Source organism: Lithobates pipiens, unplaced genomic scaffold (genome assembly GCF_037356315.1).
Source record: "Lithobates pipiens isolate NorthernLeopardFrog02 unplaced genomic scaffold, aLitPip1_a1.2 Scaffold_16, whole genome shotgun sequence".
Classification (NCBI taxonomy): Eukaryota; Metazoa; Chordata; class Amphibia; order Anura; family Ranidae; genus Lithobates; species Lithobates pipiens.
Genome location: NW_027507748.1, coordinates 460,510,173 through 460,582,261, shown reverse-complemented (window position 1 = coordinate 460,582,261; position 72,089 = coordinate 460,510,173). Strand labels below are relative to the sequence as shown.

At 44.7% G+C, this 72,089-nt stretch overlaps 1 protein-coding gene across 1 annotated transcript; it reads left to right on the top strand.

Moving 5' to 3' along the window:
• The first annotated feature begins 29,709 nt into the window (after window positions 1-29,709).
• Window positions 29,710-38,926, top strand: ING1 (inhibitor of growth family member 1). The gene is made up of 2 exons (XM_077482886.1): window positions 29,710-30,697; window positions 37,334-38,926. The coding sequence occupies exons 1-2, from the start codon at window positions 30,562-30,564 to the stop codon at window positions 38,035-38,037; spliced, it is 840 nt and encodes a 279-aa protein (XP_077339012.1). The 5' UTR covers window positions 29,710-30,561; the 3' UTR covers window positions 38,038-38,926.
• The last annotated feature ends 33,163 nt before the right edge of the window (window positions 38,927-72,089 follow it).

The window sequence follows — 72,089 nt, the reverse complement described above, 5'->3', positions numbered from 1 at the left end:
CGTTCAAAGGGCTACAGAAGTACGCAGGCAAAAAGATGCGCTGGTGTGCTTGGGGAACAGGAGCCACACTGGGGCAGATATTCTGTCAGCTCTGCAGGGGCAGGCTGAGAGGTGGTTGACGCCAGCTTAAGCCAGGAATGGTGGTTTGCGACAATGGCACCAACTTCCTCTCTGTCCTCCGTCATGGACAACTGACCCGTGTGCCCTGTTTGGCTCACATCCTTAACTTGGTGGCGCAGCGGTTCTTGGGCAGGTACCCAGGTTTACAGGATGTCCTGAGGCAGGCCAGGAAAGTCTGTGTGTATTTCAGCTCGTCATATAATGCCAATGCTCAGCTGGCTGACCCCCAAAAGGAATTTAACCTGCCCAAAAACCGCCTAATCTGTGGCATGCCCACAAGGTGGAACTCAACGTTGGGCATGCTACAGCGGCTGCACAAGCAGCAGAGGGCCATCAATGAGCTGTGCGACTATGGCACCAGGACTGTGGGATTGTTTTCCCCACGCCAGTGGGGCATGATCAGGGATGCATGCACTGTCCTGTCACCATTTGAGGAGGCCACGAGGATGGTGAACAGTAACAGTGCATGCATCAGTGACACTGTCCCTCTTGTTCACCTGTTGGAGCACACGCTGCATGGAATAATGGACAGGGCACTTAAGGAAGAACACAGGCAGGAAGAGGAGGACTTCCTTACCTCTCAAGGCCCCCTTTATCTAGACAGTGTTCCTGCTTACCCGCCGATCACACAGGAAGAGGATGAGGAGGATTTTGTCAGCATGGAGGTGGAGCCTGGCACTCAGCATCAGCAGCAGTCTTTTAGGGATCATTTACAGTCCCAAGAAACCCGTGGACTTGTACATGGCTGGGAGGAGGTGGCTGTGGATCATGCCGTCCTTAGTGACCCAGAGGACTCCGGACCGAATGCCTCAGCTAACCTATGCTGCATGGCCTCCCTGATCCTGAAAAGCCTGCGGAAGGCTCCTTGTATTCGACGGATCAAGTAGGAAAGGGATCATTACTGGCTGGCAACCCTCCTTGATCCACATTACAAGGGTAAGGTTGCGGACCTTATCTTGCCGTCGCAGAGGATGAAACATCTGTGGAAGGCCTTGCAGAAAGGTCTGTGCAACTTGTTCCCAGAGACTGGGAGGCTACAAATTCCTGGGCCTGGACAACGTGTTGCTGAGGCTTCGGTCAGTCACAGAAGGAGCGGTGGAGAAGGTGGCTTTCTGACCGATGCATTCAGACAATTTTTTAGTCCGCAGCCCCAAGGTATGATCGTTTCCAGCAAGATCAGACTTGGACACCTTTCCCACCGAAAATCCTCTGGGTTACTGGGCCTTGAGAATGGATCACTGGCCAGAGCTTGCACAGTATGCAATTGAGCTACTGGCCTGTCCTGCATCCAGCGTTCTTTCGGAATGCACATTCAGTGCTGCTGGAGGCTTTGCAACCGATCACAGGGTGTGCCTGTCCACGACTCAGTTGATCGACTGACCTTCATAAAAATGAATCAGTCTTGGATCACCACCAGCTACCAAGCGCCTAATGCTGATGTAACTGAATAATTTTTTTTGAAATGTCAGATCCCTTCAAGACTGCCTATGCTGAGTGACTATCCTCTTTCTCCTCAATGATCATGCTGATAGCTTGTAAGAACATTTTTGGTTCTGGGCACCGCCACCAGTGGCTAAGGCCCAATTTTTCAGCCCCTGTTTAACAGGGGCGTGTAATTACAATTTTTGATGCAATATTTTGCAGGAGGATTCGTTGTTGCTCTCAACTACAATATCTGTGAGTGGTTGCAGGGTTGTGCCACCAGCACCTAAGGCCCAATTTTTCAGCCCCTGTTTAACAGGGTCGTGTAATTACAATTTTTGATGTAATACTTTGCAGCAGGGCTCATTCCTGCTCTCCAACTAGAGTTTCTGTAAGGTGTTGCAGTGTTGTGGCACCAGTGCCTAAGGCCCAATTTTTCTATCCCTGTTCAACAGGGACATGTAATTACAATTCTTGATCTAATATTTCACAGCAGGGCCCATTCCTGCACCCACCAAGAGTAACTGTGAGGACTTACAGTGTTGTGGCACCAGCACCACCACCAAAGGCCCAATTTTTCTACCACTGTTCAACAATGGCATGTAATTACAATTCTTGATATAATAGTTCACAGCAGGGCGTTCCAGCGCCCACCAAGAGTAACTGTGAGAGCTTACAGTGTTGTGGCAACACCAACACCTTAGGCCCAAATTTCTGCAGAGCATATAGGGCAGGCCCCTACTTTCAAATATCCAACATACAAACGTCTCCTACTTGCAAATGGAAGGAGACAACAGGAAGTGAGATGAAATCTACCCCTAGGAAGGGAAATTCTATCCTGTAAGAGTTGATATGGGAAAAACGTGTCTCCTCTCCACTGATGCTTTATCACCAATCCTTGTTTCACTAAAAAAATCAAAATTTTCAAAAAACATTTGTCATTGGGACAGAAAGTGAGGTGAAATCTTCTGAAGAGGTGCACAGACAGCAAAGAAAATGTTACAGGGGTGATAACCCTTCCCTATGTTTTCCGAAAAGCTTAAACATAGATTTTTTGACTGGAGCTACACTTTAAAAATGTACCAGTTCAAAATTACAAACAGATTCTACTTCTACAGATTCAACAAACCTACAGTCCCCATCTTGTTTGCACCGTCTGTATACTGCTGTTTAGAGTATATATGGCCTGGGGGCCCCACGCCTTTCCTTTTTTTTATTTGGGTGCGGGGTTCCCCTTAATATCCATACAAGACCCAAAGGGCCTGGGAATGGACTAGGGGGGTACCCATGCCATTTTTTTCTCACAGACTTTCATCCATATTGCCGGGACCAGACATTACATTAAAGCCGCAAGCAGTTTTAAATGACTTTTATTCCTTTAAAAATGTCATTTTGTGCAGGGACTGTTCTAAGTATGGGAAACACGCACCACTTTACAGGCATACTATAGACATCCCCCAGGTACGATATTTAAATGAATATTTCACTTTGTTTTCACTTTAAGCATCATTAAAATCAGTACTCCCGAAAAAACGTCAGTTTTTAAAACTCTTTTTTGCATTGATACATGTCCCCTAGGGCAGGACCCGGGGCCCCAAACCCCTTTTAGGACAATAACTTGCATATTAACCTTTTAAATTAGCACTTTTGATTTCGAACGTTCGAGTCCCATAGACTTTAACGGGGTTCTAAAGTTTGCACAAATTTTCAGTCCGTTTGCAGGTTCTGCTGCGAACCGAACCGGGGGTGTTCAGCTCATCCCTAATGGGCAGTAAAGAAATGAGAAGTTGAGGAGAGAGGAGATTATTGCAAACAAAAAGATTAGTATGAGCATGTTGGAGGGTGGAGATAGGGGGAAAAGAAGGCTTGAGGGAAAGGGCAAAGATGAAAAGTAACTTCCAGGCAACTTGATGTGGAGCACTAATATTTGTACTTGCTTTTAGTAGAAGCACCTTAGTTAAAGCGGGAGTAAACCCAGTTTAAAAAAAAACACTTAGGCCGCGTACACACGGGCGGACTGTTCGCCCAACCTTGTCCGCTGAACAGTGTTTGGGCGGACAGTCCGCTCGTGTGTGGGCTTTCAGCGGACAGTTTCAGCGGACAGTTGGACGGACAAAGTCTTTCGGAAATTCCGAAAAACTGTCCGCTGAAACCGTGTTTGAGCGAACAGTCCGCCCGTGTGTGGGCTTGTCCGCTGTACTTTCGAAATGAGCGGACTGTTCCCGCTTGGAAAGTCCGCCCATTTCGAGCGCGTGTACAGGTAGGCGGGGCCCGCGAAGGAGACGTCGCGGGCTCCGCCGCCTGGAATGGGCTTAAAGGGGAACCCCAACGCCGAAAAAAATCGGCGTGGGGGTTCCCCCAAAGTCCACACCAGACCCTTGTCCGAGCACGCTACCCGGCCGGCCAGGAAAGGGGGGCGAGCGAGCGCGCCCCCCCTCCTGAGCCGTACCAGGCCACATGCCCTCAACATGGGGGGGTGCCTTGGGGAAGGGGGGGCCGCGCGGCCCCCCCACCCCAAAGCACCTTGTCCCCATGTTGATGAGGACAAGGGCCTCTTCCCGACAACCCTGGCCGTTGGTTGTCGGGGTCTGCGGGCGGGGGGCTTATCGGAATCCGGGAGCCCCCTTTAAGAAGGGGGCCCCCGGATACCGGCCCCCCACCCTATGTGAATGAGTATGGGGTACAATGTACCCCTACCCATTCACCTGTGAAATAAAGTACAAAAAAAAACACAACACAGGGAAAAAATATTTTATTGCACAGCTCCGGGGGTCTTCCGTCTTCGGGGGTCTTCTCGCCGGACTCCTCCGCTATCTGTGTGTAGCTCTTTTACTAGCGGAGGAGTCCGGCTTTCTTCCTCCCCGCCGCCGGCCTCTTCTCCCGACTTCGGGGGTCTTGTCCCCCTCTTCGGTTCTTCTGCCGGGCCACCGCGCCTTCTTGTAGCTCTTTTACAGGCGGTGGCCCGGTCTTCTGTCGCCGCTGTCGTCGCCGCCGCCGCCGCCTTCCGTTCTTGTTCTTCTTCTTGTTCTTCTTCTTCTTCCCCAGGAGATGTTGACTCGACGAGCTCTCCGGCCGGAATGCCAGAGCCGCGCTGTGCGGTCACTTATATAGTGACAATGGGGCGGTGTCACATGGTATATGTCACATGGGTTGGTCACATGGGTTGATGTCACATGGGGACTATGACATCGTAAGGGGGCGGGGTCACCATGTGACCAACCCATGTGACATATACCATGTGACACCGCCCCATTGTCACTATATAAGTGACCGCACAGCGCGGCTCTGGCATTCCGGCCGGAGAGCTCGTCGAGTCAACATCTCCTGGGGAAGAAGAAGAAGAACAAGAAGAAGAACAAGAACGGAAGGCGGCGGCGACGACAGCGGCGACAGAAGACCGGGCCACCGCATGTAAAAGAGCTACAAGAAGGCGCGGTGGCCCGGCAGAAGAACCGAAGGCGGCGACAGAAGAATGGAAGGCAGCGGCGACAGAAGACCGGGCCACCGCCTGCAAAAGAGCTACAAGAAGGCGCGGTGGCCCGGCAGAAGAACCGAAGAGGGGGACAAGACCCCCGAAGTCGGGAGAAGAGGCCGGCGGCGGGGAGGAAGAAAGCCGGACTCCTCCGCTAGTAAAAGAGCTACACACAGATAGCGGAGGAGTCCGGCGAGAAGACCCCCGAAGACGGAAGACCCCCGGAGCTGTGCAATAAAATATTTTTTCCCTGTGTTGTGTTTTTTTTTGTACTTTATTTCACAGGTGAATGGGTAGGGGTACATTGTACCCCATACTCATTCACATAGGGTGGGGGGCCGGTATCCGGGGGCCCCCTTCTTAAAGGGGGCTCCCGGATTCCGATAAGCCCCCCGCCCGCAGACCCCGACAACCAACGGCCAGGGTTGTCGGGAAGAGGCCCTTGTCCTCATCAACATGGGGACAAGGTGCTTTGGGGTGAGGGGGCCACGCGGCCCCCCCTTCCCCAAGGCACCCCCCCATGTTGAGGGTACGCGGCCTGGTACGGCTCAGGAGGGGGGGCGCGCTCGCTCGCCCCCCTTTCCTGGCCGGCCGGGTAGCGTGCTCGGACAAGGGTCTGGTGTGGACTTTGGTGGAACCCCCACGCCGATTTTTTTCGGCGTTGGGGTTCCCCTTTAAGCCCATTCCAGGCGGCGGAGCCCGCGACGTCTCCTTCGCGGGCCCCGCCTACCTGTACACGCGCTCGAAATGGGCGGATTTGCCTCCGCCTTACGTGGGCGAGTCCGTTCATTTCAAAAGTTGAGCGGACTGTTTGGCAAACAGTTCGTTGAAACAGTCCGCTCGTGTGTGGGCAAGTCCGCTCATGCAAATTTTGAGCGGACTGTTTGCCGAAACTGTTTGACGAACAAGGTTGGGCAAACAGTCCGCGCGTGTGTACGCGGCCTTACATTCCCGGGATGCCGGAAATGCTAACGTTCACATTGGTTGTGCTCTCAACCAAACTTTCAAACCATCCAATGGCTGGTGTCATAACTGATCAGCATTATGGCAGTTGAAGAATTATTAGAGGCCAAGATGGCGGCTTCCTTGACTGAAAACGATAGAAGGGTTTTCTTCCACATTAAGGGCTGTACTACGGGTGCAAACAACAAATAACATACACATATGTGGTATCGTTGTGATTGTCAGGAGCAGGAGAAATTATTTTGGGTTGTTCTTGGGTGGTAGGTTATGGTAGTAACAAGAACAAGTACGGCTAAATTAAAAAAAAAAAATTTGTTTTTTTTTTACTCTTACTATTTTGTGCCAGTTTTCCTTTGATAATAAAAAAAAAACAGGAGATATACATAACTATTTACTACCAAATGAAAGCCCAATTTGTCCTAAAAAAAATAAGGTATAATCCACCTGGATGCCCAAAGTAGTTGTGATGATATGTACAGTTTTTACTAACGCAAAAATGTAAAATTTTGCTTAGGCGTTTAAATTTGTTTTAGGTTTGAAGTGGTTAAAGTGCCGTGTAGAAAGTGCAAGTCGAACTTTGCACAAGCAGTGGTCAGCCTACCCTTGCAAGCCATCCTAAGAGTTGAATCAAATATATACTGGGATGGGGTAGAATAAGGTTAACCCCTTAGCACCGACCGTACGCAAATTTGCATTCATGGATTGAAGGGATTAAACCAGGCTGATGCCTGCAGCTGTAGGCATCCCCCCAGTACCGTTTTTTAGAGCCAGCAGTTGACTTTTTAGTGATAACAACCGATGCGGCTAAAAGCCACTTGGCTGTTATCCTAAACGAGCGGGAGGGGACATCCCCCTCTTAAGTCATGAGACATCGATCAGTTCAATAAAAACTGGCTGACATTCGGCCCGTGTGTATGTCCTAGGCTGTCTTTAACCATTTGACCACTGGGCACTTAAACCCCCTTCCTAATCAGACCAGTTTTCAGTGCTCTAACATTTTGAATGATAATTACTCAGTCAGGCAACATGCTACACATATGATTTTTTGTCCTTTTTTCACACAAATAGAGCTTTCTTTTGGTGGTATTTGATCACCACTGAGGTTTTTTTTGCGCTATAAATGAAAAAAGACCAAAAAGATTGTAAAAAAAAAAAAGCATTTTCTTTGTTTTGGTTATAAAATTTTGCAAATTAGTAATTTTTCTTCATAAATTTTGGCCAAAATTTATACTGCTACATATCTTTGATAAAAATAACCCAAATCAGTGTATATTATTTTGTCTGTGTGAAAGTCTACAAGCTATGGTGCCAATCACTGAAAATTGATCTCACCTGATCACACCTGATGTACTGACGGCCTATCTCATTTCGTGAGACTCTAACAAGCCAGAAAGGTACAAATACCCCCCAAATGACCATTTCTGGAAAGTTGACAATTCAAGGTATTTAGTAAGAGGCATCATGAGTTTTTTGAAGTTGTAATTTTTTCCCACAATTCTTTGAAAAATGAAGATTTTTATTTTCTTTTTTCCCCACAGAATTGTCATATTAAACAGGTTATTTCTCTCACACAGCATATGCATACCACAAATTACACCCCAAAACATATTCTACTACTCCTCCTGAGTATGGTGGATACTACATGTGTGAGGCTTTTACACAGCCTGGCTACTTACAGAGGCCCAACATGCAGGGAGCATCGTCAGGTATTCTAGGGACATAAATTACACATTTCATTTTCTGACTACTTCTTAGCCCCTGTACACACAGCCGGAAATTTTGCCAACCAAATCCGTCGGATTTTGCCCGTCGGATTTAGTCCGACGGATTGTGTCCGAAACTGTTGCACACACATGGTCGGGCCAAGTTGGCGAAAAATCCGATCTTTCGGAACTTGATGACGTAATTTAGTTACGATGGGACTACATTCAGGCTAGTAGCCAATAGCTTTGATGTAGGAATTTGATCTGAGCATGCGTGGCACTTGGTCCGATCAAAATGCTATACACATGATCGGATTAGGTCCGACCGGCCCAGTTGGTCGGGAAATATTTCCAACATGTTGGAAAATTGGGTCGGACGGAGATTCGGACGGAATCAGTCCGATGCATACCACACACAGTCGGATTATCTGACGACACGGTCCGATAAGACGCATTCCGACAGATTCTCCGACAGTGTGTACAGGGGCTTACACTTTTGAAGGCCCTGGAGCACCAGGACAATGGAAATGTCCACAAAATGACCCCATTTTGGAAAATAAACACCCCAACGAATATTTTATAAGACATAATGAGTCTTTTGAACATGTAATTTTTTTCCGCAAGTTTTTGAAAAACGTGGAAAAAAAATGAAAACACATTTTTTTTTTTTACAGCAAGTTGTCCATTTATAAGATATTTCTAACACATAGCATGTACATAGCAAAAATGACACCCCAAAATATATTCTGGTACTCCTGAGTATGGCGATACCACATGTGGGAGACTTTTCCACAGCCTGGCCACATACAGAGGCCCAACATGCAGGAAGCACCATTATGGACATACATTTCAAATCTAATTTGACTACCTATTACACTTTTGGTGATACACTGATGGGCACTGTAGTGGCAAAGATGCAGCATGGATGAGAACTGATGTGGCATGGATGTGGCACAGATGAGCGCTGATGTAATACGGATGAGCACTGATGTGGCATGAATGTAGCAGGATGAGCACTGCTGTGGCATGGATGAGCACAGAAGAAGCATGGATGAGCATGAATAAAGTGTGGATGGGCATGGATGGATGGATTGTGGATAAGCACAGATGGAGAATTGATGAGCACGGATGGAGCATGGATGAGCTAGGGATGAATAGAGTATGGATGAGCCAGGGATGGATGGAGCATGGATGAGCACAGATGAACCAGGGATGGATGGAGCACAGATAAACCATGGCTGGATAAAGAATGGATGAGCATGGATGGATGGAGCACGGATGAGCCAGAGATGGATAGAGCACAGATGAGCCAGGGATGGATGAAGCATGGACGAGCACGGATGGAGCATGGATGAGCCAGGGATGAATGGAGCATGGATGAGCCAGGGATGAATACAGCATGGATGAGCACAGATGAGCCAGGGACAGATAGAGCACAGGAGTCATGGATGGATAGAGAATGGATGAGCATGGATCGATGGAGCACGGATGAGCCAGGGATGGATGGAGCACGGATGAGCCAGGTATGAACGGAGCATGGATGAGCCAGGGATGAACGGAGCATGGATGAGCCAGGGATGAACGGAGCATGGATGAGCCAGGGATGAACGGAGCATGGATGAACATGGATAGATGGAGCACGGATGAGCCAGGGATGGATGGAGCACGGATGAGCCAGGTATGAACGGAGCATGGATGAGCCAGGGATGAACGGAGCATGGATGAGCCAGGGATGAACGGAGCATGGATGAGCCAGGGATGGATGGATCATGGGTAAGCCAGGGATGGATGAAGCATGGATGAATGGAGTATAGATGAGCACATATAGAGCATGGATGGGCACATGTGGAGCATTGGTGGGCACATATGAGGCATGGATCGGCAAATATGAGGCATGGATGAGCCAGGGATGGATGAATGGATGGAGCATGGATGGGCACAGATCAGCACTGTGGGCACTCCAGAGACAGCCCACAGCTCTGCTGTACCCGGCTCCCTCCTCTCCTCACACACTGTACCGATCGGAGGGGAGGACCTGCACTGGACAAGCTCTGATTGACAAGTGAACGCTCCATCATTAGACAGAGCTATCATGTGGAAAAGGGCCGCTGTCATTGGCTCTTTACCTCGTTCCGTGACACGCCGGGTCCGGAGGACCCGATGGCCACGGACATTCCAGGGGACACAGGAGCACGATTCTGTGAGGATGTCCATGGGCACCCTCCCAGAATAAGCCGACCACGATGTAGCCGTCTTTTGGCTATGGCCTGGTCGGCATGTGGTTAATATTGACCCTGGGGCAAGCATTTTCTTGGGCCCCCCTTCCATGCAATTTCACTCTCCATATGCTTTGAGACATACAATAAATAGCAGCTAGACTCAAAATCAGTTTACGGAATCAGATCAGGCAGAGATTGTGATTGGTTGCCCGAGGTTACAGTGTATCATTACCGCTCACTGACTGGCTGTTAGAGGTTACAGCACATATTATGGCTCACTGTTTATTTTCCAGAGGTTACAGCACATGACTTCTGCTTGTTGATTGGTTGCTAGAGATTACTGCACATCAATACAATGCACTGATTGGGTGCTATGGATACTAGACATCTATAACACTCACTAATTGGTTGCTAGGGGTTACTGTACATTAAAACTGGTCACTGATTGGTTCCTAGAGGTTACTGCTCACCTTACTGCTCAGCAATTGGTTGCAGGAGGTTCCAGTACAGCATTACTGCTCACTGATTGGTTGATAAAGGTTACAGCATATCATCTCCTCACTGCCTGCATACCATGGACTGGGGAGGTGAGGGAACCCATCAATAGACAGAAAACTCCTAGGAATTCTGGGATCAGTGGCAATGCTGGGGGAGGGGGCAGGGTGTGTGAGCAGTGGCAATGCTTGGCGGTTGATGGGATCAGTGGCAGTGGTAGGGGGGGATGGGATTTGTTAGGAGGCAGTACACTGTGGCAAATTCTGAATCATGTAGAACAAAGCTGGAAATCTTTGGCAAGTATATAGTTGGGGGATTCTACCAATGTAATGGGGAATTTACAATGACCACCAATATAAGAGGGGATTTACACTGACCACCATATAACGGGGGGATTTTATGCCACCCACTAATAGAAGAGGCATTTGTACACTGACAGCAATGTAATAAGAGCATTTACACCAACCACCAGTGTAAGGGGGAATTTACACAGACAACCATTGTTGAGGAGATTTGTACTTACCACCAATGTAAAGGGAAATGTACACTGATCACCAATGGTATGTAATGGGGGATTTTACATCAACAGCTAATATAGTTCAGTAATCCAATGAGTTCTGAAGCATTTGAATATGAGCAGATAATATTGTCCAGAACACTTCAGAATTCATCCTGCTGCTTTTGTCAGCAGTTACATCATGAATAACTACAAAAGAACCAGTTCCATTGGCAGCCATACATGCCCACGCCATGACACTACCACCACCATGCTTCACTGATGGGGTGGTATGCTTTGGATCATGAGCAGTTCCTTTCCTTCTCCATACTCTTCTCTTCCCATCACTCTGGTACAAGTTGATCTTGGTCGCATCTGTCCATAGGAGAGCCAGCGCTTGGGATGGACACCCCGGGTGTCCGTATTGATCACCTGATCCTTAGAAGGGTTCCTCCATTATTAAAATACCTTCAAATAATACTAAACGTGAAAAAAATATATATAATGGTTAATATGAGGAACTCTACCCAAGACTCCCTGTGTGGGAACACAATGGGCCCAGCCAAAAAAGGGAAATCACAAATCAATAGATACACAAACATGAAAAAGGACCAATGAAATTGATCAGCAGCCAACATCACTGTACAAATGGCCAATAGAATCCTCTACAAGAGAGAGTGAGGTTTTTGCTGGATCTCTGCCATCCCAGGTAACTCAATAATTCTACTTTATGGAGACCTTTCTCATAAATACTTGTTTATTTTTCTGATTTTACACTGACTCTCTTCAGGTCCCGTGAGTCTATACGGTGACTTTTGGATGGGCAGTCGTTTCTCTGAAGGAGGGGATGTTTGGAGGTGCCGCCAATTAATCTTACCACTGACTATAGGTAGATTTGCCATTTTATATCTTCTTGGGGGTGTCTCTTTGAATTAGTTGTTTCTTTCTTGGCTTGATACTGACTCCTTACAGATCCTGGTAATTTATACGGGGACTTTTGGATGGACAGTTTCTTCAACAAAGTGGTGATTGTCAATTCTACCAATTAATCTAAGTATCCAGCTGATCAAAGGTATATTTGCCATCTATATATTTTTCTATGCACTTTTAGTCTGTCTATACACTGGTTATTTTATATAAATGTTATGTGCTCATTTACCTAGCTCTTCCTCCTTTTCCTCTGTATATAGGTTCAGATTCCCCATTATCCTTCATTGTCTGAGTATGCTCTGACTTGTATGCCGCCCTCTATGGGACACCATTGATCCTTGCCTCTGGGTTTCCTCCTGTTTACCTAGTTTTTGGCCTCATTCTGGCATATACATTTTGTTATCAATCCATTCTTATATAGCTAAATATGTGCTCCCTGTGTGTTGCTTTTGGTTCCTATGACTAGAGGTCGACCGATATGGGTTTTTCTCTGGCCGATGCCGATATTTAGAAATCATGGCGGCCGATGGCCGATATATGATGCCGATTTTTTTGGGCCGATATGTTAGGCCGATTTTTTTTATTTTATTTTTTTATCCCCCTTCATCTCATAAAACCTAACAGACACCTTTCCCACTGGGGCGATTTTTTAGGAGCTTTTGGGCTAAAAATAGCGCCTGTAAAACGGCTCCCCTGCAGTCTGTGTGAAAGACAGAGTGCTTTCACACTGAGGCGATGCACTGGCAGGATGTTAAAAAAAAAGTCCTGCAAGCAGCACGTTTGAAGTGGTGTATACCGCTCCTCCACCACTCCTGCCCATTGATATTAATGGGCTCCACTGCCGAAGCGCATGCAATGCGATTTGGCAGCGGTGCTTCACAGGCGCATTTAACCTCTTCTTCGGCCGCTAGCTGGGTTATATGTGCGCCACTAGCAGTCGAATAGCACCGCTAAAATGATGGTAAAGCGCTGCTAAAACTAGCAGAATTTTACCATCAACGCCTGCCCACTCCAGTGTGAAAGCAGCCTATAAAATAAAAACAGGTAGTCAAAACTTTTGTACGAAAAAAAAATGGGCTAACTTTACGGTTTTCGTTTTTTTTTTTTTATCATTTAGTGTATTTTTTGTTCCCCCAAAAAAATGCATTTGAAAGACCTCTGCGTAAATGCTGTGTGACATAAAATGTTGCAACAACCGCTATTTTATTCCCTAGGATCTCTGCTAAATAATATATATATAATTTTTTAAGGGTCTAAGTGATTTTCTGGCAGAAAATACAGGACTTTTACTTGTAAGCAACAAGTGTCAGAAAAGATTTAGTCTTTAAATGGTTAAACTGAGAACTCTACATACAGAGATGAGTTCATTGATTCAAGTGTAAGCATTGTATCTTTTTGCTCTTTTCTTGGCAGACTGCCCAGAGAGGAGGAAAGTTGTTTCTATGAAGACTCAGGCAACTTGCACTGACTTCTATTACAGAAGTAATTTCCAAGTCGCGCTGTTCTAAATCGGCCTTTTTATCAGCTCAATCGGCCGATGCCGATTATTTAAAAAACGGCAAATATCGGCCGTTATATCGGTCGACCTCTACCTATGACCCTAGTCAGTGGCATAACTAGAACCTTCAGGGCCCCGATGCAAGAAACCATGAAGGGCCCCCCTGACAGGGCCCTTTACTCCGAGTTTGGTGGCGGAACAACAGGGCCCGGTTGCAAGTGGGTGGCTGCATGTAAAGGAACCAATTTCTCCATTTGCCGCCGCTTCTCCACCTCTCCCTTCCACAGGCATTCAGAGGCTGCAGGAGGAAAATGGAGAGACCGGTTCCTCTATGTCGTGTTTCTCAAGCTTTTTCCAGTCAGGGCACCCTTTAAGTACATCCCTATGTGAATGGGGCTGCACAGCAACCACCCTGCAACTGCGTACATTGCTTGCAGTTGCAGCATAGTGATGATGCATTTAAGGGGTTGTAAACCCTTGTGTTTTTTTTCACCTTAATCCATCCTATGCATTAAGGTGAAAAAAACAGCTGGCAGTCACCAGAACCCCAGCCCCCCCGTTTTACTTACCTGAGCCCTGGAACTTTACCAGGTGGAGATGCGCTCTTCCTTTGCCCGGGGTTCTCGGCTCCTGATTGGATAGATTGATAGCAGCTCAGCCATTGGCTCCCACTGCTGTTAATATAATCCAATGACGCGGGCATCCGGGGCGCCTGCAAGGTAACCCCCCCGGGAGAGCGCTTCTCCTAGGGGGTTGTCTGATAAGAGGAAGAGCCACGAGAGCCACCGAGGGACCCCAGAATACAAGGTTCGGGGCCACTCTGTGCAAAACAAGCTGCACAGTGAAGGTAAGTATAACATGTTTGTTATTAAAAAAACAAAACCCAAAAAAAAAAAAACAGCAAACCTTTACAATCACATTAAGGGATTAAAACAGGTGATCAGGAGGCAACATATTGCCCCTTTACCAGCTGTCAAATGCCTCTGAAAAGCGATCTGAGCACAGATCGCTTTTCAGAGGAATAGCATTTTTTTTTGCTGCTACTTTGAACAAGCAGGGAAAAAAAAACAGTTCTGATTGTACACATATGGGGTAAGGCTGGGGAAAAAAATAGATTTGAATCTTGAATTGAGTTGAGAGGTCAAATCAATTAAAATTTTCAGCAAATAGTTTTTTTTAGATATTTTTTTTTCCACCAGGATCAGTGCTGACACCGCACCGGTCCTGAGGAGCTGCAGGCAGGAGTTTTTAGGTGAGGCCATGGCTTCGGCCTAGTCCGCGAGGCCGGACCTGCGGACTAGGACGAAGCCACGGCCTCACCTAAAAACTCCTGCCCGCAGCTCCTCAGGAATGGCGCGGTGTCCATAAAAAAAATTAAAAAACTGGATTCGAATTGTGAATCAAGTTTTTTTTTTTTTAAATGACAACATTTTTTTTTTTTTTAATCGCCCAGCTCTAATATGGGAAGGGGGGCAGGATTAAACGCAGATACATAAAATGTGCATACATACATCTAAACAGCGGCGGCTGGTGCTCAAAATTTTTGGGGGGCACAAAAAATTTTATAAACCAAATCATCAAATGCAGCCACTGTGCCGTCAAACGCTGCCACTGTACCCTCAAATGCAGCCACTGTGCAATCAATCGCAGCCACTGTACCCAAACGCTGCTACTGTGCCCAACAAACGCTGCCACTGTGCCATCAAACGCTGCCATTGTGCCATCAATTGCAGCCATTGTGCCATCAAACGCTGCCACCGTGCCATCAAACGCTGCCACCGTGCCATCAAAGGCTGCCACTGTGCCATCAATTGCAGCCACTGTGCCCATTTAACGATGTCACTGTGCCCATTTAACGCTGCCACTGTGCCATCAATTGCAGCCACTGTGCCATCAAAAGCTGTCACTGTGCCATCAAACACTGCCACTGTGCCATCAACTGCAGCCACTGTGCCCATTTAACGCTGCCACTGTGCCCTCAAATACTGCCACTGTGCCATCAAACGCTATCACTGTGCCATCAATTGCAGCCACTGTGCCAAACGCTGCCACTGTGCCATCAATTGCAGCCACTGTGCCATTAAACGCTGCCAGTGTGCCATCAAATGCTGCTAGTATGCCCTTGAATGCCCCCAGTGTTCCCCCCCGCCTGCCATCTACACACATGCACATATACATGCACACACATACACACACAAATGCACACACACACACACAAAGTCTTTTCAAAAACGGCAGTGCTTTATCTTACCTCTTCCTGCCGGGTACTGCACTGTAGGGGGAGACAAAGAGCACACACTGCTTTCACTTTAGTTATAAGCAGTGTGATGACTCCGAGTTCCCCGCACATTGCCGATTACACTTCGGCTGAAGATCGGGGAGCTCGGTCTCAGCCTCCCGCTCCTTCAGATATACAGGGGGGCCCTCAAGACCCCCCTGCAGCACGGGGCCCAGTCTCCTTGGCGATCTCAGCGACCCCTATAATTCCGCCACTGACCCTAGTCAAACTTGGGATTGAATATATGCTTTTGTGTACAGTCTTATGAATTTGTGTTTATTATTAATTACTTATTGTATGTATCTGTGTTTCCTCTTGTAGTAGACAGTGCCTGACAAGTGTAGCTCTCCTGGGGAACCTACTAATCAGTGGTGAAACATGTAGAGAATTTTGATATTATGCACATTTTGTAACTGTTCTCTAGTTGATGGGTTACATTCTGTTGATTTAAATTTTTATATAATAAAATTATTTTATACATATTTTTCCATGTGTTTTTGCACCTCTAAAGTCCCATTTCTTTGCATTTGTTGTTCACTTAATACAAAAGAGATGTGGTGCAAATGACTTTTAGATGACAGGCAATCAAAAGGTTTTTCCAGGCTGATGTTAGGCTTAACACAGTTGTAGGCAGGACTTTCAAGCATGCTCCTTTACCTCCCCAGCGGGCAGCATTCAGCAGATGGTAGATATGACCCCAGGGCACATGATATACACTACCGTTCAAAAGTTTGGGGTCACATTGAAATGTCCTTATTTTTGAAGGAAAAGCACTGTACTTTTCAATGAAGCTAACTTTAAACTAGTCCTAACTTTAAACAAATATACTCTATACATTGCTAATGTGGTAAATGACTATTCTAACTACAAATGTCTAGTTTTTGGTGCAATATCTACATAGGTGTATAGAGGCCCATTTCCAGCAACTATCACTCCAGTGTTCTAATGGTACAATGTGTTTGCTCATTGGCTCAGAAGGCTAATTGATGATTAGCAAACCCTTGTGCAATCATGTTCACACATCTAAAAACGGTCTAGCTCCTTCCAGAAGCTACAAAACTGACCTTCCTGTGAGCAGATTGAGTTTCTGGAGCATCACATTTGTGGGGTCAATTAAACGCTCAAAATGGCCAGAAAAAGAGAACTTTCATCTGAAACTCGACAGTCTATTCTTGTTCTTAGAAATGAAGGCTATTCCATGCGAGAAATTGCAAAGAAATTGAAGATTTCCTACAACGGTGTGTACTACTCCCTTCAGAGGACAGCACAAACAGGCTCTAACCAGAGTAGAAAAAGAAGTGGGAGGCCGCGTTGCACAACTAAGCAAGAAGATAAGCACATTAGAGTCTCTAGTTTGAGAAACAGACGCCTCACAGGTCCCCAACTGGCATCTTCATTAAATAAATGAATAAGGAAGGCTATCACTCCATTTTGCAACGCCATGCCATACCCAGTGGACAGCGCTTGATTGGAGCCAATTTCATCCTACAACAGGACAATGACCCTAAACACACCTCCAAATTGTGCAAGAACTATTTACAGCAGAAGCAGGCAGCTGGTATTCTATCGGTAATGGAGTGGCCAGCACAGTCACCAGATCTGAACCCCATTGAGCTGTTGTGGGAGCAGCTTGACCGTATGGTACGCCAGAAGTGCCCATCCAACCAATCCAACTTGTGGGAGCTGCTTCTAGAAGCGTGGGGTGCAATTTCTCCAGCTTACCTCAATAAATTAACAGCTAGAATGCCAAAGGTGTGCAATGCTGTAATTGCTGCAAAAGGAGGATTCTTTGACGAAAGCAAAGTTTGATGTAAAAACAATGTTATTTCAAATACAAATCATTATTTCTAACCTTGTCAATGTCTTGACTCTATTTTCTATTCATTTCACAACGTATGGTGGTGAATAAGTGTGACTTTTCATGGAAAACACAAAATTGTTTGGGTGACCCCAAACTTTTGAACGGTAGTGTACATATGAAGGCCACCTCTATTTAAAAATCAATGCAGCAGACCACAACTATTTACATATCAATGTAAGTTATTTACATTTAAACAAAAGGGTCATCTGTACATGGCAATAGGGCAGAGCTGGGCAGCAGCAACAGAACTCCACACTGAGATATCGGGACACAGCACAGGACTAAAACTTCAAGGGATAAGGAAATTTAAAATGGGATAGTTGGCAAGTAGGGATGCACCAATGCCACTTTTTTGACACAGCGTACGAGTACCGATACTTGACATCATGTACTTGCCGATACCAATTACTGATACCTGATTTTGGTTATGTGGCCATTTTTTTTTTTTTTTTTTTTTTTTTATAATGAAAAATTACATATTTTCACCATAATATGAGGAACTGAAACGCAGTCAGAAGACATTATGAAAGAAAACATGTTTATTTGCTGGTCACAAAGCTGTTAAAGTGCAAAATTGCATAAAAAATGTCAATGTCATCAATGACATGTCATGTACATTGCAAGGTCACAATGTTTAGGCATGAGGAAAAGCAAGAACAGTACAGTACCTCAGTCAACCTGCAACACAAGACATTATAAAATTAAAAAAAAAAAAAACACATGTGTTTGTTTCCAGTTCAACTTCTTACACATGTGTAAGAGAAACACATTACACAGACAGAACATCCCAGGGTGGCAAGGATGTGTGTTAGGTTGGCATGTAGGCTGCAGTAAGTAGTAGTACTAGTTAAGTTAAGCTAGCAGTACTGTACAGCAAACACCAGCCGCGGGACACATAAGTAGAAAGCAAGCAACAGTTAGAAATAGAGAAGAGCAATCACCAGCCGCCATGAGGGGACACGGTGTAACGAGGACGCTCGCCATGTGGGGCAAAACAGCAGCAAAAGACATGTCATGAGGGAAACAGCACTCACCGCCATGTGGTTCCCGAGCTCCGCCCAAGCTGACGTCACTTCCGGTATCGGTTTTTGGTATCGGTGCATTTTCACGAGTACCGATACCCCCGAAAATGCCAAGAATTGGCACCGATATCGGTATTGGTGCATCCCTATTGGCAAGTATGAGGCAGCTGCTCTGTCTGGACCCCACAACAATGATGGGGCCATCGATAGGGCAGCTGCCCCTGTTTCCCTACCTTAAAAACGGTTCTGTGTATGTCGGTCTGTCTTTTTTTTTTTTTTTTTTTTATAATTCTTTATTTTTCAAATTTAACAAACAATCTCGTTTTTTACAAAATTCCGACCTTTTGACATTATCTCCAATATAAATCCCTTTTTTTTTTTTTAACCCCACTCCCTACCCCTCTCACTCGGTCCTTCCATTGTTAGGGATCGCTAACATTCAAGTAACTTCCAGTAGTTGTCAGATTTTCTAAATTGTAACCAATGTCTCCACTTATTCAGATACCTCTCCTCCGCATTTTATGACTTATATATCGTAGCTTCAATATTTCTTATTTTTTCCAGTCTCTCTACCCATTCCCTCATTGTGGGGGGATCCTGGCTTTTCCATTTCCGTGGGATCAAGGCTTTGACAGAGTTCAACAGACAGGGGGTCAAGGTCTGGCCATATTCTTCCTCTCTAACTTCTGTGCCATGAAATAGGCACACCCAGGGATCGCTTCTAATCCTTTCACCTGTTACATTAAAGCTTGCTTCTATTATTTTCCCCCAGTATGCTTGTATTTTAGGACAGTCCCACCATAAGTGAGCAAAGGATCCCACCGTCGAGCATCCTCTCCAGCACCTAGGGGAATTTTCCTTGCTGATCTTATTTCCTTGCTGTGGAGTTATATACCACCTAGTCAGGAGTTTATAGGACATCTCCCTAGTTTGTGAATCTATCGCTACCGAATACGTACGTCTCAATATTTTATTTCTCTGTTCATCACTACTTAGAGAGCCTATTTCCCTTTCCCATTTCCCCAGGTATTCAGGATATTTATTTCCCGCTTCTTCTATCAAAATTTTGTATATTTTTGTAGTTCTTTTTACCAGGCTATTCCGGTTCGCAAATAATTTTTCTAAGGGCCTCAACTTCTCCTTACCCCTCAGAGGATGAGGTAAGGACTGGGCAAAGTAGTATAATTGTGAATATCTCCATTTATCTAAGGGTTTATGTCCCCATTTCCCAATGATTTCTTCATATGTGCATAATCTATCCCCTACCATAACCTCGTGTAATCTAATACTGTCTTTCCTAGCCCACCTACTAAAATATATGTACTCCTCCTGCCCTGGTCTAAAAAAAATATTATCCAACAACGGAATAAATGGTGAGTTATGTGACCACCCATGTCTCTTGTTTATTGTGTCCCAAATCCGCAGTGTATTTTTCATGAGTGTACTTGTATTTACCGCTAACTCTCTAGTTTTTGCTGGTATCCATATTAATTCTCCTAAATTCTTTGTGCTTAATTTAATTTCTAATTCTGCCCAGTCCTTACCCCCTCCATTATATATCCAGTCCGTAACACGTGATATCATAATAGCCTCGTAGTACTTCTTAAAATCGGGTAGGGCCAGCTGTGTATGTCGGTCTGTCTGACCGAAGCCAGCCAAACCAGTATGCTTAACCACTTCAGCCCCTGATGATTTGGCTGCTGAATGACCGGGCCATTTTTTGCAATTCAGCACTGCGTTGCTTTAACTGACAATTGCGCGGTCCTGCGACACTGCACCCAAACAAACTGGATGCCCTTTTTTTCCTCACAAATAGAGCTTTCTTTTGGTGGTATTTGATTTCCTCTGTGGGGGGTTTTTTTTTTACACTATAAACAAAAAAATTGCAACAATTTAAAAAATAAAATATTTTGTACTTTTTGCTATAATAAATATCCCCATTTTTTTTTTTTTAAGCTAATTTTTTCTCAGTTTAGGCCGATATGTATTCTTCTACATATATTTGGTAAAAAAAATAAAAAATAAAAAATCGTAATAAGCGCATATTGATTTGTTTGCGCAAAAGTTATAGAGTCTACAAAATAGGGGATAGATTTAAAGCATTTTTATTATTTTTTTTTGTTTACTAGTAATGGTGGCGATCTGCGATTTTTTTTATTGTGACTGCGACATTATGGCGGACACATTGGACAATTTTGACACATTTTTGGGACCACTGGCATTTATACAACGATCAGTGCTATAAAAATGCATTTACTGTAAAAATGTCACTGACAGTGAAAGGGTCATGAGCATCAGCATCCCTGCTGTGCAGTGGGCGCGTGCGCCTGCTATCCCGATCCCACGAGCCGACGTATCCACACGGGATCGTGCCGACCATCCACAGTAAAATTACAACTGCCTTACTGGACTGCTCATAGGCTAAAGCAGGGGTCTCCAAACTATGGCCCTCCAGCTGTTCAGGAACTACAATTCCCATCATGCCTAGTTATGTCTGTGAATGTCAGAGTTTTACAATGCCTCACGGGACGTGTAGTTCCGCAACAGCTGGCGGGCCATAGTTTGGTGATCCCTGGGCTAAACCAATGGCGTGCTTAATCCATCTACCTATGGATGCTTTGGAGGCTTGTTGGCCCTTCTTTTGGCCAGAAAAATTAACTAAAAGATGGCTGCACCTTCAAAACTCCTTAACTTTTTCTAAGTAGGATAATAAACAACGTCTGATGTCCATTTGGGGATTATTACAAAAGGATGGTAGCAGTCCTACCTATGGAACTTGGATGCTACCTTAGGGAGGTACAGGAGGTCCTGCCTAAGTATAACCCTGTCCTCAAGTAAACGGAAATATGGTTCCTTGATTGAAAAAGTCTGAATATCGCCTACTCTCCTGGCTGGTGTAATAGCAAGCAGAAAGGCCAAATTAAAGGTGAGGATCTTGAGGGGGATCTGTCTATTTGTTGAAAGGGGGGCCTTGTTAACCCTTCTAACACCAAGGTAAGGTCCCATGGTGGAAACCTAGACAGGGGACAACCTCTCTCTGACCAATAGGAACCTCTTGATCAGGTGGGACCAAGCGTCACTCCAAAAAACAGGACAAGGCTGCGACCTGTGTCTTAAGTGTCTTGGTTGCCAATCCCTGCTCTGATCTGTTGTGAAGTCTCTCTCGCCTGACACCAGCGAGAAAAAATCCCTCAGGTAAATACGGCTTTTGACTGGCTTTCTACTGAGGAGGAGAGTAGCCAGGCCGTCAGCCTGAAGAAGTTGGGGTCTGGATGGCAAACTGGACCTTGAAGGAAAAGGTTGCGCCAAACAGGAAGGTGTAGAGACGGGGCTATGGACCAACCCTGCAGGGTTGGAAACCAAACTCTCTTGGGCCACCAAGGGGCTATCAGAATCAGGGCACCTTCCAAGAAAAACAGCCTTTGAAGAACCCTTGGAATTAGCCCCGGGGGGGAAGGGCATAAGTCCCAAACCTGGGCCAAGGCGTCTATCCCCTCCAAGCTCCTATCTCGGGCAAGGGAAAAGAATCTCTTTACCCTTCTGTTCTTTCTGCGGGCGAATAGATCTATCTCTGGATCGCTGAACTGCCAACATACCAGGGAGAATACCTCTGGATTCAACTCCCATTCTCCCTGAATAATCGGCTGACGACTGAGATAGTCTGCCTCTATATTCAGGGCTCCCTTAATGTGGACTGCGGAAATGGAGAGAATCCGATGCTCTGCCCAACCCAGGATCTCTAAAAATAGGGGCAGTAGAGTTGGAGATCTGGTGCCCCCCTGATGATTCACAAATGCTGCTGGTGCCAGTGAGCTTCTTCAGACAGCTAACACAGGTGAACGGCAGCTGGTCTGTGGGAGAAGTGGGTGCCTGCTCCTCCTGGATTTATATCCCCGTTTTGGCGAATCAGCTGTTATTCTGTGAGGCTGTGGCTTCCTGCCCGCCACCGTGCTGATACGGCCACCATTTTGCTGTAGACAGAAAATGACCTGGAACTCTAAGCCCACTTCCTGTTCTGTGGAGGAAGTGCTGCCATTCCTCCACCAAGCTCCAGGAAGATGGCGCCGAGTCTCCCCAGACGCTGTCTGCTCATCACCTCTGCTGCAAGAGGGAGATAATCGCGCTGGTGGGCGGGGCGCGGCAGACCGCCAGCTCAGCTCCTGCTGATCTCCCCAGCTGCACCAAGAACCCCCTGGATTGCTAGACCAGGAGTCTTCAGAGAGATACCAGCCCAGCCTTGCCAAATGCAAGATCCTGAGCCAAAAGGGACACCAGGCTCATTTTCTGCATTGCCACCGCACAGGTAAGGAGAGGAGAGGAAAATTGGCCCCTGAAGTTTTGGGTATACCACTGTACACAGGGTCCTTCAGCGCTCAGGGGGGCTGTTCCAGTTTCTGCTGCCCCCCTGAGGAAAAATATAGGGGAACCCCCAGTAAGGATGGAAACATCATGCTGGACCCAGAGGCTTCCCAGGCTTCAGCCCCAGGCTTCGGGTCTAGGAAAAAAAAAACAACAAATGGTTTCGCTGTGGAGAAACACAATCAAAAACTGAGGAGCACGGGGAGGGGCGGGGGCTTTTAACCTCTGATCGATTGTGTTTCCTGTCAGGTGGACCAGTCATCTCTCAGGGTACCGTCCTGGAAGAAGACTTGAGAAAAACAACTTGTAGTGCGTACCAGTCATTAGCAGGGCAGGAGTTGAGTTCAGTCATGCAATGTAGCCCAGTATTTAAGTGTGTAGTCAGTGGTTACCAATGGTAACAGTGAATCAGATGGGAACTGCAGACAGGCAAAGTGGCTTTTGTGTTGCAGGGAAGGATCTAGACAGTTACCAATGGTTACAGCGAGGCAGATGGGAAGTGAAGACAGGCAAAGTGGCTTTTGTCTTGCAGGGAAGGATCTAGGCAGTTACCTGAAAGAGTAGAGCAGAGAAGGCATGATGAGGTGTTTGCGTGTAGAAAGTGCCAGGCACTTATTGCGCAAGTGGCACAAAGTGGCCAGACTACTGCATGAAAATCAGGGCATGTCAATCGCCCTTCCCCCCCCCCCCCCCAAGACCTTTACAGAACCGAAAACCTAAATCTATGATATCGTGCCCACCACATAAAGGATGTGAGAAGAGCATTAAACTGCTTGAACTAATTTAGGGGGATAAAGACAGGAGACTGGACACAGGAATATCAAACACTGATGTGTGAGTGACAACCACAGGATCAGCTAACAGGTGGTAGACTGAAAAATCGGCTGTGGACTTGTGCAGGTAGGAGTGTTATCTGGGAGACTACAGGCTAGTTGTTAAACATGGCACAGAAACGCAGTACTGGTGTGAAGGCAGGCAAGCTAGGTCATTAACTGGCAATCAGATCTGGCACAACAGCAATAGCAGTAGTGAGATCAGAATTCAACCAGAGCTGGTAACGGGTGAGCAGGAAAGGAGCAGATCGAGCATGGAAAAATGTAGTAGAGGTGGATATCAGGAACAGGTCAAGCCTAGCTGGGTATTGAACGATTAATAAGGAACAAAATCACAGACTCAAAGGCAACATGGTTGATGGGACAGCACTGGCTACGTGAAGCTGAGCAGTTTAAATCGCACTTGGTGCCAGCATTAATAACAGAACACACATTCTTGCGCATGTACTGTATATGCGTGGCAAGTGACAGCCCCTGATATGAGACAGCCTGTGCATGAATTATGCAACAGTGAATGCCTTGCCACTTTGAAAATGTAGAGGAAAGTGACGCAGGGTTCATACATAGGCAGAGTGCAGGACGACTCCTCCTGGAGTCAAGGAGGCTACACAGGGCAGGTAGTGAGAGGGCAACAGGGAGCTGCAAGAGTCAAGATGTAAGAGGAACCCTTATCCAGAGGCCAAAAGTGGGCCTGTGCAGCAAGCTGCGGCGCCTAAAGGCTGCGTGAGCCAACAAAACCAGGAGAGATGGGCAATACAGTCAGATAGACTTGTAAGAAGAGTAGCGATGCTACCAAGGGAACCAGGTGGTTCGGCATTTTCAGTTCACTGTTTATTTTGCTGTATGGGCAACAGATTTGCGTGAATGTTGTCATTCTGTTTAACCACTTGCTGACCCGTTGTAGTAAATGTACTGTGGTGGGTCGGCAAGTGGTTAAAGCATCTCCTACAGGCACAGCGATGTACCCGTTCATCGCTGCCAGTTCCTGGGCATGCATGCGCCACGGACCGCCTTCTTCCCTATGATTTGACACAACAGGAGTCTGTCAGCACATCCTGATCAATGATTCATGGCCGGGACCTGCTGCTCAGCTGTCGAATCACAGCCCAGCGCCCTGTGTTGACAAACACAGGTCTCTGAATAGAGGGAACGATCATTTTATTTTCCATACACACGATAATAAGATTGGGAAAAAAAATTCACACGACAAACAATCAGACAATTATATATTATAAGAGCAAGACTACGAATGCTCGGAAACAAAAAAATACCTTACAAATAATTCAACACATGACATCACTTCCAAAGTTGCATTCTGTCGTAAGAGAATATTCGTAAATTGAGTAACCTAATCATTTTTGATATGGGACTAGGATTACAAACAAAAAACGGATAAATATTTGTCCGATAATCTCATTGTGTATACCAGGCTTATAAAAAGGCTTACCTGTAGGTAAAATTAATATCTCCTAAACCTGCTCGGTTTAGGAGATAGTCGCCCTGCAGTGTCAGCGGCGCATGCGCTCTGAAGGTCCAGTAAATCGTGTCGGAAATTCAGGGCTTCTTGCCCAAACAGAGAATTCCCACTCATGCGCGGAAGCAATGTCATCACGACTCCGCCCACTCACAGCACTGGAACCGCAAACCCAGAAGAAATGCAGAGGGATGTCAGCTCCCTCAGCAGTGACCTGGAGGCGGTACGGGCGCTTCATTCTAAGGCAAGTATAATGAGCTAGTATGCGATGCATCCTAGCTTAATATGCCTTTGTCTTATGCCACATACACACGATCGGAATTCGGGCCAGAAAAAGACCGATGAGCGCTTTCATCGGAAAATACGACCCTGTGTATGCTCCATCAGAATTTAACCATCCGAATTTCTGCCAGCCAAAAATTGATAGCATGTTCTCAATTTTCCCAACGGAAAAACGTTGGTAATTACAATCGTGTGTATGCAATTCCGACATGCCAAAAATCACGCATGCTCATATTCAACTACGAGACAGAAGCTATTGGCTACTGGCTATTGAACTTTGTTTTTCTAGTCACGTTGTACGTGTTGTACGTCACGGCGTTATAAATGATTGGAATTTGATGTGACCATGTGTAGGCAAGACAGCTTGAGCCGAATTCTGTTGAGAAAGCCATCAGAGCTTTTTCCGACGAGAATTCCAATCGTGTGTACGCGGCATTACAGTTTGTTTTTTGTAAGGGCATACAACCACTTTAAGCTTCAAGACAAGGAATCTTGGTTTACACTGATGTGGTGCAAATCTGATGCGATTTCCCTGTGCCATTTTTGTTGTGACAGGTGCAATTCTAATGCGAATTAGCCCTCGTACACATTTGAGTGACTGGTCATGCGATTTGACAAGCTGCACCCTATTACCAGCAATCATACTGTTCAAATCAGTGCAACACCGACTTTGTGGTGCCACATTGATTTGAAAAAGTAATTCCAGCCTACATTTAGCAATTACGGGTGCAACTTCCATAGACTGTGCATGAAGCCGCACCCAAAGTATCACTGACACGTGGCTTTGAAATTGTGCGATTTCAGATAAACTTGCGTGTTTTGAAAGCCGCATGTGAGGACTAACTGATTTCTGAAGGGATTTGGAATAGCTGTGCGATACAATTTGCACTGAATACACACTAATCTCCCACAGGCCTTTTTTTTTATTTTTATTTTTATATAAACTGGATCAGAATTTTGGCATAGATGTGAACGGCTTTCGAATTGGATCTAATCTGCAAAGAATCGGCATCAGTTTGAATCAGAACTAATTGCACAAACCTTCTTCTGGGGCCACTAATAACCTGCAGGACTGTGCATGATAGAGTACAGTGACCCCTCTTGCATTGATAGAATAGGTAGCAGGAAATGCCTGATGCCGCTCTCTCTCCCTTTACTTCAAGTGAAGATGGATATAGAGGTGAGAGCCTGAGCTTATCTTCTGAGCCCCAGCTCTGCTTTCTCCTTTTATGATCCACTTTAGAGGTTTTCATAAAATAAAAAAAATGGGATATTTATAAAAAAAAATAAAAAAAATAATACTTATTCCACCCTGTACTGGAATGCAGCACATAAATACACTAAAATACAGTTCCAATCACACAATAAATCTACATTAACTCTACAGTACAGTGCCTAATCGAGAAGCCTCATCTTTCCAATCCTGGCCTGACAAGGTAGACAATTGTGAGGTGAATTCCATTACACGTCCTCTATTAGTCAGTGCCATGTAAATTGGATGCTTTATAGGTGAAGGGAGAGCTTCTGTGCACCAAATTCTGAGCTGAGTTCCATTCTCACACGCTCTCTGTTAGTCAGTACCATAGAAATTTGATGTTTTAGGCTTCATGTACATGGGACGTTTTACCAATTCTCCCGAACGACTTAACTTGAGAGATAGTAACCGACGTTTAAGAAAACGTCCATTTTGCTGCATTTACATGCCACATTTAGAAGTGTTTTTTTTTTTGTTTTTTAAATAGTCAAAAATTAAAAATGCCTGTTAACGAAATGCGGCTAAACATCTGTCCTGAACGCATTTTTTTGCTTTCCAAAAAATGCTTCTAAGGCCCCATGTACACGGGACACTGAGGCAAAGTCTTCTGAATTAATTTTTTTGACACCTTGAAACCGGCGTTTAAAACATCCCTTAAGCTGCATTTCCATGCCACGTTTGCGTCTAGAAGCGTTTATTAAGATTACCTCATTTAAGACCCTCCCTGAGCTCAAAAAACATTGTAAGTTAACTATTTCAGCCATTTTGACCAGTGTGAGTAGCAGCAGCAGAGAGAGCATTTGTCTACTTGTATTTGCCACCATTTCTGTGCTTTTTTTGGAAATGGATCCCATAAAGAGCATATGTGAGGAAATGCTCCCGTCATTGCTCTTGATGAGGCCAGAATGACGTAGAAAATTGCGTGAGAGGTCGAGTCAGAGATCTTTGCTATTGGAAATATCCTTTGATTGCACAGCGAATGTCAGCAGGATATTTTGTAAACATGTACGTACAGCTGCGTACCTACCCCGACAATTTTTTAAATTTCACACGCATGTCCATTGCCGCATTTGTCCTTCTACATGAAAAAGTACGACCCAGTCTGACACGCATGAAGACCAACATGAGGAAGCGTGTGTCACCAGAGGAACGTCTGTTGGTGATAATCAGGTATTTGCATATATTATATAAAGAGAGACACAGAGATATAGATAGATGTACAGATGTATTATTTTTGTTTTTCCTTTATTTTTTCATTGTTTTCCCCATCATATTTTTGTCTTTTCAGGTCTAAAATATAGGGTACCTTTAAAAACTCTTATAAACGAAAACACGTCTAAACGCCAGTACCGTGTTTAGCTGCATTTGGCATCTGAAACATGGAAGTCTTCTGTGTCTGAACCCATTTTTTTTTTTGCTTCCAAAGAAACGCTGTTAAACGCAACTGCCTAAAAATGGCAATAAACAAGACTGTGTACATGGTCACCTAGGATAACATTAAATGAGTTCAGGGGCAATAAAAAAAAAAGGGGGGGTCCAACTGCCTATGAACGTCCGTTTAACAGCATCCTGTGTGTGTATGGGGCATAAGGCCCCATGTACAATGAGATCATCAGATGAACGATCGTACGTTTTTTATTGCATGTTAATCTCAGATCGAATCTGATGAGTTTACTAAAGTCGTGAAAATTGCTGCACGACAGGAAAAAAAATAAAAATAAAAAAAATAATCGGAAATGATGTCATGTGTTGTAATGCATTTGTATTGCATTTTCGAATGATAGCTGTACTGATTAAACGAAGATCGTATGAAAAAAATTGTCCGATAAAATAATATGGGATGAACTGTCCTGATCGGCTCTCAAAAACTCTGTACGAATGATCCTATTATCGTATGATCGCTTCGAAAGCGGTATTTTCCTACGTTTTTCTGATCGTGTGTATGGGGCGTTAGTCTTAATGTACATGGGACGTTTTTACAACTTCTCCTGAACTATATAACTTGACAGATAAAAACCCACGTTTAAAATGTCAGTTTTGCCACTTTAACATGCCGCGTTTGCTTTTAGAAGTGTTTGAAAAAAATTTTTTTTTTCAAAATAGCCAAAAATTAAAAAACGCCTGTAAACGAAACACGGCTAAACGCGAGGTACCGCGTTTGGCGTCTGAACTCATTTTTTTTTTGCCATCAAAATGGAAAGCCTATAAACACAACTGCCAAAAGATGACATTAAACGACCCTGTGTACATGTACACATAAGATAACATTGGATGAGTTCAGGGGCAGCTGAAAAAAAAGCATCAAACTGGCATTCGTTTACCAGCAATAGTGTACATGAGGCCTTGACTCAACTGCCTATAAACAACCCTGTGTACTGATAACATAGAGGAGAGTTCAGGGGCGACTGAAAAAAACGCCCAACTGCTCCTAAACATCCGTCAGCGTATGTACAGGGATGGAAGAGAGCTGTACACCATGGACTTCCACATTGCAGTCACTCACCACACGAATTTCCCCTCATGTACAAGATTTTATACCGTATAACCAGGACACCTAAGCCGCCCCACTCATTGGCCCTCACACTACACAATCATCCCACAGCTCTCTTCCGTCTCAGCAGCTCCACCCTCCTCTCCTTTAATTCAGAAACCCCGCCCACTTTGCATAATCAACCCCTCCTTCCCGCGCCCTCCCAACCCTCAGCTGAAACATTCAGGTCGAGCTGTTGGCGTTGTTGTCATGGTTACTAAGGTTGGTGAAATACCGCCCACTCCCCGCAAGTATACGCCCCTCTTTACTATAGCAACTTCCGTCCTTCTTCACTTCGTTCCGCCCACCGCGGGAACGTGCCGCGCGCCACTAGACAACTCTGTGGCAATGGGGATTTGCGGTGGCGCGCGCCGCATACCCCGCCTCCGAGCGGCGAAAACCTCCAGCGATTGGTTAGCGACGTGAAACCGGTGCATGCTGGGGTGGGTAGTCTTTCAGTGACAAGAAGCTGCGCTGTCATAATGTCATGCTCGCCACCCTCATGAGGAACAGTGCACGAGTACCATTGACTCTAGTGTAACTTTGTGTGTGTGTTCGCCCGGCGTAGCTGCCCTCCCGTGCTGGTGGCAAGTGCCCAGTGTGGGGGGTTTGTAGGAAGCGGGCAGGGCGGTCCCTTGTGTTGAATAGAAAGTAAAGGAGCCGCTTTGAACGGTGAAGGGAAGTGAAGCTGGGGGCGCAGTGCGCATGCTCGCCATTTTCAGGAGGAAGAGTAGGGGGCTGAATGTTTCCCAAGTGTGTAAAACTGGCGCTACCTGTGTGCTGTGTGATGGAGGGAGGTGATGAGCTGTCATAGCCGGGCTGTACGGAGGAGTAGTACCCTGACTGAGGACCACCTCCTCCCTTCCAGACACAATCACCTTGTACAACCCCAGGCAGCGGGCGGGCACAGCTCACTACACACTTTTCTTCTTCTTCTTCTTCCTAGCCACCATCGGTCTCACAGGCTTCATCTCCCTTGCCTGCTGTATTCTGTCCTCTAAGCCCCCACCTCTTTCCCCACCCCCTCTACACATACACACACACCCCACAACCTCCTTCCACTGTCTTCTTCCCTGAGTTGTCCAGCAGCAGAAAACACAAGCCACCGTTCAAATCAGCTGCACCGCACTTTTTCTCCCCCCATCGCCCGCCGTGATCCCCTCCCTGGATGCCAGGCTCAGGTTGATGCCCAGGCACAGGTCTCCTTTGTGTGTCGCGCTCCTGGAGCTGGGGGTGCCAACCCGGATCTCATCTCCCTCCTCTCCTCCTCCCGGTACCGGGGAAGCAGGCTGGATCCTGGAGCTGGCAGGAGGTTGCTGCCCGGGGGCTGGACGCTGGATCGCTACAGGATGCTGAACCCTACCAACGGCGATCAGAGCCACATGGTGACTTATGTAGAGGATTACCTGGATTCCATCGAATCCCTGCCCTTCGATCTACAAAGAAATGTCTCTCTGATGAGGGAGATCGATGCCAAATACCAAGGTAAGGTGCTCCAACTTTTATCACCCCCCCCCCCTCCTTCCCTATAGATGTGTCCATGCTGCATTGTGTGTGTGACTCCATGTACATACAGGGGACTAGTTTACACACACTTGTGTCATAGGGCGGAACAAAAGGTGCCCTGTTATTGTGGGATCATCCATGGGAAGTCACCTGGAGATGGAGGGGACAGTGATGATTACAGCAGGGTGAGATCAGGATGGCTGGAGTAGTAAGTGCAGCTAGTAGAGAGAGAGAGAGAAAAGAGAGCTGAGTCTGTGCAGTAGTGCTGGGTGGGCAGGGTTTCCTCTGCTTCATTTTGTTCATTGTGTTCTTAGCGATCAGCCTTGTTTATCGCCCCCCCATCACTTGTTTTATGGAGCCGCAGCCCGATCTGCCCCTTATTGGGCGCAGTGCTCACCCTCCGCATTGTCCTCGGTGGGAAGTTGGGGGACTTTATGGGGAATGACATTGATGCGTGCGGCGGGCTGACTGACACTTTATCTATGGCTGTGTTTACTGTGCCGGGGCCGCACTGCGCCGATCGCTGCCTCTTCTCCCCTCCACCCCCCTTCCTCACTTTATGTCTGCACCCTAACGCCATATGTGGCGATATTACCGAGGACCTGCCATGGCAGCAAAGTGCGGACAATCGCCTGGCACGGCCGTGCTAAAGCATGGAAGGTAATGGCACACTAAACTGGGTAGAGACGCAGTGATTTGTACGTGTCTTGGGAACCGACAAGAGGAAATATACACGAAGAACAGCAATTCTAAACATGCACAACCCTGCTTCCTTCAACAGCGCCAGCCGCGCTTTAACCTGGCTAGCTTTCACACTAGCTTTTTATAATGGGGGCCTCGTAAACGTCGTTCTATATCCCCCACCCCTTCCTGCTGATTGGTTGACGCGTTGTAGTTTAGCCCGTCCCGGGGACTGCCTCTCTTGTTATTTGCTGCTTCGTTCGCCCCACCCTTTGCCTCTTGGCCCCGCCCACCCTGTCTCACTTTAGCTTGACACCTCTATGTTCATTTAAATCCGTGTGCCCGCCCCGCGTGACCGCATTGGCTGTCAGTGGATCGATGGGAGTTTTCAGGTTTTCTGCTTTCCTAAAAGACAATCTGATCTATTCTAGACACAAATAGAAGGAACGTAGGCAAGTGTTGGGCGGCCATCTTTAATGTGGGCAAATGATGGAGTGCCATTGACCGTGAATATTATTTTTACAGTCAGCTGTGTGTGTAGATGTGGAGAATTCGTGGCGTTGTCGGCGCATTGTATTTCTTTCTTTGCACGGTGTGTGCTCATCGTCTCTATGAATTGAAAGGATGGAAGAAGGAGGCAGGGACTTCCTAGAGGCTGATTGGATGGATTAGATTATTTTATCTGGATTGGGGATTGAATGAATGCTGAGCGATGACATCTTTGTGGTCATTGTTCCCTGTGTGCAGACACACGGGGGATCCCAGACAGTGCCGGCTCAGAGGGATGTCCTGGAGGGATCCATACTGCATCCATCTGTCTGGAGAAGTTCACAAAGTCATGCGATCGTTCATCCTCATTCTGTACATTGCCCTTGTTTACCTTCCTACATGGATGACAATACATGGGTCTGCAGGGGGGATTTAATAAAACTGGTGCAGCTGTGCCTAGTAACCAATCAGCTTCTAACTTCAGCTTGTTCAATTAAGCGTTGACAATACAACCCAGAAGCTCATTGGTTACTAGGCAGAGCTGCACCAGATTCTGTGTGTACCAGTATTAGTAAATCTGCTCCGCTGACTGCTACAGTGTGTGTCCACAGCATTCATTCCACTGTACACTATTGTTCTATAACCTCACACTACTCTTAATAAAGAGGACCTGCCCCCTAATGTCTGTATCCACACACTACAGTAAGTGCTCTTATAAAGAGGACGTCCTGCCCCCTACTGTCTGTATCTATTACACACAGGATCGGATTCATCCTAGTCCCCAAAGCAGGCATTTTTATTACAGAGAGAGATCTGATTGGTCACTCTGGGTAACTGGGACACTTTTGTTTCTCCTCGTAGATTTACATTTATAGCAGTCGTTCAACAGACATCATCATTCTGAAATACCCCACATCCGATCACAGTTTAAAGCAGTATTCAAACCCAAAAACAAACATTTATTTTATTGAAGCTTACTAATTGTTACATGTGGTAGCTGAGTGCATTAATTTCTTTTTTTTTTTTGACTTTCTTAATTTTTACCTGCTGATCTGGCCAGTAAGTCTGTTATTTTTCAACAGAGCAAGCTCTCCAGCAGAATTGATCAGTTACAGGGTTGGGACAGACCATTTACCACTGACAGCGATGCTTACAATGATCAGCTGCTTTTTTATTTATGTAAAACCTTTATTCCAAAAGGGAAAGCACTGTTCGCTGTAACTGATTATAAAGTGATAGTGGGAATTCAGCTTCAATTTGTTAGTGTATTTAAATCTGCTCCAACACTCCTCCTTACCAGACTGCCAGTGCTGCTGTCTGAAGATTAGTTCTGTACTCATGCATCCAGAGTTGTGTCTCACTAATACCGGAGGTGTGTTACTGGCCAGATCATCACGTGAAAACAGAAGGGAAAAAGCCTAAAATAAAGAAAAAACGAATGCAGCCTCCACATCTAATTATTGGTAACTGCAATATATTACAGTTTTGGTTTTGGGTTTAACACCACTTTTATTTTACCCATTTGTTTTTTTAAGTCAATCAAGTGTAGGCAAAATGGGCAGCAACTAATCAGAGGACTGTACAGCAAGTCATGTTGTGCTGAACAGAAAATAATAATGCAAGCATTGTAACAATGCGGCTCTTGTTTTTCATTCTGTATTCCTTTGGAATTTATAGATCAGAAAATATTTTTCGTATAGAATTATTTCTTGCCATGCCATCGTTTCATAGTATTTCACATGCAGACTGTACACTCTACTGTTAATACTCATTTACTGCATATGTTGGGGCAGTATGCTTCCTTAATGAATGACTGCTGCAGGAGCACTCAGTAATGCAGATATTATCCGGGAAGCTTGTCCCTGTTTCCTAAATCTCACTGTTCATCCAGTAACATGGTGGGCTGCTTCAATCCAAAGAGGAGGCTTTAGAGGCAGGAGGGAGAGACATAAAACACTAGCTTCTTAGATGAAGTTACTATTTTTCAAAGCTAAGCCCCATGGGTTTGAGGCTCCTAGGGCACTGTAGAAAGGGGGACAGATGTTCAGGCATCGGAGGTACCTGCTCTCGTTAATAAGCAGTTGTTTTGTTAGATTCATTTAACTATATGTACAGGTTAAAAGCAGATTTTCACTGCATCTGAGCACCACAAGCTAAAAACAGAATTTAATTTGTTTTAATATTCAAAGCAATTTCCCCCATCCATCCATGTCTCCATGCTTTATTTTGTTGGGAGATCACTTTGGGAAACCACCCCCTAGCATTTCTGGCCATGGCCATCTTGAGTAAGGGCGGATGATTCAGGTAGCATTTACTTCCTGAAATTGATCTGCCATCATCTCAGGCATGCAAGAGTGTGCTTGGCTGAGAAAACCCCTCCTCATCTCCTTCCCTCCTGAAGACTCCTGAGGTGTATGCCATCATTTGCCTAGGCAAGAAACCAGGAAGTAACTGAAGAAATGTAAAAAGAAAAAAATAATTATGATATAGTCTTCTATCTATTTACGAATGCTAGCAGCATAAGGATTACAAATAATGTTGATTGGGAGAGTGAAGTTCCACTAGAAATACACAGTAGGTTAAAGTTGATGCCAAGACAGGGAAACTCTCAAAACAAAGTTAAATGCAACAAATACTTCCCTAAATTCAAAGTCCTGTCATGTTTCGGTGTCCCAAGTCTTCATGCTTCTTCACTGCAGAGTGGGTAGGTCCCCCTTTGTGTGCCCATGGCACTGCCCAGTGCTTCAGGCACTTCCCAACGGGGCCCAAGTCTTCATGATTCTTCACTGTAGAGTGGGATGGTCCTTCTTTGGGTGCCCATGGCACTGCCCACCGAGCCCATCAGTGGGGCTCTAAAGACTCCAGAGGTGGCACCGTAATGCCAAGATGAGGAGTGGCAACAAGTGTGATTGGTGGTAGACCCAGATTGCAGCAGAGAAGCACTGGTCTTCACCCCCATATTTAGCTATTGAAGGTTTGCTTTAAATTACAGAGAGGATTTTATAGTTTGTGGACTTTATTTGTTAAAATCTTTTAGTGTGCCTCTCAATATTTGAATGAATTGGGTATTTTTCTCACACAGGTTAGATATTCTTCTGTAATATAACTGAATATACATAAACAAAAAATTGAAAGGAAGGAAACATAAAAGCAAACGTTTACTGTAAAAGCAAAATGTACAGTATTGATAACACATTTCTTGGTGCCTTCATTTAAGTAAGAGAAACTTTTTTTTTTTTTTTTTTACAAAATGTACAAGCAGCATAGGGTGAAATCATAGCTATTGTTCTAGAAATCCTCATTGCTATTGTATACAGGAACTTGTACTACAACTCTGATCCACACTTGGATTATTAAAAGGCTGATGCTCTACACATTAGCTGAGAAAGCAGAATTTATGCTGTGGCTTATGATGCCTTCAGCATTTACCTCACCTCTAGAGTGGCACAAAAATAAAAGTGCTGAGGAAATTTAATTTGACGCTGCTGTATTTATTTTTCTGTTTTGAACAAACAGGATTTTTCCTTCTCACCATGGGCCTAATGATCAAGTTTCTGGAGCAGCCATTCTCAACCAGGGTTTTTCCAGAGGTTGCTAGGGGCTACTAGAGCTGTGGTTGATTAAAGTCTGATTTGCTGGTGTCTGCATCGTTCCAGGACAAACACTACTTGGTAGAGCTAAGTAGTTGAGCTGTGGTTGATTGAAGTCTGATTTTATGGTGGCCGCATCGTTCCAGGACAAGCACTCCTTGGTAGAGTCAGTAGCTTGACACTAATTACATTTTAGCTGTCTTTACAGATGATCTTCTGATGACCACTGCAAGGCAGCCCATACATATATCATATCAATTCTTTTCTTTTTTTTTCATTCAACCAGCAGGTTGAATGAAAAAAATGGTTCTATTCCCCTATCCATACATTTGATGTTCGTGGGGGATTCTTCGCGTTGTGCTATTGTGTTCTGATGGCAGGCAGCATTAGTGCTGTCAGCATTCAATGATCAGTTCTGCCAGCTATAGCTGATAGCTGATAGTACTGATTGATCAGGAGAAATCCAGCAAGCTGGTTGTTCAAAAGTTAATCAGTAGATCGACTTTTGTGCAAGCAGGGTGCCCATACATTGATTGAAATTCAGCCGGTCCCCGCTGAACTGGCTGAATTTCGATCCATGTATGACTGGCTTAAGGCCCCATTTCACACTTGTGTTTAAGTGTTTTGTAACTCAAAGCTCATAAATGCTCAACAAGCAAAAACCTATTGTTCACACCTGAGCATCCTGTCACTTGTAGCTGCTTTTCAGGCAGAACTGAGCATTTTTGTCCCCATTGACTTTAATGGAAACGCCTAAAAAGTGCGACTTGAGATATTTTCAAGCATTGTTTTTTTTCAACTAGGTACTGAAATGGAGTCCCCCAAATGTTGTCCCAGTCATCCCTACCCAAGCCTGGGGCTACAGCTTCACAAGCCCGTCTGCAGGGTTCTAGCAATTTGGCAGTTTCCCGAAAGAGGTCTTTGCATAGGCTAGAAACTAGTTTAGGTAAAGAGCCACTGCGTGTAAGTAGTTCTAAGTCAATGGGCTCAAGGTCAAGATGCTCAAATCTACCATTTTAACAAAAAAATCAAATCTAATATGAATTGTGGGGAACTAAAGCTAAATATAAGCATATAAAATATTATGTATCTGAACTCCAGAAATATTGACAGTGAGCTGGTTTTGTTACATTTTGCATTTGGTGGCCTGGCTATTAGTAAATGCAGTGTCATATGCTTCTCTACCAAGAGGCACCTGGCATCTGCTGAAAGAATTCACTTTTCTGTAGCAAAGAGTTCACATTCCTGCACTGAGCATCCCCTCTAAAGAGCTTGCCTGGTGTAAATTAACACGCAGAAATGTTGCTACTTTTCATATATTTGTAGCAATTTGTCTAAACTCTCTATACCCTCTTGAACTTCAATAGGGACACTTTTACCCTGAGAGAAAAAGTCCCTCCTACTGCAGAAATAGCAAACAGAAGCAGAACTACGTTGCAATAAAAGGGTTGCTCTACTTATTTTTTTATTTGCAGTAACACAGCACATTAAATATCAACATAGAGGCGTAATAGTTTGATATTTCTCTTTTCTACAGTTTAAAACATTATGTACTTCAGGTTTATTATAAAACTTATTTTTTTGTTTAACTTTCTCTTATTTCTATAGGAAATAGAGCTTCTTTAAAATTGCACAAATTTCATTCGCCACTTTCAATGCAATGCAGCTTTATGTACCTAGTAAATACTTTTTAAAACAACATCCTATTTATTATCTTTCTCTTGTCGTCAAGATGATTGCTGTATAGCTAATTGTTTTGAAGTTACTTTGAAGTTGAGTTCATTTTTTTTTTTTTAAGTTAGTAATGAAGATATTTTTTTTTTCCCTTTGACTTATCCTTTTGATATCATTGCAGAGATCCTGAAGGAATTGGATGACTATTATGAAAAATTCAGACGTGAATCGGATGCAATACAAAAGAGACGCCTTTTGCAGTTCATCCAGAGAGCTCTTATTCGGAGTCAAGAGCTGGGTGATGACAAGATCCAAATAGTAAGCCAGATGGTGGAATTGGTGGAAAACAGAACAAGGCAAGTAGACAGTCATGTAGAACTGTTTGAAACATGCCAAGATTTAAATGACAGTACAAGTAATAGCAGCAAGAGCAACCAGGAGAAGTCTAAAAGTGAAACGATCTCTCAGACTGAAAAATCCAGCAATAAGAGATCAAGAAGGCAGAGGAACAATGAGAATCGAGAAAATTCAACTATTAATCATGATCATGATGACCTTACTACAGGAACCCCCAAAGAGAAGAAGCCAAAAACATCTAAGAAGAAAAAGCGATCCAAAGCTAAGGCTGAGAGAGAAGCCTCTCCTGCAGATCTTCCCATAGACCCCAATGAGCCCACCTATTGCCTATGTAATCAAGTGTCCTACGGGGAAATGATTGGCTGTGATAATGAGGAATGCCCAATAGAGTGGTTTCACTTTTCTTGTGTGGGACTCAATCATAAACCAAAAGGTAAATGGTACTGTCCCGAATGCAGAGGTGAAAATGAGAAAACCATGGGAAAAGCGCTTGAGAAATCTAAAAAAGACAGGGCGTACAATAGGTAGTTTACAGAAACTTACCTTGGGTGGGAATGGGGGGGGGGGGCTAATATGTTGTATTTATTGTCCCAGCACACTTAATGAAGGTAATATGGATTGCAATTTGTATATTTTTCAGTAAGTTTAGGAATGTATCTATTTCCTTTATAGAGACAGCAATAACATCACTTTTTATATAGCGTTGATTGTCCATAAACCTACCTAGTGAGCTGGTTACACATCCATGCCATGTATGTCTTCTAAAGCTCAGTGTTCCAAGCCCCACCAATAGCATAAAAGAACAGAAAACCTAGTACTTGTGGTGGATATTTAACGCACTTCTAAACTTCCTAAAGCACTGTGTCCATCCACTAGTTTTCATACAGTTTCTCACTTTGAACTCATCATTGCTTTTCACTCTCCATGGCTTAGTGTTATATCAGATTATTTTAAATCCTGTATTTGACTTTGTAACCACTTCTATGCTTTTCAGTTCAGACATATTGACCTTGGATAAAGAAGAATCCCACTGTTTGCCCATAACATTATTATTCCAGCAGTTTAAATTTTGTAGCTTATTTTATAGCGATGTAAATGATTGCATTTTACATGGCAGACGTTTTATACGGTTTCTTGGTCCATAATAAGGTGACCATTTTAAAACATTTTTTTTTTTATTTATTTATCTGGACGGTGATTTAGTAGTTTCAACACACAAATCAAGCTTTATACAGTCACAGGTAATAGTGAGGCAATCCTAATTTGTATAAATGTACATTTCATAAGTGGATTTGCACTTGATGTATTATAATTGGAAATGCTGACAAATGCCACTGTATAAGCAGTGTGCATTTTCCTCTGTATGTATGAAGATTGTACAGCTGTGATAAGTAAAATAAAAGAAAGCTCTATAGAACATTCTGTGTGTCAGTCTATCTGTTTTGTTGTAGTCAAGTCCATATTCTAATCTCATGGATATAATCTCTAAATCCTATCTTTATATTTGCAGGGTAGTGATATTGGTTTATTTTGTTATTTGGTGGATCATATATGGCCAGCTATATTGCTCTCCATTGAGGGCAGACATTTTCAGATCAGAAGAGATGAGCATAAATAGACTGCCATTTGGTTTATCAAAAATCTACACATAAACAAATGAAATATATGCATTCAAAGTATTTTATGCACATTTATTTTAAAAAAAATTTCACCTGCAAAAGCCTCCCTTTTGTAGACATCCATAAGCCCTGAGACTGATGGTGGCACTCCATCTTGGATGTCATGTCAGCAGCTCCAGCATACTCAAAAAAGCCACTCAAATGACACCCTAGAGGAACCCCAAAAATAATTGTCATGTCTCGAGGAACCCTTAAAACCAAATCCGCAGGGCTCAATAGGAACAATGCTCCTTATATCGGTGGTCAATAGGAAGGATGCCCCCCTTAAAGTGGTGTTCAGAATGCCACCCTTAAAGACGCCTAAAAAGATATTTGGTGTCATGCTGCTGGCTTTGCTAAGTGGTTCTGAACCTTGAACCCTGTAGGCATCATCAAATACGTGGTCCATCAGCCACAGCTCAAGGAACCCCTAGCAACTTCTGGAGGAACCCCAGGGTTCCACTGAACCCTGGTTGAGAATGGCTGCCCATAGCATTCCTCTTCTTTCCTACCCTAGCTACTAAATGGGTGAGAGGAGGGAGATGGTGGGTCATCACAGAATACAGTTACGCTCCCAGAAAAAGAGAAGCCCAAGATCAGCAGGAGGGAAGGGGCTGTGCTAGGCAATTAACCCTCCTGGAGTAGTCAAACTTTCTACCAAGACACATTGCAAGGGAATGCAAAAACAATGTATGCAAAGCAAAGCAAAACACTGCAAGTAAGAATTTTAAAATGATTTTATTTTTCTATGCTTTTACCGGCAGTCAGTGACAGGGTCTCTTTAAACACCTTACAAAGATAAGCATATTTTTAGTTAAGCAAGTCGAGCAGTTGCCATTGACTGTGCAGTGGCATTACATCACAAAGCATTTATAGTGTAATCACGGATATTTATTTTTATTTGTGTATTTATTTTACATTACTTATTCATTTATTGTTAGTAGTAGTAGTATTAACACCTCAACAAAAAATAAATAAACAACCCTATGTCAGGAAGCTAGATCAGCTAATACTAATTCCCATATAGCTAATTGAAATTCTTCTGCAGCTTATGCAAATTCTTCTGCAGCTACTGTTCATTACCTAATGCTCATTTGCTAGAAATAATTCTCATGGAACACTCTCACCACATTCAGGGGTGCTTCTTTTTGAATCTTGTACCTCTGTCACCACATTTAGGTGTGCTCGGACCAGAGCCACAAGGGAAGCCCTCTCATCAACTCAGCCTCCAGCCAAGATACGTCACACCCTAATGCCTAATCCTGAACCCCTAATCCTAATCTAACCTTCACTTTAACCCCTTACCCTGACAAAAAAAAAAAAAACACACCCAAATGAATAATATTAATTAAAAAAATAAATAAAAGCTAGGGGAAAAGCAAAAAAAAAAGCTGAAATACCTAGCAACAAATGATGCCACAGATGATAGTTTTCTTTATTGGCTAATAAAAAAATGCCAAAGCTCAAAAACGCACGCAAGTCGCACATAAAAACATGCCAAAATTGTGCGAAAAAGATATGGAAAAATGCTCAGACAATACGCTCAGGTGTGAATGCAGCCTTAGAATGTGACATTTAATCTGCACGAGTTAATGAAACCTTACTAGTAAAACTTATTTAAATAAAATGTATTCCTATGTAACCGCTTTAGCACCGGAAGGTTGTACCCCTTCAGGACCAGGGAATTATTTTCTATTCAGCACTGTTCTACTTTAACTGGCTAACTGTATACACCGCTCCTCCCCCGTCCTTGCCATTGAAATCAATAGGCACCACTGCCAAAGGCACCTCGCTAGTGAGCAAAATGCGCTGCTATAACAGTGGTAATGCCCCATCCCCCCAAGTGTGAAAGTAGCATTTGAGTCTACAAACTATGATATAAATATTTTAACAATCCTGACAGCTAATTATTATGATTATTTAAGGTGCTTGTATAGTGCCATCATATACATTTGTACATTCACATCAGTCCCTTCCCTCAAGAAGCTTACAATCTAAGGTCATATACTAGGGCCAATTAACCTACCATGTCCTTTGGAGTGAGAGAGAGGAAACCCACGCAGGCACAGGTAGAATAGGCAAACTCCAGGCAGGTAGTGTTGTGGTTGGGATTCAAACCAGCGACCCTTTTTACTGCTAGGCGAGAGTGCTACCCACTAGACCACTGTGCCTCCCTAAAATGCCAGGACAGCACAAATACCCCCCAAATGACCCCTTGTTTGAAAGTACGCATTTAGTGAGAGGCAGATTTTTTTTGAAGTTGTATTTTTTTGTCACAATGTTTTGGAAAATAAAATAAATAATTTAAAAAAAAAAATTTTTTTTTTTTTTTTTTTTTACATACTGTGACCAGTGCAGTATAACATCATCATATGTCTGGTGTGGCATGATCAGGGAAACTGACTGGTGACAATATGTAAAAAAAAAATTATAATAATTTTTGTTCAATTTTGTAATAATTTTTGTTCCCCTTTAAGATTTATTGTTCCATTTAATGACAGTATGTAAAGAATTGTTTTTTTGTTTTGTTTTTTAGAGTAGTTCAATGTTACCATAGTGACACTGTACTACTGTTGGGGTGGGGATCACTGTTATAAGCAATAATTTTAACTGTCATGAATGGAACCAGCTTGCATGTCAGCTTGCATATTATTGTGATGCTGTGATCAGCTAAAGCTAATTGCATGGTACAGGGTGTTATGATTGGTCCAGGTACCATGTGATAGCTGTGGGCCAACCACATCATCACAATGGTAAGCAAACTATCATTAATAGAAGCCATTCGTGACAGTTTTGCTTACATTTAATCATGTGAATGACGGTTATCATTGGTCAATAGTGATCACATGATACCCCTAGCTGCTCACAGCTGACCTTTCAGAGCAGCTCCAGGCTGATATCACTGAGCAGCTCCAGGCTCTGGAAGGATCTTGACAATAATGTCTTGATCTACCTAGATGTCTGTCCGGTAGCAGCCTCACTCTTTCAACATTCCGCTGAAAGCATGAGCCAACCACTCCTGCCTCCTCTCCAGCTCAGCTCTCTGGCAGAGCAGAGAGCGGTGAAAGATGCAACACAGAAATTACACGTTCAACAATTTACACCAACATGGAAAAGGTCTAACCTCCTGACATGATGTTTTCTTTATGAATTTGTGGAGCTAATGACCCCGTACAGAAAAAGTGCAACAAAAGAACCATTTCAATTTGTTTCATGGGTCAGTACTAATAATGAAAATGTTGCCAGTGCTTTCATGAATTTGGCACAAGGCTTCCAACTACATGGACACCACCATAAATGTGTTGCAAATGCTTTATTGAGTGGTGCCCATATTTTTGAGGTGTGCATGCATGTGCTATTTTTAACATGCAATTTAAGAGTGTTTGCATTAGAAAAAAATATATAATCATTTCTACTTTAATGCATGTAGCATTTCTAAATTCCCTCTTTATGAATCTGATTCTGAATATAATATCCAGTAATACAGAAATAAATCCTGATAAGTAAAATTAAAGATTAACAACATGTATCTGCAATAGATTTATTTTGTACTAGCTTAATAAAGTTAGCCAGGATTGATCCAAGGTTTTTACACACGTTAATGAACCCATTAATATTCCACAAGAAGGGTCTTTCGTCTTCAAAGAAAGTCTTTGCAGATCTGTACTCTGAGATAATATATTCAAAAGTCAGGAATGGCTAAGCTGCCCCCTCTCCTTTAGTCTGCACAAATACTGTTTTTTTTTTGTTTTTGTTATTCTTTGTGGTTTCCCCACTCATAAATCCTTTCATGGTATTTAGCTTGTTAAAAACTCTTCAAGGACAGTCACCAGATGGATTTATACCGGATAAATATTTCGATATATAGATAGAACTAACATCGTAATTATTCTGATTCTATCAATTAGATTAAAGCAGGCCATAGACGAGCCGAAATCTAAAATTCTTGATGATAGTCTAGTAAATTGGCTTTCGGATCATTAGTGTGATAGATGCGATATGCGTTTTTCGTGCCGGAATCGAAGGTGCCTGATCCAACATGCAGGATTTTTTTTAAAAGAAAAACAAAACAAATGGTGGCACAATCGTATGCGCTATTTTCATTTTTTTGATCGACAGAATGTTCTAGTTTCACTTGTCTATGGCCGGCCTAACTAATAAAGATCAGTTTCAATTAAAAAAAAAAAATATTTGGCTATATTTATCTTAAAGCAGGAGTCCACCGGGACTCCGCGTTTTTTTTTTTTTAAAAGCCAGCAGCTACAAATACTGCAGCTGCTGACTTTTAAAATAGTGACACTTACCTGTCCAGCGCACCCGCGATGTCGGCACCCGAAGCCGATCTGTAGATCGTCACTCGGGTGCTGCCGCCGCCATCTTGGGTATGGGAATCAGGAAATGGAGCCTTTCGGCTTCATTTCCCGGTTCCCTACTGCGCATGCGCAATAAGGACGGTCCCCGCTGCCTCTGGGATCTGTGTGTTTCCCAGCAGGCAGCGGGGCACTTGCAGAAGGGGGCGGGCACTTGCGGAAAGGGGCGTAATCTATGCCCCTTTCCGCAGAGAGCTATCCCGGAAGTGGGTGCAGTTACCTGGATTATCCAGGTAACTGCACCCCCCTCCCCCCTGAAAGGTGCCAATTGTGGCGCCAGAGGGGGGGAGGATTTCGATGAGCGGAAGGTCCATTTTAGGGTGGACCTCCGCTTTAACATTCACGTGGTTATGGAAACATTTAAATTAATTTAAATTGAAGCTGCAATGTATTTAATGGTTAATTTAAATCTGTAATATAGAGCAGCTTACCAATTATTAGATGTGGTGGCTGCATCAGGTTTTTTTTTTTAGTCTTTGTCCCCTCTGTTATCAGCTGGAGATCTGGCCAGTAGCACACTCCCTGTATTATGCCCTGTACACACGACCAGTTTTCCCATCGGAATAAACTCTGAAGGTTTTCCCGCCGGAATTCTGCTGAAACTGTCTTGCGTACACACGATCACACCAAAGTCCGATCGTCAAGAACGCGGTGATGTACAGCACGCATGACGGGAATAGAAAAAGGAAGTTCAATAGCCAATAGCTTCTGTCTTGTACTTGCTTCAGAGTATGCTTTGTTTTTGGTCCGTCGGAATAGCATACAGATGAGCGGTTTTCACGATAGGACTTGGTTCCGTTGGAAATATTTAGAACATGTTCTATTTCGCAGTCCGTCAGAATTTTCGAAAAAAAAAAAAAAGTCAGATGAGGCATACACTTGATAGGAATATGCAATGAAAAGCTTCCGTCTGACTTTTTCTGTTGGACATTCCGCTTGTGTGTACGCTGCATCAGAGTGTCCCCACTCTGTATAAAGTAGCTCAGGGGGCACCTTTGGACAGCAGCATTGTCAGTCTGGGGGAGGGGAGTGTTAGGAGATACACTAACAAAATAAAGCTGAATTCCAGCTTACTCTTTTTAAGCAGTTACTGCTAGTGATGGCCGAACGGTTCGCCCGGCGGTCGTTTCGCGGCGAATTTCCGACTTTCGCCGTCCGCGGGTTCGAACGCCTTTTTCCGTCGTTCGCCCCGGCGGACTTACGTGTTTAATGTATACAAGAACTTTAACCTTTCGTGACACGTTTATCATGTGTTACAGGACAACCAATTGAGACATGACAGCTCATGGACACTTGGACATTCCCCCTAACCTATAAATACACCCGATCCGGTGGCCATTTTACATTCTTTCTTCTGTCACTGTAGGGAAAGGATCCTGTGTGGAGTAGGGACAGAGAAAACGCTAGCTATTTGGTACACAAAAGTTCTTTTCAGGACTGGTATAGGTGTTAGGTCAGCAGCCTGAGTTTCTTTTGTCAGTTTAGATAAAGGGACAGAGCGCTGTATGCTGCTATTTTAGGGACAGCTCAGCCAGATTAGTCTTTCTTCATCATCATCATCATCATCATCATTAGCTGTTACTATCAGGTCCACAAAAGAGCTGTTCCAGCTAATCGTTCCAGCCTACTCTTTTTTGCCAATTTGTATAGGGACAGGCAGGAAGCAGTGTGTCAGGCAGTGAGGATAATTTTAAAGACTTGCTGTTACTATTAGTTCCACAAAGGTTCTTTTCAGGACTGGTATCAGTGGTACGGTAATAGGCTTGTACACGTATAATATTCTTTCTTCCAAATATAGAAAGAATATTATACTTGACTGCTGCCCTTCTGCTGCAGTCTGCTAATCATTCACAACTCACTTGTTCCACAAAGCTCTTTATCAGGACTGGTAACTTGGTCTGTCTAGGGTGCTACGGTACATAGGCTTGGGTGCGGTACAGTCTGCTGTTCTGTAAGGACCGCTATCGGTCCACAATACATAGGGTTGCCGTGCACTACTGCTGACCGCTGCCCTATACTGCAGCAGTCCTTCATTGGTATAGGGACTGACGTACAGTCTGCTAATCACTAACACACAACCTGCTTGGTCCACAAAAGTTCTTATAAGGACTGGTAACTTGGTATAGGGTGCTACGGTACATAGGCCTGAGTGCGTTACAGTCTGCTGTTCTGTAAGGACCGCTATCGGTCCACAATACATAGGGTTGCCGTGCACTACTGCTGACCGCTGCCCTATACTGCAGCAGTCCTTCAGCGGTATAGGGACTGACGCACAGTCTGCTAAACACTAACACACAACCTGCTTGGTCCACAAAAGTTTTTATAAGGACTGGTAACTTGGTATAGGGTGCTACGGTACATAGGCCTGAGTGCAGTACAGTCTGCTGTTCTGTAAGGACCGCTATCGGTCCACAATACATAGGGTTGCCGTGCACTACTGCTGACCGCTGCCCTATACTGCAGCAGTCCTTCATTGGTATAGGGACTGACGTACAGTCTGCTAATCACTAACACACAACCTGCTTGGTCCACAAAAGTTCTTATAAGGACTGGTAACTTGGTATAGGGTGCTACGGTACATAGGCCTGAGTGCGTTACAGTCTGCTGTTCTGTAAGGACCGCTATCGGTCCACAATACATAGGGTTGCCGTGCACTACTGCTGACCGCTGCCCTATACTGCAGCAGTCCTTCATTGGTATAGGGACTGACGTACAGTCTGCTAATCACTAACACACAACCTGCTTGTTCCACAAAAGTTCTTATAAGGACTGGTAACTTGGTATAGGGTGCTACGGTACATAGGCCTGAGTGCGTTACAGTCTGCTGTTCTGTAAGGACCGCTATCGGTCCACAATACATAGGGTTGCCGTGCACTACTGCTGACCGCTGCCCTATACTGCAGCAGTCCTTCATTGGTATAGGGACTGACGTACAGTCTGCTAATCACTAACACACAACCTGCTTGGTCCACAAAAGTTCTTATAAGGACTGGTAACTTGGTATAGGGTGCTACGGTACATAGGCCTGAGTGCGTTACAGTCTGCTGTTCTGTAAGGACCGCTATCGGTCCACAATACATAGGGTTGCCGTGCACTACTGCTGACCGCTGCCCTATACTGCAGCAGTCCTTCAGCGGTATAGGGACTGACGCACAGTCTGCTAAACACTAACACACAACCTGCTTGGTCCACAAAAGTTTTTATAAGGACTGGTAACTTGGTATAGGGTGCTACGGTACATAGGCCTGAGTGCGTTACAGTCTGCTGTTCTGTAAGGACCGCTATCGGTCCACAATACATAGGGTTGCCGTGCACTACTGCTGACCGCTGCCCTATACTGCAGCAGTCCTTCAGCGGTATAGGGACTGACGTACAGTCTGCTAATCACTAACACACAACCTGCTTGTTCCACAAAAGTTCTTATAAGGACTGGTAACTTGGTATAGGGTGCTACGGTACATAGGCCTGAGTGCGTTACAGTCTGCTGTTCTGTAAGGACCGCTATCGGTCCACAATACATAGGGTTGCCGTGCACTACTGCTGACCGCTGCCCTATACTGCAGCAGTCCTTCATTGGTATAGGGACTGACGTACAGTCTGCTAATCACTAACACACAACCTGCTTGTTCCACAAAAGTTCTTATAAGGACTGGTAACTTGGTATAGGGTGCTACGGTACATAGGCTTGAGTGCGGTACAGTCTGCTGTTCTGTAAGGACCGCTATCGGTCCACAATAGATAGGGTTGACGTGCACCACTGCTGACCGCTGCCCTATACTGCAGCAGTCCTTCAGCGGTATAGGGACTGACGTACAGTCTGCTAAACACTAATACACAACCTGCTTGGTCCACAAAAGTTCTTATAAGGACTGGTAACTTGGTATAGGGTGCTACGGTACATAGGCTTGAGTGCGGTACAGTCTGCTGTTCTGTAAGGACCGCTATCGGTCCACAATAGATAGGGTTGACGTGCACCACTGCTGACCGCTGCCCTATACTGCAGCAGTCCTTCAGCGGTATAGGGACTGACGCACAGTCTGCTAAACACTAACACACAACCTGCTTGGTCCACAAAAGTTTTTATAAGGACTGGTAACTTGGTATAGGGTGCTACGGTACATAGGCCTGAGTGCGTTACAGTCTGCTGTTCTGTAAGGACCGCTATCGGTCCACAATACATAGGGTTGCCGTGCACTACTGCTGACCGCTGCCCTATACTGCAGCAGTCCTTCATTGGTATAGGGACTGACGTACAGTCTGCTAATCACTAACACACAACCTGCTTGGTCCACAAAAGTTCTTATAAGGACTGGTAACTTGGTATAGGGTGCTACGGTACATAGGCCTGAGTGCGTTACAGTCTGCTGTTCTGTAAGGACCGCTATCGGTCCACAATACATAGGGTTGCCGTGCACTACTGCTGACCGCTGCCCTATACTGCAGCAGTCCTTCAGCGGTATAGGGACTGACGCACAGTCTGCTAAACACTAACACACAACCTGCTTGGTCCACAAAAGTTTTTATAAGGACTGGTAACTTGGTATAGGGTGCTACGGTACATAGGCCTGAGTGCAGTACAGTCTGCTGTTCTGTAAGGACCGCTATCGGTCCACAATACATAGGGTTGCCGTGCACTACTGCTGACCGCTGCCCTATACTGCAGCAGTCCTTCATTGGTATAGGGACTGACGTACAGTCTGCTAATCACTAACACACAACCTGCTTGTTCCACAAAAGTTCTTATAAGGACTGGTAACTTGGTATAGGGTGCTACGGTACATAGGCTTGAGTGCGGTACAGTCTGCTGTTCTGTAAGGACCGCTATCGGTCCACAATAGATAGGGTTGACGTGCACCACTGCTGACCGCTGCCCTATACTGCAGCAGTCCTTCAGCGGTATAGGGACTGACGTACAGTCTGCTAAACACTAATACACAACCTGCTTGGTCCACAAAAGTTCTTATAAGGACTGGTAACTTGGTATAGGGTGCTACGGTACATAGGCTTGAGTGCGGTACAGTCTGCTGTTCTGTAAGGACCGCTATCGGTCCACAATAGATAGGGTTGACGTGCACCACTGCTGACCGCTGCCCTATACTGCAGCAGTCCTTCAGCGGTATAGGGACTGACGCACAGTCTGCTAAACACTAACACACAACCTGCTTGGTCCACAAAAGTTTTTATAAGGACTGGTAACTTGGTATAGGGTGCTACGGTACATAGGCCTGAGTGCGTTACAGTCTGCTGTTCTGTAAGGACCGCTATCGGTCCACAATACATAGGGTTGCCGTGCACTACTGCTGACCGCTGCCCTATACTGCAGCAGTCCTTCATTGGTATAGGGACTGACGTACAGTCTGCTAATCACTAACACACAACCTGCTTGGTCCACAAAAGTTCTTATAAGGACTGGTAACTTGGTATAGGGTGCTACGGTACATAGGCCTGAGTGCGTTACAGTCTGCTGTTCTGTAAGGACCGCTATCGGTCCACAATACATAGGGTTGCCGTGCACTACTGCTGACCGCTGCCCTATACTGCAGCAGTCCTTCAGCGGTATAGGGACTGACGCACAGTCTGCTAAACACTAACACACAACCTGCTTGGTCCACAAAAGTTCTTATAAGGACTGGTAACTTGGTATAGGGTGCTACGGTACATAGGCTTGAGTGCGGTACAGTCTGCTGTTCTGTAAGGACCGCTATCGGTCCACAATAGATAGGGTTGACGTGCACCACTGCTGACCGCTGCCCTATACTGCAGCAGTCCTTCAGCGGTATAGGGACTGACGTACAGTCTGCTAAACACTAATACACAACCTGCTTGGTCCACAAAAGTTCTTATAAGGACTGGTAACTTGGTATAGGGTGCTACGGTACATAGGCTTGAGTGCGGTACAGTCTGCTGTTCTGTAAGGACCGCTATAGGTCCACAATAGATAGGGTTGACGTGCACCACTGCTGACCGCTCACCTATACTGCAGCAGTCCTTCAGCGGTATAGGGACTAAGAGTTTTGTCACAGGGTCATTTAAAAAATGACATGCAGAGGAAGAGGCAGGCCCTTCCGCAGGGGTGGTAGGGGTAGGGCAGGAGCAACAGGCTTGAGCCAAAGTGGGAAGTTGCAGAAGGTGCGTTCAATTACTTTAAAGGATGCACCAGACTAGGTTGAGTGGCTCGCTCAGCCTTACTCTTCTGCACCCTCCTCATCCTCTCGATCTGCACCCTCTTCTTCACTCTCTGCTATGTGCACCCCCAAAGACACTACCACCAACAACACGACCACCACCACCACCACCACATACCTTCCGCTTGAGTCACTGGAATTATTTTCCGATCCATATCAAGAGGACATTTCTGATGCGCAGCCACTCTTGGTATTGGATCAGGAAGAGGAGGTAGCAACAAGCGCTACTCAGCAGTCTGACGCCAGTACCCAGATCAGCCCAAGGAGGAGGTTGGTCCCCGGTGTTGCTGCCTACTCTACTTATAGCGGTGGGGAAGGTGACGTTGATGATGACGTGTCTAGTGATGTCACGTGGGTGCCCACAAGAGAGGAAGAGGAGGGGAGTTCAGAGGGAGATATGGACCAGCAGATAGGGAGGAGAAGCAGCAATGACTTACATTGCACAGCAGGGACAAAGCAGACTGCAAATGTATCAGGAGCGAGTCATCGACCATGTACGGTCACATCTGGCGCTCCCAGGACACCGGCACATGGCTCCGCAGTGTGGGCTTTTTTTAACGTGTCCGCTGCTGACAATAGCGTTGCCATCTGCAATCTTTGCAGTCAACGCGTTAGTCGCGGTAAGCCCAATACTCACCTAGGGACGACCGCCTTAAGAAGGCACATGAGCAGCCATCACCGAGCCCAGTGGGAGCAACGGAACACACAAAGCCACACTGCAGGCTCTCACCGTCCAGCCTCGTCTTCTACTTCTCCTTCTCCTCTCTCCTCACAATTGTCCTCCACTCCACCTTCCATCACGCCAAGCTCACATTTTTCTGCAAAAAGGCAGGCTTCCGTGGGCCTAATGTTTGAGCGTAAAAAAATGATGACGCCGGATAACCCTCTTGCCCAACGGTTGGCGGCTGGCTTGTCAGAACTCATAGCCCGCCAACTACTGCCATATAAACTGGTGGACTCGGAGGCCTTTCGCAAATTTGTGGCCATTGGAACACCACAATGGAAGGTCCCAGGAAGGAAGTATTTCTCAGAGAAGGGCATCCCAGAGCTATATGGCCATGTTCAGCGGCAAGTGAATGTATCTCTGGCACACAGTGTCGGTGCCAAGATACATCTGACCACAGACACGTGGTCTAGCAAACACGGGCAGGGAAGGTATATCAGTTTTACTGCCCACTGGGTGAACCTTCTGACGGCCGTCAAGCATGTAACCCGTGGCACCCGTGTAGATTTGGTTTTACCGCCACGGATTGCATGCAGGCCTGACTCTTCTTCTCCTCCTCCTACTCCATCCTCCTCCCTCTCCTCCTCAGCTGCCTCCTCCTTTTCCGCTGCTAGCGTCTCTTCCACTGCACCGCCCAAGCTCCCCAGAACCTATTCCACATGCCAGGTGAGACGTTGCCATGCCGTGCTGCGTCTGTTGTGCCTGGAAGCAAAGAGCCACACTGGCCCGGCACTCCTTTCAGCTTTGCGTTCACAGGCAGATGAGTGGCTAACACCGCTCAATTTGACAGTTGGTAAAGTGGTGTGTGACAACGGTGCCAATCTGCTTAGCGCATTGAAACAGGGCAAAATCACGCACGTGCCGTGCATGGCACACGTCTTAAACTTGGTCGTGCAGCGATTCCTTGTCAAATACCCTGGGGTCCAGGACATCTTGCGGCAGGCAAGGAAAATCTCGGCCCATTTCAGAAGATCTTACACGGCCATGGCTCGCCTTGCTGACATTCAGCGGCGACACCATCTGCCGGTCAGACGTCTTATTTGCGATTGCCCGACGCGATGGAACTCAACCTTCTATATGCTTGATAGGCTGCTCCAGCAGAAACGTGCAGTTAACGTCTACCTGTATGAACTCTGCGAAAGAAACGGTTCTGGGGAGCTGGGTTTTTTTTCACCGCGCCAGTGGCTGCTCATGCGCGACACATGCAGACTTCTGCGGCCATTTGAGGAGATCACCAAACTGGTCAGTCGCAGCCATGGCGCCATCAGTGACATGGTACCTTATGCCTTCTTTCTGGAGCGTGCATTGCGTCGTGTCATTGATCAGGCTGTGGAGGAGCAGGAGCGGGAAGATGAGGAAGTCGCAATGCTGGATGAATTCCCAGGGGGGGCTACTCTATCTGAGACAAGTCAACAACAGGAGTCTGATGAGGAGTCAGAGGAGGATGGTGCCGGGGCGGATGAGCAGGAGCAAGAAGAGCATGCTTTAAACCTTTCTGGGATCCCTGTTGTGCGAGGATGGGGAGAGGAGAATGAAGAGGACGACATTATCCTGGATGATGAGCAGGAGCCAGGCCACCACACCGCTTCCACTTTAGTGCAAATGGGGGCCTTCATGCTCCAGTGTTTTAATAGGGACCCCCGTATAAAAAGCATGAGGGTCAAGGACCAGTACTGGGTGGCAACGTACTTAGACCCCCGGTACAAACACAAAATGGCGGAAATGTTACCGCCGTCGCAGAGGGCTGTCAGAATGCAGCACTTCCAGGCCTTGCTTCGAGAAATGCTGCATTCTGCTTTTGCGTGCGCTGGCAGAGGAGCAATTCCCACTCCCAGAGAAGGATTTGCGGGTACCAATCCAACAGCGCCTGCAAGAAGAGGCCGGTTTGAAGATGTGTTGGTGACTTCGGATATGAGGTCATTCTTTCAGCCGACCCATCGACAGGTGTCATCCGGATCCAGCATCAGGGAACGCCTAGACCGTCAGGTGTCCGACTACATTGGGTTAACGGCCGATGTGGACGCTCTGAGGAGTGATGAACCCCTAGACTACTGGGTGGGCAGGCTTGACCTCTGGCCAGAGCTTGCCCAATTTGCAATCGAACTGTTGGCTTGCCCCTCATCCAGTGTCCTGTCCGAAAGGACGTTCAGCGCAGCAGGGGGGATTGTGACCGATAAGCGTACTCGCCTAGCTCACCACAGTGTTAACTACCTCACATTTCTAAAAATGAATGAGGCATGGATCTCGGAGGAATTCAACACATGTGATCAGTAGACCATGTATATGTCTATAAACAATTTTTGGAATCAAGCACACAGACCTTCTTAATTCATTTGGCTCACTTCCCTGACCCAAAAAAGCACACCGTACTATATGCCCCTACCCTCCTCTTTGAAGAGGTTGAGCGGTGTCATATTTCTACTGGGGCTGCTTATTATGAGGGGTTCCCACCATCCCTGTGCTGTGCTGACTTCCTCCTGGGTGTTCTTATTATGAGGGGCTCCCACCATCCCTGTGCTGTGCTGACTTCCTCCTGGGGGTTCTTATTATGAGGGGATCACACCATCCCTGTGCTGTGCTGACTTCCTCCTGGGGCTGCTTACGGTGCTGCTGTCAGCGCTGTATGTCACGGAGCTGCTGTCAGCGCTGTATGTCACGGAGCTGCTGTCAGCGCTGTATGTCACGGAGCTGCTGTCAGCGCTGTATGTCACGGAGCTGCTGTCAGCGCTGTATGTCACGGAGCTGCTGTCAGCGCTGTATGTCACGGAGCTGCTGTCAGCGCTGTATGTCACGGAGCTGCTGTCAGCGCTGTATGTCACGGAGCTGCTGTCAGCGCTGTATGTCACGGAGCTGCTGTCAGCGCTGTATGTCACGGTGCTGCTGTCAGCGCTGTATGTCACGGAGCTGCTGTCAGCGCTGTATGTCACGGAGCTGCTGTCAGTGCTGTATGTCACGGAGCTGCTGTCAGCGCTGTATGTCACGGAGCTGCTGTCAGCGCTGTATGTCACGGAGCTGCTGTCAGCGCTGTATGTCACGGTGCTGCTGTCAGCGCTGTATGTCACGGAGCTGCTGTCAGCGCTGTATGTCACGGAGCTGCTGTCAGCGCTGTATGTCACGGAGCTGCTGTCAGCGCTGTATGTCACGGAGCTGCTGTCAGCGCTGTATGTCACGGAGCTGCTGTCAGCGCTGTATGTCACGGTGCTGATGTCAGTGCTCTGTATTACGGTGCTGCTGTCAGTGCTCTGTATCTCCTGCACCCTCTTGTTTGCCTACCCTGGTCCCTGACCTTCCCTCTCCTCCATTGCCTTCATTAGCTCCATAGTCCTGAATTGTCAGAACAATTTCCCAAATAAAAAAAAAATGCTTGTAGTTATCGATCCCAAATTCACCTCATACATGTATTATGCTATTGTCCAGGTGGTGGGACTACGTGCTACCCCCTAATAATTACCCCGTGGCCGCAAATTCGACCTAAAGGTTTGCGAAATTCGCCTCCCATTGAAGTCAATGGAGCCCGCGGCGAACGGTCGTTTTCGCGAACGTTTGTGTCCGTTCGCGTTTCGCGTTCGCGAAACGTCCCGTCGGAAGTTCGTCCATCACTAGTTACTGCAAACAGTTTTTAAAGTGGTTGTAAACCCATAGAAAAAAAAAAAAAAACCCACAAGACAAAGGCATAATGAGCTAGTATGCATCACATACTAGCTCATTATGAAATACTTACCTTAGATCAATGCTGTTTCAGCAGTCCCTGTACACCACTGTGACTGGCGACATGTCTCCCAGAGTTATTTCCGGGTTCGCGGGCTCTGGTGCTGTGAGTGGCTGGAGCCGCCGCAATGACGTCACTCCTGCACATGCATGCTGGAGCCACTGGTCACGATACAGGCCCTTTAGAAATGGCACGATCAAGCCATTTCTTCAGTGCGCATGCACCGATGACGTCAGCGCAAGTGCATATGGTAAATATCTCCTAAACCATGCATGTTTAGGAGATATTTACAGTACCTACAGGCAAGCCTTATTATAGGCTCTATTTGTGGGGGACATGAAAAAACTTTTAAAAAAAATTCAGGGTTCATAACCTTCCCTTAGGCTGGGTTCACATATCTGCGAATTGAATGCTGTTTTCACTGCACTATCACGTGATTTTTTTCTTTCTGCTCTGGGGTGTGCACGCACGCCACCAGAGCCCCGCTCCTGCTGCGATTGGACACAGCAGGAGCCAATCAGCGGGTCTGGCAGCTACCCCCCAGAACCTGCCAATCATTCACAGGAGAGGCAGAATGGTGGTCTGCCTATGTAAACAAGTCAGATCGCTGTTCTGCCAGTGAGGAAAATGGACATCTTGTGTTTCTGCTATGCAGAAACAAATATCTGTTTTCCTCAAGTCACAGCATCCCCCCCACAGTCAGAAACCACTCCCTGGGAGCACATTTAACTTTTTGATCGACCCTGATGTTAACCCCTTCCCTGCCAGTGTAATTTTTACAGTGACAGTGCTTTTTTTTTTTTATCACTGTAATGGTGTGATCAGTGTTTTTGGTCCCCAAAAAGTGGCACTTAAATGTCCAATTTGTCCGCTGCAATGTCGCAGTCCTGCTAAAAATCGCTGATCACCACGATAACTAGTAAAAACAATAAAAAGTTCATAAATATATCCCATAGTTTGTAGACGCTATAACTTTTGTGCAAACCAATCTATATACGCTTATTGGGATTTATTTTACCAAAACATGTAGAAGAATAAATATTGGCCTAAATTGATGAAAAAAATTGATTTTTACAATTTTTTTTAATTGGATGTGTTTTATAGCAGAAAGTAAAAAAATATATATTTTTTTTCAAAATTGTCACACTTTTTTGTTTATAGCACAAAAACAAAACAAAAAAAAAACGCAGAGGTGACCACCAAAAAAAATCTCTATTTGTGAGGATAAAAATTACATACATTTTGTTTGGGTACAGCGTCACACGACCACGCAATTGTCAGTTAAAGCAATGTAGTGCCTTATCGCAAAAAAATGGCCTTGTCGTTAAGACTCCTTTCACACTGGGGTGTTTTCCAGGTGCTTTTGCGCTAAAAATAGAGCCTGTAAAGCACCTGAAAAATGCCTATTCTGCATCCCTAGTGTGAGAGCCCAAGTGCTTTCACATGTTAGAAAAAGTTCTGCAAGCAGCATCTTTGCTTTGGGGCAGTGAGGGACCGGTGTATATATACACCGCTGCTCCACCGCTCCTGCCCATTGGAATGAATGGGCATCACTGCCAAAGCGTTTCGGCAGCGGCGATACATGGGCACATTTAACCCTTTATTCAGCCGCTAGCAGGGGGTGAAAGTGCCTCGCTACCAGCAAAATAGCACCACTAAAACTACTGTAAAGCGCCTCTTAACCACTTCCCGACCAGCGCACGACGATGTACGTCGACAGAATGGCACGGGCAGGCATATTGGCGTACATGTACGTCCAATATTCGTTGCCGCGCTGGTCGGGACCCCCGTGAGTCTGGTCGCGGGACCCGCGGACTCGATCGCCGCGGGCATCCCTGCGATCGTCTCACGGAGCGGCCGAATAGAGGAAATGCTGTATAAACAACATTTTTCCATTCTGCCTAGCAACTAGTGACGCTGATCTCTGCTCCATGTGATTGGAGCAGAGATCAGTGTACACTAAATGAAAGCCCAACCCCCCCACAGTTAGTAACACACCCCTAGGAACACTTAACCCCTACACTGCCACCCACTGGTTAACCCTTTCACTGCCAGTGTCATTTACACAGGAATCACTGCATTTATATAGCAGTGATTACTGTATAAATGACAATGGTCCCTAAAATGTGTCAAAAATGTCCGATGGGTCCCCCACAATGTCGCAGTCACAATAAAAATCGCAGATCGCCGCCATTACTAGTAAAAAAATAAAATAATAAAAAATTATTAATAAAAATGCTATAAAACTATCCCTATTTTGTAAACGCTATAACTTTTGCGCAAACCAATCAATAATCGCTTTTTGCGATTTTTTTTACCAAAAATATGTAGAAGAATACGTATCGGCCTAAACTGAGGGAAAAAAATGTTTTTTTATATATTTTTGGGGGATATTTATTATTACAAAAAGTAAAAAATAATGCGTTTTTTTCAAAATTGTCGCTCTATTTTTGTTTATAGCGCAAAAAATAAAAACCGCAGGGGTGATCAAATACCACCAAAAGAAAGCTCTATTTGTGGGAAAAAAAGGACGTTAATTTTGTTTGGGAGCCACGTCGCACGACCGCGCAATTGTCAGTTAAAGCGACGCAGTGCCGAATCGCAAAAAGTGGTCTGGTCTTTGACCAGCAAATTGGTCCGGTCTGAAAGTGGTTAAACTACCAGCGTTTTACCGTTAACGCCCATCCACTCCCGCTGCAAAATATTTTTTTTAATTCAAGCTTCATATTTTAAAAGGCTTATTCTTCAATGTGTTTGTTGTTGATTTAAATACAGAAATGTGTCGATTTAGCATTAGATGGAGCACAACATTTTAACAATAATTACCCTTATTACAATGGTAAACTTAAAGTGGTTCTAAAGGCTGAACGTTTTTTTATCTTCATGCATGAAGGGAAAAAACCTTCTTTGTGCAGGACTTTCTCTCATTAGCTGAGACAGCAGTAGGAGCCCATTGGCACCGCAATGGTGTAGGCTTATTGAAATACATTTATTTTACTGGCATATGCATTCCTACTGCATTTAAAAAGCCATTTGACTGCATTTGGTGTAAACAAGCCCTGAAGCTTACTTGAAAACCCCAAAACAGGATGTTTTCTGAAAGCAGAAACCATGTAAGATTAAATGATGGCACTTACAATGTTTTATCCTACATGATATTTGTACTGTTTATCAAATATCTATTAACAATTACACTCCAATTAAATTTAATGCACACAAACACATTGTAGTACCCAATCTCAACAAAATATAAAATGCCCCATACACACAGTCGGACATTCAGACCACAAAATCCGTCAGATTTTTTTCCGACGGGTTTTGGCCCAAACTTGTCTTGCATACACACGGTCGCACAAAGTTGTCGGAATTTCTGATTGTTCTGAACGAGGTGGCGTAAAAGACATACGTCAGGACTATAAACGGGCCAGTAGCCAATAGCTTTCGTCTCTTAGTTTATTCTGAGCACTTTGTCCGTCGGAATTGTCTGCGCACGTTTGGAATTTATGCAATCGGATTTTGTTGTCGGAAAATTTTAGATCCTGCTCTCAAACGTTGTGCGTCAGAAAATCCGACAGAAAAAGTCAGATGGAGCCCACACACGGTCGGATTTTCCGACAACGTGATCCAATCGCACATTTACCGTCAGAAAATATCCAACCGTGTGTATGCGGCAAAAGACAAGTAGTGTTGAGTAACATGTCAAACCATAAAATTTCGCATGCACTTGACCATAGCAACCACTTTAAAGGCTGTACAGGTCATCAGGTTAGATATAACAGTGAATGACGGCCTTCGAATTATTGTTCTTACAGTCTTATGCATGGCTATGCCTGGTGAAAAAGTTTCCATACATGTGCACAGTCAACGTGCACGTTTACATTTATATGTGCGAGTATGTGGGGGTGGGGGGCTGTAAGAATTTTTTTTGGAGAGGTTATTTAATTTCTTAACCCCTTGATGTAACACAAATATGTGGACCCATTGCCTTTTTTCCGTGGGGCCACATATTTTCAAATCTCCCTTTTTGCCTGGGAACATGCTCCCAGCTCCGAGGACCAGAGTGTCATTGAGATCTAACGATCGGTACCAGAACTCCCGATTCTGGGTCACCTGACCACTGTAGTAGCCTCTGATTGGCTACCACAGTGATCAGTCACTGTGAAGCCTGCCCCTGTGTTTCTCTCTCTGTGAATGGAGAGGAAAGATACATTGTATTTTTGTCTCTCCTTGCAGAGAGATAAAAAAAAGTGTGTGAAAAAAAATAAACAAATATTAACCACTTCCAGCCCAAAGATGTCATATGATGTCTTTGACTTTCACTGGGGATATCTGAAGGATGCCTGAAGGAAATAAGGCAATTCAGCTGCTCGATCATTCTTACAGGTGGCAGGAGGGGACATGGCCCCTCTCCCGCTGCTCCCATTGCTTCTACTGGCTCACTCGTGCGATCGGCGAGCCGGAGAATGAATCAGTCGCCGCCGAAAGTTATGCATAGAGATTTCTGGTGACCAGATGGTCCCCAATCATCTCTATGACCCTCGGAGGCCCGGACACGGGACGCGGCTGGAACAGTTTTTTTATTTTTCTTATCTCGGTCCTTCCAGCCTGATGGAGAGATGTGGGGTCTTATAGATCTCACATCTCTCCATAAAGAGGACCTGTCACGGCCTACTAGTTACATAGTAGGTAAGGTTAAAAAAAACACAAGTTCATTAAGTCCAGCTTATGTGTGATTATATGTCAGTATTACATTGTATATCCTTGTATGTTGCAGTCATTCAGGTGCTTATCTAATAGTTTTTTGAAACTATTGATGCTCCCCTCTGAAACCACCACCTGTGGAAGGGAATTCCACATCCTTGCTGCTCTCGATTATCAGCACAGCCCCCCCGAGGATGCCCACACTGGACCACCAGGGACGCCACCAGACCACCAGGGATGCCCAGCAGAGGTAATCCTCCCTAGACCACCAGGGATGCCAGTCAGGCACAATGGATGCCAATCAGTGCCCATAATGGATGGCAATCAGTGCCCACAATGGGCATCACTGATTGGCATGCATTATTGTTTGGCACTGATTGGCATCCATTAGTACAGTATAACACCTGTGTTGCTAATGAGTGCCCACCTGTGCTGCTAATGAGTGCCCACCTGTGCCGCTAATGAGTGCCCACCTGTGCCACCTATCAGTGCCCACCTGTGCCGCCTATCAGTGCCCACCCATGCCCATCTGTGCCGCCTACCAATGCCCATCTGTGCCGCCTACCCATGCCCATCTGTGCCGCCCATCCATGCCAATCCGTGCCAGCTATCAGTGCCAATTTGTGCCACCTATCAGTGTCCATCCGTGTCGCCCATCCGTGTCGCCTATCCGTGTCGCCTATCAGTGTCGCCTATCAGTGTCACCTATCAGTGCCGCCTATCAGTGCCGCCTATCAGTGTCCATCAATGCCACCTCATCAGTGCCACTTCATTGGTGCCCATCAGTGCTGCCTTATCAGTGCCCATCAGTGTAGCCCCATCAGTGCCCATCTGTGAAGAAGAAAACGTACTTATTTACAAAGTTTTGAAACTGAAACAAAAAAAAAACATTTTTTTTTTCAAAATTTTCGGTATTTTTTTATTTGTAGCACAGAAAATAAAAACCGCAGAGGTGATCAAATACCACCAAAAGAAAGCTCTATTTGTGGGAAAAAAATGATAAAAATTTCATTTGGGTACAGTGTAGCATGACCGCGCAATTGTCATTCAAAGTGCGACAGCGCTGAAAGCTCAAAATTGGTCTGGGCAGGAAGGTGTTTAAGTGCCCTGTATTGAAGTGGTTAAAAATACATTTTTGGGGATTCAGAGTAATGTTCTAGTATAAAATATTAATTTAAACTTGTAAAAAAAAAATTTCCAGAAAAGTATGGAAGTGGTTAAAAAATAAAAGAAAAAATACCCAGATCAAGGTTTGATTTAGGTCAGTGCCAGGGAAACTGTTTGATTCAAGTAAGAGTCAAAGGTCGTGGTCAGTATATTTTGGGCAGGATTTTTAAATTAGTATCAGTGTCAGTGTAATTGTCAATGTGTTTTAGGCTGGGTTCACACCGCTGCGATGCGGGAACGCCGCGAATCCGCAGCGTTTTCCCGCATCGCACACCTCCCGCCGGCAGTTCACACTGCCCTATGCGGACGGCTGGGAGTGTCAATGTTATGTTAATGACACCCCCAGATCCGTCGGCATATCGCAGTGCGATCTGCCGACTCGCACAGGAATCGGATCGCATGGTGTGAATCCCCATGCGATCCGATTCTGTTGCGGACCCAAAAAAGGGTCCCGTGCGAGTTTGCTGCGGGAGCGCTGCGAATTCAGCCATACTATCTGTATGGCTGAACTCGCATCGCTACGGAGATCGGATGTGATTTGCTGTGCGAATCACATCCGGATCTCCCCCCGCAGCGGTGTGAACCAGGCCTTAGGTAGGACAAAAAAAAAAAAGCAAAATGTGCACTCTTGTTTCTGGACTGTACTAAGGGTACAAATAACATACATATATGTGGTATCACTGTGATCATTAGGAGAGAGAGAATTTATTTTGGTCTGTTCTTGGGTGAAAGTTTATGATAGTAACAAGAAATATACAGCTAAATAAAAAAAATAGAATATATATATATATATATATATATATATATATATATACATATATATATATATATATATATATATTTTTTTTTTTTTTACTATTTTGGGCCAGTTTTCCTTTGATAATAAAAACAATCAGGTGATAGCCATAACTATTTAAAACCTAATGAAAGCCCAATTTGTCCTGAAAAAACAAGGTATAATTCACCTGGATGCACAAAGTACTTGTGATGATATGTACAGTTTTACTAACACTTGTCAAAGTTGCAAAATTGTGCTTAGGCATTAAGATTTGTTTTACCCTTAACCTTAAGGGGTTCAGCTTTAATTTAAAAAAACATTATCTTTTTTTCTTCCTTTTTACTTAGGTTTATTGCTGTCACATGTAGGCTGATAGCCTCCTTATAGCATAGTGCAGGTGACAGTTTCTCCTCAGGGAGAGATCAGGGGTCCATTAGATCCCTAACGTTACCTCTGTACTCTGTTGTAGCTGATCAAGCACAGACTGTGCTCAGTTAGCTTCTCTCTTGGCTGGAGGTTGACAGCTCTGAACTCAGAAGGGCTCAGAGATGAGCTTTTCCGGGTTAATTTTTCACAGGGGAGACCAATAAGTCCGGGACACATAGCGTAGGGTGGGAAAGGTGCTGCGTGGCAGCACAATACATGTACAAGTCATTGGGTTTACATATCAGTTATGCTTTTGACCTAATACTTAAATTGGCTGCAGCAAAAAGGTGATGTGACCCTTTCGCTACAGGGTCAAAACTAAAATCAGGACAACCTGTAAAAGAAGAAGCAATATTTGTATCTTTCCAGCAGCTCTTGTTTTTTAAATGCTGCTGCTTTACTGCTCTTCGAAAGCTAAAGGTGTTTGATTGGTGTGGTGACAGAGTGCAATGACAATTACGCGGTCATGCAACACTGTACCCAAACAACATTTTTATAATTTTTTTCACACAAATATCGTTTTTTTTTTTATGGTATTTAATCACCACTGTTTTTTTTTTTACTTTTTTGCTAAATAAATAAAGACCAAACATTTTGTAAAAAAAAAAAAAACTTTCAGTTTGCTATAAGTCCTCATGCACACTGACGGTTTAAAAACGGGCTGTAAATCTAGTACAGACGCCAGAAAAAAAGCAGCATTAAAAAAAAAAAATTTCTGCGTTTTGCATTAAATTCAATGCACGTTAAGCCGCGCTAGCTTTCAGCCACGTTTCTCTGTCTCTATTCAAAAACCAATGGTTCCCTATTGGAGCCCATTGATTTGAATAGAAGTCGTACCAGAAGTCGGATCAAGATGGTCCGACTTGCGGGTTGACTTGTGTGCTGAGAATTTTGAAGGGAAAGCCTGCTGAAATAAAAAAAATACAAAATGCATGAGATTCCCCCCCAAGACGATACCAGGCCCTTTGGTCTGGTATGGATCTTAAGGGGAACCCCCCACACCGAAAAAAACGGCATGGGGGTCCCCCCACGATCCATACCAGACCCTTATCCGAGCACGCAGCCCAGCCGGTCAAAAAAGGGGGGTGGGGACAAGCGAGTGCCCCCCTCCCAAGTCATACCAGGTCGCATGCCCTCAACATGGGGGGTGGATGCTTTTGGGAAGGAGGGCGCCCTGCAGCCCCCCCACCCCAAAGCACCTTGTCCCCATGTTGATGAGATCAAGGGCATCTTCCCAACAAAATTAGGAAGCACTGTTGAGACGGCACTGATGGACACTGGTAGGCAGTATTGATGAGGAGATACTGGTGGGCACTGATTGGCAGCACTGGTGGGTACAGATTGGCAGCACTGGTGGGCACTGTTTATCAGTGTACATGTCCCTTTAGCAGAAGCCAGTTATGGGCTCTCTTGTCCCATCCTCACACTATTAGCATGAGGAAAGGAGTGCCGATAACTGGCTTCTCTTTACATCTGATCTGCAGTGATTGGACACAGCTGATCACGTGGTAAAGAGCGCTGATTAGTTCTTTACCTCAATCTGTGATCAGCAATGTCACTGCAATCACAGAGCGTGCCGCCCGTGCCTCACAGCGGGTGCAATCACTGGACACCATCATATGAACCAGTTCTGGTTCTGGCGTCCCATGACTAGCCTGCTGAGCTGTAGCTATCATTCGGCTATAGCGCAGTCAGCAGTTAAATTCAGGCCCATCACAGTGCATGCTAAGACTGAAAGCCAATTTTGTAGGGGGTATATCTATGGGAAATAATTTTAGTAAGGCATAGCAGCTGTAGATGTTATTTGCTGGCAAAAGCCTCAGTGATGCTCCCACGCTCTTGATCTTTATGGCAAAAGATAATTATAAAAAATACTTTGCTACTAAATTTATTTAGAAATGTGAAAATTGTGAGAGTGGATACATGCATTCACATTCCGCTAGAAAAAAAATGAAAGGCTGCCAGAAAACCAGTGTGTTTTCTATATCTTTTCTGCACTGAAATCCTAACCAGCGTTGTTACATTCATAAACTGATTTCTTTACCAGCAAAATAGTGCTACTGCCTTGACTCCTAAGAGTCTGCCCATGCCTGTGTGTAGGAAAAAGGGCTCTTTGAACATCTAGTTCTGAGGAAGGGGGCATACCTATGTCAATAGGAACTGAGCTTCCAACAGCTGCCTCTGCAAGTATTTTTCAAACCTAGTTATTATGCCACAGGGAGCAAACAAACATTTTCTTACTACTGGAACAGGGTAAAAGAGAAAAAAAAATCCCACTACATGCTCTATAACGGGAGAGGAAGGTTGGGGGTAAATTAGGGTAACACTTGGAGATACACTTTAGGATGATCCTTCAGGATGGTGGAGAAGTATTCCATACCTACCGATTTGCTTGCAAGAACCAAAGATATCTCTTTTGGGAATTTTCAGACTTTTGACTTACCATATATTTAGAGCTGTAATTGTTTCTCTCATGTGCCTCACTCACTTCTAAACTATGCTTGAGTTTTACTGTTATATACTTTTCCAGTCTAAGAGCCAGGTTTTTAGAGTAAATATTTAAATCCATGTTTATCAAGGCTATATTGCAGTATCTCCCATGTGAAGGTAAATCTTTTCCTTTGGCAGCAAAATTATGTTTGCCTCAGTTATTTTAGCCATGAAAAGAAAATGCAAATCAATTTTAGTAATCTGTAAAAAAAATATTGTCAGCTCTTTGAGTAAAGTCAAATAAAGATAAACTGCTTAGCCACATGGACTTGGATATTTTTTTTAATAGTGGACAGAATTATTTTACTTGAGTAAACTGAAGTACAATTCAACATAAAACTAAAAACAACTGCTACTTTTCAGGCATATCTTGAAAAGTTAAAAGGATAAAAAAAAGTCTAGAGAGGTTTTAGATTTGGGTGGTTTTTTCTATTCCAGGTTTTAAATATCTTTATTATCATTAATTATACTAAGTACTACCAAAATATCCAGTTAACATTTATATTTTTTTTATTTTGGATAGAATGTGGAAGCGTTAGAATCCCTTCTGGGTTTTTATTGCTGTCTGTTTCCCTGCCATGGAGATTCACTCTCACTGTTGGTACTGGTGACTCTGAAACTGATAGGAAATTTTAAATGTTTGAGTTGTCACCAAAACAGGAGGTGAGAATCTTCTACTAGGTAAACCTGTTCTAGTGACTACTAAAGAAATGGTATACTCATCTGTAATTTGTTTTCCTAGTGCATTTCATGGCAACATACAATAGGTTGTGGCTTTGCCCCCTCAACCCTATAGGACCAGTTTTTTTTTTTTAATCACTTTGGAGACCATCAGTTTGCACACCATTCTCTTTAGCTGTCACAAAAAGGGTTGGTATTCTGTATGTTGCCAAAAGAATGCACCAGAAAAGGAAAATGACAGAAAGGCGAGTATACAATTTTACAGTTTTCTTGGTGCATTATGGCAGCATATGATGCAAATTAACTTGCAAAAAATGGAGAGTGCTTGGAAACAAAATTTAGAAATCGAAGCAGGGGCAGCCTGTCCATAGGGGGCGCACGGTTTCCCCTGGCCCCGTATCTGCACAATGGAGGAGAGTGCAAATACAGGAGTATTCGCAGCCCGATCCACAGCCTGATCCACAGCCCAGTAAGTGCTGGACCTCCCACAGGGGGTTCTTGTCATCTGTGGTGTCAGAACCACGAGTCCCACAGGCGTGAGGGGGGTTTGCTGTCAGAGCCGCTGTCTGGGGGGGTGGGCACCTGGTTACCAAACAGGTCAGTGGCAGACTTGATGTTTTTTTATCAATAAATGCTCAAGGGCTCTTGTGGACACAATTCCCAGGCCACCCATCTGCTGAATAAGGGTTCTGCGAGCAGTCTCTAAGGGGTCTGCCACACATAACCATTGTGTCAGATGTATATCCGCCTAATGTTGTTTCCGATGTGCATTTACAGTGGGTACTGTCAGCATGCATTTATATCAGATGCCTCTTCTATAGTTCCGGCTTCTAATGAACTCCCAAGAGCAGCGCCAGGATATACATCCACCACAATGTTGATTTGTGGTGGAACCCCTGGGAACTTCCCATGGAACCCTAGGTTTCTGTTTCCAGCTGAGAAACCCTGGTCTTGAAGGAATTGGGACACTATTGGTTGAGAAACTGACACTTTTATTGCTGTGCTTATAGAAAAGTCTTTGACTAAGTATATAAAGGTTGTCCTACCCAATGTATTCAGTAATTGTGTAAGGGATTGTGTCACTTCAGTCAAAGGGTCACTAGTGCTTACAGATCCCATCACACTGTCACCTGGTGCCCTTTTTTCAGACTTGGTTGCCACTGATAACAATTCCCCATATATACCTAATTTTTCTGGACGATGCTGTAACTGCTCTGGAGGGCCATGATAGAGAACTATCATTAGTTCATCATCATAATTCTATGCATTAAGGTAAAAACCTTCTGTGCTACACGTGTCCCCCCTCACCCCCCTTATACTTACCTGAGCCCAAACCAGCAATGTGCATGAGAGCAGCAGTTTGCCCACCTCATTGCATACAGCCGGTTCTCACTGTACATGGAGCTGCGCTTTGTTCACAGTCTTCTGGGACCTGTGATGTGTCCCAGAAGTCTGTGATGGAAGGAGAGGGGGCCAAACTTCTGTTTGGATTGAAGTGGGAATGGGTACCTGCCAAAACCAGGTACCCTCACCCCCCACTCCCCCAAAAACATCCAATATTTAAAGAGGAGGGGGGATGCAAAGAAGCAGAGCTTCCCGTTTTGGGTGAAGTTCCGCTTTAACGGCTTTAATTCCCCCCAGAAGTGAACCACAGAGTTTTGTTACTGCCGCTCCCTAAGTACATATGTAATATGTCTACAAGTGACCCATTATTCTCACTCCTCAGCCCCAAAATACTTCAACCCTAATTACCTTCAAGCATATTTGGCCAGCAACACTGACACTGTGGAGAGTGCAGTAATCAGGGGAGAGTGTATTAAGCTAGCCTCATCCCTTAAACACATGAGAGTGACACACCTTCTCCAATAAGAAGATAACTTCCAAATTAAAGCAATAACTTGACCACCTATAATAAACGAGCACTGGAACAAGGAGATAACTAGGCTTGTGCAATTTGTTTCATAACGAATCGAAATTCGGCCGAATTTTGCATCTTTTGGACATTCGGATGCATCCGAATGCCCAAATAAAAAAATAACGGACAACAACGAATATGAAAGAAATATAACGAATGAATTCGGTAATTCTTTAAAGATCTAATGAAACAAAAGGTCAGCTCAAAGTAAATCTTATAGTCCAATCAGCTAATTAATTTTGTGCCGGAGGATGGATGGACAAAAGGATGGATTACTGGCAAAATGTATTCCTGAGAACTGAGTTAGAAGGGTGTTGTATTGTATTTGAGCCGAGGAGAAGAGACGTTGGCATTGTGTGTGTTAAAAGATTCAATAAACAAACGACTTTCCAAACTACGAATCATTATCACGAATGTCTATACATACACAAATAGCGAATTTCAATGAATACGAACGAATGAATTCGACACTCTACGAATAATAACGAATTATCCAAAAACGTATTAACGTAACAGAACGAATATAACAGAACGAAATGATGTATTTTACGAATAACAACGAACCGAAACTAAACAAAATTTTCCGTTGTGCACAAGTCTAGAGATAACCTACTGTCCGGAATTAGCCTGCCTCCAATAAAAGGCTGCTTTTGTGAAAGCCTTAAAACAACTTATTGACTCAACTAAAGTGCTAGAAGCTATTAAATTCTTGACCCTGGCCCAGATGGGTTCACTGCCATCTACTATAGGAAGTATGCAGACCTTCTCACCACCACACTTGCTCCCTGTATTGGGACTGTAACGTTTATGCTGAATTCTTACTGGCATCCTTGTGCATGATCCCAAAATCCAATATTGATTATACTAACTGAGCAAATTTACATCCTATTCTTTGCTCAATATACAGTAGATGTAATATTACTAGCCAAAAATCTTAGCTACTAGGCTTAATACTGGTATTGTTCACCTGATTCATAAGGATCAGGGGGGATTCATGCCCCTCTGCCAAGCAGGTGACACTGTAAACAGAGTTACCCTCCTCATTGAACCTGCATGACAGTGTAAAATTCAGGTCCTACCGCTGTTAATCAGTATCAGAAAAGCATTTGATTCTCTCACTTGGCCCTACCTATTTTACATTTTGCAGAAATGGGGCTTTGGACCACAATTTCAGAAATGGATAGCGGCCCTTTATTCTTACCTCATGGCCCACGTTAAAAATATGCAGTTATCAAGTCCATGGCCTTCCCTATCTTCAGGGGTACAAGGCAAGACTACCCTCTATCGACTTTGCTTTTTGCCCTTGCAAACTATATGAGATCACCAAGGTATTACTGGGCTGACAAGAGTGGAATACCAACACAAATAAAGTTTATTTACTGCTGACATAATAATGTTTATTACCATACTGTCCTTTACTCTCCCAAATCTAACAGCCACGGTCCAGCAATTTAGCAAAATTTCTGGCCTCCATATAAATAATGCCGAATCTAAGATCTCAAATATCTCAATTCCACCAGAGCAGGTACAATCTTTGCAGGGCTCCTTTTACCACTGAGAATCCATAAGCCTTTCCTATCTTGATGCCAACCTCACCTCCTCCTACCTAACATATCTTGTGTGTTGCTAACTACCCAAACACCCTTTATCATAGTCAACCAAAAGGGGTTGGGAGTCCATCATCTCTAAAGGAAATTACCAAGTTAAAAGTATTACCAAGCTGACCAATTTGCTTCCCTTAATCCCTCACGATTGAAATGTCTATCTGGATAATTCTTATGATTGATTGTGACCCCCTCCTTATCTACAAATTTTTATGTCTTCTCCCACGTGACAGATCTTTCATAAGAAATCCAATCACGTTCCACTCACTTAAATATTCAAGTTGTACAAGAAGGATTAAAATTTTGTGGGACTTTCAGAGACTTGGTTCAACAGTTCTGATTGGCTGGCAATCATTCAAGGGTATTCCCTTTATCGTAGGGATAGAGAAGATAAAAAAGGGGAGGAGTATCCCTGTATATCAAGAATAATGTAGTGAATAAAGTGAATGTGAAAGATGACATTACTAAGGGAGCTAGGGAGGAGGTGGAATCCTTATGGATAGAGCTCCAAAGGGATGAAATGAAGGGGAAAATAATACTGGGAGTATGCTATAGTTCCCCTAACCTGAGGGAAGATGGGAAGACGGACCTCCTATCACAATTTGCATTAGCAGCAAGGATGGGAGGTGTCATCATAATGGGGGATTTTAATTATCCAGATACAGACTGGGCAGAAGGAACCGCGCATTCGTCTAAGGCACGCCAGTTTCTAAATGTCTTACAGGACAATTTCATGGGTCAGATGGTAGATGCACCAATTAGAAACAAAGTGTTACTAGACCTACTGATTACCAACATTACAGATCTGATCACGGATTTGGAAATAAGGGGAAATTTAGGAAACAGCGATCACAGGTCAATTAGCTTCAGTATAAACCACACAAATAGGAAACATAAAGGGAGTACAAAGACACTGAATTTCAAAAGAGCCAAATTCCCTAAACTACGAACCTAGCTAGAAGATATAAATTGGGATAAAATCTTAGGAACAAAGAACATGGAGGAGAGATGGCTTTAAGAGCATATTAAACAAGGGCATTAGCCAGTGCATTCCATTTGGAAAATACATTTAAAAGAGTGAACAAAATTCCTAGATGGCTTAACTCCAAAGTAAAATTGCATATAAAAGCAAAGGAGAAGGCATTCAAAAAATACAAGGCTGAGGGATCATCATCATCATTCACACATTACAAAGAATGCAACAAGAAAAGTAAGGGTGCAATTAGGGCAGCTAAGATAGAATACGAAAGACACATAGCGGAGGAGAGCAAAAAGAAATCCCACAAAATTCTTTAAGTATATAAACAGTAAAAAAGGGAGGACAGGCCATATTGGCCTCATAAAGAATGAGGAATGAAATCTGGTTACAAAAGATGGGGAGATGGCAAAGGTATTGAGTTTATTCTTCTCCTCAGTCCTCACAAGGGAATCGGGGGGCTTCAGTAACCAAAATTGCAGTTTTTATCCTCATGACACATCATAGGAAGCACCCTCATAGCTAACAGAGGACAGAATTAGAAATAGTCTTGGAAAATGTAACATTAATAAGGCACCGGGATCAGATGGTTTGCAACTGAGGTTCCTTAGGGAACTCAGTCAAGTAATTGCCAGACCATTGTTCAGCACACAGCACTTCGTGCACCACATTTTTAGTTTTTCCCTTTGCCACGCTTAAAAATGCATGCCCCACCCCCTAATTATAACTGGACTCTGTCTACAGCCAAAAAAGTGTCCCTAAATTTTTTTTTACAATGTTGGCAACTATGCACTACACTACATACTGCTCTCACCACATACTGCCCTCACCACATACTGCCTATACCACATACTGCCCCTACCACATACTACCTTCACCACATACTGCCCTCACCACATTCTGCCCCATCACATACTGCCCTCACCAATGGAGCTAGCATTGGCAAGGATGTGTGAAAGTATCCCTGCACAGGCGCAAGTAGTTGGTCTTGCCTAGGGTGCAAAAAAGTCTAGCACCAGCCCTGATAAAATATATAAATAAAAATGAATGGTACACTGGCTAAGGAACCCCCTGCAGACATTGGAGTCCCCAGAGTAATGGGACGGAGCTGGTAAATACAAAGGGTTAGTGGCGACTGTGACCGGAACAGATGCGGCAGCAGATTGCAGTAGAGGTTGTTGAACCGGGGGTCCTAAGGAGACCTGAAGCTGTTCAAAGCGGTTCAAAGAAGTTCCCACTACATTCCTGGTGACTGTATAGAAATATTAATAATGTCCCTGCAAAGTAGCAGAGACAGTGGAGCTTACCCAGAGGCAGAAGGGGGTAGCTTAGTAGTAAACACCCCAAACAACACAATTATCGGCCCCAAATGGGGTTATCTACATTGCCTGTGGATTTGCATGCCTGTTATATTAAAGCCTGAAGGTAAGCCAAACCATAGTTAGATACCTGCCCTAATGGACAAAGCGGTATTAGTTATATCAAATTAGAAATAGTTACCAGGAAGTAGAGTTATGTGTTATGTGCTGTGTGGAGTCTTAGGCTTCAGATGTAGCTCACCTATGGATGGCTTCAGGTGTTTAAATAGACCGCTAATGTATTAACATTGGCGTCAGTGATGACGCCCAAGAAAATCCGACGACGCTTCCAGACAAGGGAGGAGTTCAGCTCGGACCACGCATGAGCGGATATGCCACCGCAACAGGTGCATCATAGCCGCCACTCGCCGAGCGCTTGGCCGTCAGCGCGCCTGCGTGGATGGCATCTAGGGGAACGCAGCGTCAAAAGGCGGAAATGGCGTCATATCCTAGACACAAATGTACCGGAAGTGCCTAGATACAGAGGGCCACCAGAGGAGACCTATCATGTAGATGTCCATGTGCAGGGATGGAACTGAGAAAGTTAAAAAATAGAAGAGTAAAATACCAATAGGGGGGAACATAAAAATAGAGTAAAATAAATTAAATAAAAATGATAATGATTAAAATAAAAAATATATAGAAATATCTCTCTTTTTTGTTTTTTTGTCATAGAAGTACTACTATACTACCAGTTCCTGCTCTCTATCCCTGATGAAGGTTCTGTAATAACAGCAACTGGAAATGTGTCGGGTGTGGGAAATCTAGGAGAGTACCAATTGTATTTGTATAGATGTTGTTCTGTTGTAACAATTTTTGGTTGTATTTTTATACTGGAGACATTGAATGTCTATATGTCTCTTTTTATTACTGTGTATATTACTAATAAAATTATGTTTTAGCTGCACTTTGATGGTGTTGGTGGTCTTTTAAAGTCCGTCTAAGGGGGATTTTCTTTTTTGATTCTAACATAGGGATGGGACCACCACACCATACTTGTTGACTCAGTGAAAGCCCCTCATTTTATGTTAACTTCCCTACAAGCGCCAGGATGGACCATGCCACTGTTCTCCAGTGGTGTGAGGAAGAAGGCACCCGTTAAGAGTCGAGCATGGTGATCAAACTCCCCGGGGAGGCCTGGGCTGAGGACCAAATCAGCCAAGCTGTGAAGACACTATCCCCAGACAGGAAGGCGTGGGTGATTGCTGTCTAAACAGACCATTGGGATCTCCTGCACCTATGCACTATTAGAGTGGATACAAGGAGTCCCTGTGTCATGTACCTGGTGGTTGAGCCTTAAGTGTAGAGGAAAGCCTCCCGTATAGCTCTGGCTCAAGGGCCGCTGGTACTGGGACAACTGGCGCTGGAGCACAGCAGAGTAAGAGTGCCTAGGATCAGTCCTGAAGTCTGTGTAGGTAGTTACCAGAAATACACAGGCAGGAAGCCGGACTTGGCTGGTAGCAGGCAGGCGTGTAGTCGGTTCACAGGCAGGTCTTTGACAACAGACAGGCGGATCAGGTACAAACAGCAGGCAGGAGCGTAGTTGGGTCACAAGCAGGTTTAGGCAGCAGACAGGCAGATCAGGTAAAAACAGCAGGCAGGAGCATAGTCGGGTCATAGGCAGGTTTAGGCAGCAGATAGGCAGATCAGGTACAACAGTAGGCAGGAACGTAGTCGGGTCACAGGCAGGTTTGGCAACAGATAGGCAGATCAGGTACAACAGCAGGCAGGAGCGTAGTCAGGGAGTAAGCCGTAACGGTATCAGGAATCAATACAGGTGTCAGGATTTCAGGTAAATGCTGAAGACCAAGCATTAATTAGCCAGTACTGAAGCTATG

Bases quoted from the DNA above. Each gene is read 5' to 3' on its own strand.
- ING1 (XM_077482886.1), top strand. From the start codon at position 30,562: ATGCTGAACCCTACCAACGGCGATCAGAGCCACATGGTGACTTATGTA. The intron at 30,698-37,333 runs GTAAGGTGCTCC...ATATCATTGCAG, and splicing joins GATCGATGCCAAATACCAAG to AGATCCTGAAGGAATTGGAT.